At 50.1% G+C, this 56,212-nt stretch overlaps 1 protein-coding gene across 1 annotated transcript; it reads left to right on the top strand.

The window, feature by feature from the left end:
* The first annotated feature begins 20,949 nt into the window (after window positions 1-20,949).
* INAVA (innate immunity activator) lies at window positions 20,950-43,186 on the top strand. Its single transcript, XM_003410207.4, has 10 exons — window positions 20,950-21,515; window positions 27,817-27,965; window positions 28,932-29,056; window positions 30,103-30,219; window positions 30,951-31,173; window positions 36,611-36,664; window positions 37,479-37,689; window positions 37,955-38,128; window positions 39,347-40,019; window positions 41,623-43,186. Exons 1-10 carry the CDS (start codon window positions 21,313-21,315, stop codon window positions 41,713-41,715), a joined length of 2,022 nt encoding a protein of 673 aa, XP_003410255.1. The 5' UTR covers window positions 20,950-21,312; the 3' UTR covers window positions 41,716-43,186.
* The last annotated feature ends 13,026 nt before the right edge of the window (window positions 43,187-56,212 follow it).

Raw genomic sequence — 56,212 nt, 5'->3', positions numbered from 1 at the left:
CTTATGACCCAAGTGGCAGAGTGGTCTGCACAGCTGCCTGAACCTGTTGTAGAGCCTTCTCTTGTTCTGGAGCCTACTCTAAACTAATAGCTTTTTGAGTCACTTGATGAATAGGCTGGAATAGCACACCCAAATGAGGAATACGTTCCCTCCAAAACCCAAAGAGGCCCACTAGGAGCTGTGCTTCCTTTTAGTTGTGGGAGCAGCCAGGTCAATAACTTATCCTTCACTTTAGAAGGAATATCTCAACATACCCCATACCACTGGATCCCTAGACATTTCACTGAGGTGGAAGGCACCTGAATTTTTGTGGGATTAATTTCCCACCCTCTTTTTAGCATACAAATGTTTTACCAATAAGTCTGGAGTCATTGACACTTCTTCCTTACTAGGTCCAATCAGCATAATGTCATCAATGTAATGGACCAGTGTGACATCTTGTGGAAGGGAAAGGCAGACTAAATTATGACATAGGGCTGGAGAGTTGATGTAGCTCTGAGGTAGGCAACTGAAGGTGTATTGCTGGCCTTGCCAGCTGAAGGCAAACCGCTTCTCGTGGTCCTTTGAAATAGGTATGGAGAAAAAGGCATTCGCCAGATCAATAGCTGCATACCAGGCACCAGGAGATGTATTAACTTGCTCAAACAATGCAACTATATCTGGAACAGCAGCTGCAATCAGAGTCACCACCTGGTTAAGTTTTTGATAATCTGCTGTCGTTCTCCAAGATCCATCTGTTTTTTGCACAGGCCAAATAGGAGAGTTGAATGGAGGTGTGCTGGGAATCACCACCCCTGCATCTTTCAAGTCCTTAATGGTGGCAGTAATCTCTGCAATCCCTTCAGGAATGCAGTATTGCTTTTAGTTTATTATTTTCCTAGGTAGGAGCAGTTCTAATGGCTTCCATTTGGCTTTTCCTACCATAATAGCCCTTACTCCATTTGTCAGGGATCCAATAGAGGGGTTCTGCCAGTTGCTGAGTGTATCTATTCCAATTATGCATTCTGTAACTAGGGCAATCACTACAGGATGGGTTCAGGGACCCAGTGGACATACTGTGAGAGGGACATGAGCCAAGACTCCATAATAACTTGACCTCCAGTGCCCCTACTCTGACTGGTGGGCTACAGTGACATTTTGGGTCTCCTGGAATTAATGTCAGTACAGAGCCAATATCCAGTAATTCCCAAAAAGTCTGATTATGTCACTTTCCCCAGTGAACAGTTACTCTCGTAAAAGACCATAGATCCCTTTGGGGAAGGCTGGGAGAGATTAACAGTAAAAATTTTTGGCAGTGTATTGGAGTCCTTCCTAAAGGGGACCCGGCCTCCCCTTCATTCAAGGGGTCGTGGGTCTTTAAACTCGCTCAAGTCTGGGAATTGATTGAAGGAATGAGACTCTCTATTCTGGCAGTTCGAGTTAGACTGCTGTTCACCTGACCTAGAATTCATCTGTTTGTACAGATCAAGTAAATATTTAGTAGGTTTCCCATCTATTTCACTCCTAGGGACACCATGACTAAGTAGCCAAAGCCTTAAGTCCATACGAGTCAGACTATTCTGATTACTGCTTTGACTCCACTGTCCTTTACTGTAGCCACACCCACCTTGTCTTTGTTGATCCAGTGCAGCCACTTGGCCCTTACTACCTTGGGGTCCAATCAGCCCTACTGTAGTTAGGTGTCTTAATTCAGCTAGGGCAGTTCCCGCTGTCAAATCTGATTTACATAAAATAGCAATCACAGCAGATTTCAAGGATGCTGGAGCTCCCTTCAGAAACCCTGCTGGTGTAGTGGTTAAGTACTACAGCTGCTAACCAAGAGGTCAGCAGTTTGAATCCGCCAGGCGCTCCTTGGAAACTCTGTGGAGCAGTTCTACTCTGTCCTATAGGGTTGCTATGCGTCGGCATCTACTCCATGGCAGCGGGTTTGGTTTGGTTTGGTGGAGCTCCCTTCACAAATTTTTTCCTCACAGTCGTGGGAAAAGGTGTGTCCTCGGGGCATGCCATGTGTGGGTCTGTGGGTCTAACCTGATAAATCCACTCTAGCAGGCCATTTTCCCTAAGCCTTTGGATACCTTCTTCTACAGTACACCAAGGCAGGTCTCGTACTTCAACTTGGTTTAGTATAGGCCACCGTGTAATCCATGCTTCAGCAACCCAGCCAAACAAACTATTAGATCCTTTCCTAACTTCTCGAGCTGAAATATTGAATGAAGAATCTGTGCTTAGTGGACCCATATCAATAAATTCAGACTGATCCGTCTTTCTGTTCCTTGAACCAGTATCCCACACCCTTAATAGCCATTCCCACACATATTCCCCAGGTTTCTCTTTGTACCTTTTAGAAAATTCAAGCAGTTCTTTTGGAGTGTAGCATACCTCCTCCTGGGTCACACTTTGTGCCTCACCTTTTGGGGCTGCTGGGACTTAAGTCTAGTTATAGGTATAGAAGCCAGAATCTGTAGTGTGGAATTGTTTTGAAGACATTCAGCATTGTGTTGTAAAGCATCTGCCTCAGGCTTTGCCCCAGGTAAAGACTTCGGCAAGGGCTCTTTAGAGGCAGCTGGGCTAGGGCTAATCTCATTAGATGGGAGTGGAGGGGCTAATGGTTTTTCTGGGCAGGGTGGTGTAGCCAACAAACATGAAGTAATCTCTTCAAATGAGAGTGGTTCTGTTGGCAGGAGTGATTCAATGGAATTTAGGGGCTCAGTGTTTGCAGCTTCCTGATTATCTGCCCATATGCCCCCATTCCAAGTTTCAGGATCCCATTTCTTCCCAATCAATGCCCTCACTTTAACAACAGACACCTCTCTAGGTTGGCAATTGAGCTGGCATTGTAATTCAGCCACTCTTACAAGAGTCTGGGTTGGGCTTTCTATCAAAGCACAAGTGGAAGCTTTGAGGTCTTTTATGCGGCACTTGAGTTTTGACTCTGAAGCCCTGAGCACATCACTTTCTTTCATCACTTTGTCTAGTGAACCAACCAGCTTCCTTATACTTCTCATTCTGACAAAACTCTAGAAAGATATAACATATGTGTTCACCCAGAGCCTCACCTTTCACCAGTGCTTGATCTACTGGTGGAGATATTTTACATATTTTTATCACCACCTCGCGCCTTGGATTAGCAATGCCCTCTTTACTGTTGGAAGCAGATTCATCAATATCTTTAAGACAAACCAGATTTAAGAACCAATTTAGAAAATTTGTCCTTACAATGTTGTTTCTCTAGAACTACTCTTGGTACTAAATATCTTAGGGTGGGTTCTCTAGAGAAGCAAAACCAATAAAGTGTATAAATACAGAGAGAGATTTATATCAAGGAAACAGCTCATGTGATTGTATGGGTTGGAATGTCCCAAGTCCTTAGATCAGGGCTGAAGCCTTTCCCAGTTCACAGAGCCACAAAAGATGGTGAACCCAAGATGAGCAGGTTGGAGAGCAGGGCTTCTGCTCACAGGCTGGGAAGTCCAAGGAATTCCCAAGGTCTGCAGGCAAGACTGCAAGGTTTCTCCTGACTAACATAGCTTCAGGGGCTAGCGAACCCAAGATAGGCAGGTCAGGGAGCAGAACTCTTGCTTGCAGGCCATGAAGATGGATGAATCTCGAGATGGACAGGTAAGCTGCTAGCTCAAGTCTCAAGAACCAAAGGTCAGACAAGAGACAGCTGCTGGATCCAGAACAAACCAACAACCTTTGCAAGGTGAGCAGGAAGGAAGTAGATGGTGGAAGGCTGAGAAATGAAAGCTGAGGGGGCAGTGAGCCACCACAGGCCCCACCGCCACTGGTACCACTCAGCAGATTCCATCATGGGGGTGGTCACATATCAGATTTCAACAGGGAAGTGATCACAACATTATACAACCGCCACAACACTGAGAATCATGGCCCAGCCAAGTTGGCACACAATCTTCACCACAGGAAGTTCTACTCTGTCCTACAGGGTCACTATGGGTTGGAATCAACTCAATGGCAACAGGTTTGGATTTTTTTTTTTTTTTTTTTTAAGGCATCAGCCTCAAAAACAGTTCTGCTGAGCTGCTGTGTCCAAAGCTGGACAGTTGAAGCCGCTGCAGATAAGGTCTGAGCACTGGATGGGGGTTGGATGAGGACACCCCCCGGTCCCTGCCACCCCAAAGATCCCACCATCCCATAATGCTGGGTGCAGCCTGTCCTCCAGCACCTTAGCCAGCTTATTGCTTTTTACCGGTAAAAATTATTTAAGATCTGTTACCATCCTGTTGATTTCGACTGGTGGTGCCTGTAATACTTAGTGTTATGTGTTAACTTGGCTAGGCCATAATTCCGGGTACTATGTAATTACCCCCCTTTTTGTGTGTTGTAAATCTTAACCTGTATATGTTAACGAGGCAGGATTAGTGTGGGGTGTATCTTGACTTACACACTTACAAGAGGATGTGACACGAGTCACACCCTTAGTCAAGTATCTGATATAAGGGGCGTTTCCTGGAGGGTGTGGTCTGCATCCAGTGTATACGCATGCTCCGGCAAAGCTCTCTCTCATTCTGGATCCTGCGTCCAGTTCATCGTTGTCTGACCTCTGGGCCTTGGGACTTGAGCCAGCAGCCAGCCTGCCATCTGATCTGCCAGCTTTGGGATTCGCCAGCTTCTTCACCCCTGTGAGCCAAAAGCCTGCTGTCTGACCCAGTGGCATCACTAGGGTTGGTGTCACCCAGTGCAGTAACTCATGGTGTCACCCCCACACCCACCTCCACCCCACCCACCCCCAGGCCTGGGCTGGGCCGGGCCGGCTGTGAATCCCCCCCTCCAGTGAATGGACTGCCCTGGTCCCACCCTGCCCCCAAGGCAGGGCTTGTTCTGCAGCCCTGCACCTTCTACCCCCTCCCCATGGCTCCCCACAGCTTTTACCCTCTCCCATTTGTCAAGGTGGAGGCCCTCCTCTTCGCCCAATAGTGGGCTCAGTGGCCCGAATGCCTGTAGCCTGACTAGTGAGTGACGGTGGGAGGGAGTGATGGTGGTTGTTACAAGTTACTGCACTGGGTGACACCAACCCTAGTGACTGGTGAGTGAAGGGAGGTGACAAGTTACCACACTTGGTGATGGGTGACACCAACCCTAGTCATGCCACTGCCTTGTGGCCCCTCCCCGGCAGCACCAGCTCACCTGTCACTGCCCTGGGGTCATTTTGGTGTCACCCCCTCTGACAGCATAAGGGGGTGCAGTCTGCAGCACCCCCCCACCTCCTTATTAATGCCACTGGTTTGACCTGCTGACTTTGGAATTCACCAGCTTCCATAGCCCTGTGGGCCAGCAGCCTGCCATCTGACCTGCCTGTGTTGGGTTCATCAGCCCCTGCAGTCACATGAGTCATATGAAGCCTCCAGCCTCACGCCTGACCCATGGATTTGGGACTTTCCAGCCTCCACAACCACATGAGCCATCTTCTTGAGCTAAATCTCTCTCTCTATCTATATATACGCATACAAACAGAGAGAGAGAGAGACTGAGAGATATGCTTCACTCATTTTGCTTTTCTAGAGAACCCAGCCTAAGATGTGGTTCCAGGAGTGGCTCTACTCTACAGAAACAAAATTGTAAGGATGAGCTTTCTAAACTGATTCTCAACTTTGGCTAGTCTTAAAGGTGCCAATGACTCTACCTCCAGTAGTAAAGAGGACACTGCTAATCCATGGTGTGAGGTGGCAATAGAAATACACAAAATATCACCACCAATAGATCAAATATTTGTGAGAAACAAGGCTCTGGGTGATTGCATATTGGATACTTTTCTACAAATTTTCTCAGAAATAAGAAGTATAAGGAAGCTGATTGGTTGGTCCTACTTTCTCTAGACAAAATGGTGAAAGAAAGCAATGAGCTCAGGGCTTCAGAGTCACAGTTCAAGGTCCTCATAAAAGACCTGAAAGCAGCCACTTGTGCCTTGAAAGAAAGCCTTATTTCTGCAGGAACAGAGCCGATATTGCTGAAAACCGAACCCAGAGTCTTACTGTAAGAGAGGCTGAATTACGACACCAATGGATTCCCACCCTAGAATGGTGTCTGAAGTTAAAGTGAGGGCATTGATTGGGAAGAAGCAGAATCCCGAAGCTTGGGATCCAAGTTTCCAAAATGTAAAGTATGAAGTACGACCCAGGAGGAGGTATGCACACTCCAAAAGAACTGCTTGACTTTTCCAATATATACAAAGAGAAACCTGGGGAATATGTGTGGGAATGGCTATTATGGGTATTGAATAATGGTGCAAGGAACATAAAGATGAATTAGTCTGAGTTTATTGATATGGGCCCACAAAGCACAGATCCTTCATTCAATGTTTCAGCTTGAGAGGTTAAAAAAGAATCTAATAGTTTATTTGGTTGGTTCACTGAAGCATGGATTAAGCAGTGGCCTACACTAAATGACGTTGAAGTGCCAGACCTGCCCTGATACACTGTAGAAGAAGGTATCCAAACGCTTAGGGAAATAATTGGCATGTTACAGTGGATTTAGCAGGTTGGTTGGAGCCACAGACACACCCATGGAGTCCCCAGAGGACAAACTTTTACCGTAATGGTGAGGTACAAATTTGTAAAGGGAGTGCCAGCATCCTTGAAGACTGCTGTGATTGCTATTTTATGTAAATCAGATTTGACAGTGGGAACTGCCGTAACTGAATTAAGACACCTAACTACAATGGGGCTGACTGAACCCCATGATGGTAGGGGCCAAGTGGCAGTGCTTAATCAGCAAAGACAAGTTGGGCATGTTTACTGACAGCAGAGTCAAAGCAGTAATCAGAATAGCCTGACTTGTACAGACTTACAGCATTGCTTACTTAGGAAGAGCAAAGAAAAATCGATGCCTTTGAATTATGGTGTTGGTGAAGACTATTGAACATACCATGAACTGCCAGAAGAATGAAAAATCTTGGAAGAAGTACAGGCGAAGTTCTCCTTGGCAAGACTTTTTCTTATGTACTTTGGATGTGTTATCAAGAGGGACCAGTCCCTGGAGAAGGACATCATTCTTGGTAGAGTAGAGGGCCAGCGAAAAAGAGGAAAGCTGTCAGTGAGATAGATTGACACAGTGGCTGCGACAATGGGTTGTGAGGATGGTGCGGGATCAGGCAGTGTTTCATTCTGTTGTACATAGGGTCACTATGAGTCAGATGGCACTTAACAACAACAACAACAACTACTACTTAGTCATGGTGTTCCTAGGAGGGAAATCTACTAAATATCTACATGATCTGGACAAGCAGAAGAATTCTAGGTCAAGTGAATGTCAGTCTAACTTGAATAGCTAGAATAGAGAGCCACAGCTCATCAATCAATTCCCAGACTTGAGCCAGTTGACAGATCCACGACCCTTTGAATGAAAGGGAGGCCAGGTCCCCTTGAGGAAGTCCCCAGCCTTCCCCAAAGGGATCTATGGCCTTTTATGAGAGTGGGTGTTCATTGAGGAAAAGGAAATAATCAGACTCTTTAGGGATTACTTGAATGTGGATCTGAAATGACACTAATTCCAGAAGACCAAAAACATCACTGTGGCCCACCAGAGTGGTGGCATAGGGAGGTCAGCTTATGGATGGAGTCTTAGCTCAGGTCCATTTTACAGTGGGTCCAGTGGGTCACCAAACGCATTCTGTAGTGATTTCCCAGTTCCAGAATGTATAATTGTAATAGAAGTACTCGGCAACAGGCAGGATCCCCACATTGGTTCCTGAAATGTGGAATAAGGGGTATTATGGTAGGAAAAGCCAAGTAGAAGCCATTAGAATTGCCTCTACCTAGGAAAATAGTAAACCAAAAGCAATACTGTATTCCTGGAGGAATTTTGAAGATTAGTGCCACCATCAAGGACGTGAAGGATGCAGGGGTGGTGATTCCCACCACATCCCCATTCAACTCACATATGTGGCCTGTGCAAAAAACAGATAGATCTTGGAGAATGACGGTGGATTGTTGTAAACTTAACCAGGCAGTGACTCCAATTGCAGCTGCTTTTCCAGATGTAGTTTCATTGCTTGAGCAAGTTAATACATCTCCTGGTACCTAGTATGCAGCTATTGAGTTGGCTAATGCGTTCTTCTCCACACTCATTTTGAAGGAACACCAGAAGTAGTTTGCCTTCAGCTGGCAAGGCCAGCAATACACATTTACTGTCCTACCTCAAGGGTATATCAACTCTACAATCACTGCAGCCAAGTTGACCTTACCGAGCTGAAGTCCATGTTGCTGAGCCATGCATAATCTCCATCCTTGCCACCATGGCAACTTTGTTCATGAGCCCATTGGGCAATGACAGGAGTGGCTGGGGAAAGAGGATGACTGATTTACAGAGAACATGTCATCCTATCCACTTGATTGCTAAAGTCCTGCTCTACTGAGGCTGCCCTTTGGTGAGCATTCACATGAGACACAAATATCTTCACTTCTTTGGCCCATTCAGAGAGGTCTATCCATATACTTCTTTCCATACCTCCTTGTCACCAACTTTCCCATCGTGGTCCTTCCAAGTCCCTGACCATCCAGCCAAACCATTGGCCACAGCCCATGAATCAGTATACAGTCACACACCTGGCCATTTCTCCTTCCAAGCAAAGTGAACAACCAGGTGCACTGCTCAAAGTTCTGCCCAGTGGGAGGATTTCCTTTCACCACTGTGCTTCAGGGAGGTCCCAGAAATGGGCACAAGTGTTGTTTTATTTTACGTATGTGTGTGTGTATAACCCAAAACCCTTGCTGTTGAGTTGATTCCAACTCATAGTGACCCTACAGGACAGAGCAGAGCTGCCCCATAGGGTTTCCAAGGAGCAGCTGGTGGATTCAAACTGCTGACCTTTTGGTGAGCAGGTGGGCTTTTAACCACTGCACCACCAGGGCTCCATGTGTGTGTGTGTGTATGAATATGCATATATAGCAAATATTTTTGTTTTCTTCCCTCCCTTATGTCATCACTTAAAAAATATAACATGTAAACAGGGCTAGTGAATTTTCAGTAGCACATGTTTAGTTGTATCACGTTAGGCACAAGTATGACTTTATAATTTTTTTTGGTTTTAGAGATTATGTCTGGTTTAAGGAGATGTGTACAGATGCCAAGTCAACAAGGGGTGGAAGGTGATGGTTAATGTTATGTGTCAACTTGGCTAGGCCATGATTCCCGGTATTATGTAATCATCCCCCATTTTGTGATCTGATGTGATTATCCTTTTTGTGACATTATGTAATTACCCTCCATTTTATGTGTTGTAAATCCTAGCTTGTATATGTTAATGGAAGGAACCCTGGTGGTACTGTGATTAAAGCTCTCGGCTGTTAACCAAAAGATTAGCCGTTCTAACCCACCAGTTGCCCCACAGGAGAAAGATGAGGCAGTCTGCCTCTGTAAAGATTACAGCCTTGGAAACATTTTGGCAGTTCTATTCTGTCCTTTGGAGTCGCTATGAGTTGGTATTGACTCCATGGCAACAAGTTTGGGGGTTTTTTTGTATATGTTAATGCCGTCACACTCTTACTAGAGGATGTGACTCATGTCACACCCTTACTCAGGTCACACCTTTAGTCAAGTCACACCATTTCTCAAGTATCTGATGTAAGGGGAGTTTCCTTGATGGTGTGGCCTGCATCCAGTATATATGGATGGTCTGGCAAAGCTCTCTCAAGGCTGAAAGCATTCCCCTTGAGAACAGGAACCAGACAAGGATGCCCTTTATCACCACTCTTATTCAACATTGTGCTGTAAGTTCTAGCTAGAGAAATAAGGCAAGAAAAAGAAATACACGGCATCCATATTGGTAAGAAAGAGGTAAAAATATCCCTATTTGCAGATAATATGATCCTATACATAGAAAATCCCAAAGAATCCACAAGAAACCTACTCAAACTAATAGAAGAATTCAACAAAGTAGCAGTATACAAAAGTAACATACAAAAATCAGTTGGAGTCCTCTATGCCAACAAAGAGAACTTAGCAAAGGAAATCAGAGAATTAGTACCATTTACAATAGCCCTCAAAAGTTAAAATACTTTGGAATAAATCTAAACAGGGACATAAAAGACCTATACAGAAAAAAAACAAACAAACTACAAAACACTACTGCAAGAAACCAAAAAAGACCTATATAAATGGAAAAACGTACCATGCTCATGGATAGGAAAACTCAACATTGTGAAAATGTCAAAGTGATCTACAGATACTATGCAATCCTGATCCAAATTCCAACAGCATTCTTTATTGAGATGGAGAAACTAATCACCAACTTTATATGGAAAGGGAAGAGGCCCTGGATAAGTTAAGCATTATTGAAGAAGAAAAACAAAACAAATCACACTACCTGATTTTAGAAGCTACTATACTGCCACAATAGTCAAAATAGCCTGGTACTGGTACAACAACATATACATAGACAAATGGAACAGAATTCAGAACCCAGATGTAAATCCACCCACATATGGGCAGTTGATATTTGATAAGGGGCCAAAGTCGATTAAATGGGGAAAAGACAGTCTCTAACAAATGGTGCTGGCATAGCAGAATGTCCATCTGTAAAAGTATGAAACTAGATCCATTGTTCACACCATACACAAAAACTAACTCAAAATGGATCTAAGACCTAAATATAAAACCTAAAGGGATAAAGATCATGGAAGAAAAAATAGGGACAATGCTAGGATCCCTAACACACGGCATAAATACAATACAAACCATAACTAACAATGCACAAACACCAGAAGATAAACTTGGTAACTGGGAGCTCCTAAATATTAGACACTTATGCTCATGAAAAGATTTCACCTAAAGAGCAAAAAGAGAACCTACAGAATGAGAAAGAATATTTGGCTACAACATATCTGACAAGGGTCTAACCTCTAAAATCTATACAACACTTCAACACCTCAACAACAAAAATACAAATAATCCAATTAAAAAATGGGCAAAGGATATGAACAGACACTTTCCCAAAGAAGACATTCAGGCAGCTAGCAGACACATGAAGAAATGCTCGTGATCATTAACCATTAGAGAAATGCAAATCAAAACAATGAGATACCATCTCACCCAGACAATACTGACACTAAAAAGAAAATAATAATGTTGGAGAAGTTGCTGGGAGATTGGAACTCTTATGCACCGCTGGTGGGAATGTAAAATGATACAACCACTATGGAAAACAATATGGTGCCTTCTCATAAAGCTAGAAATAGAAATACTATACAATCCGGCAACCCCACTCCCACGTTCATTGCAGCACTATTCTCAATAGCAAAAAGATGGAAAACAACCTAAATGCCCATCCACAGATGAATGGATAAAAAAATTCTGGTACACAAACTAATGGATTACTAGCCAACGATAAAGAACAATAATGAATCCACAAAACATCTCACAACCTAGATGAATCTGGAGGGCTTTATGCAAGCCCAAGGACAAGTATTGCATGAAGCCATGATTATAAAAACTCAAGAAAAAGTTTACATGCAGGAAAAAAACAAAACAATATTTGATGGCTCGGAGGGAGGGGTGGGGTGGGGAGAGGAAATCACTACCTAGATAGCAGACAAGTGTCAACTTTGGTGAAGGGAATTACAACACACAACATAGAGGAAGTCAGCACAGCATATCTAAGGCAAAGTCATGGAAGTTCTGGATGTGTCTAACATTCCTTGAGGAACCAAGTTGGTGGGGCTGAGGGCTGGGAACCATGTTCTAGGGGGACACCTAGGTCATTTGGCATAGCATGGCTCATAAAGAAAATGTTCTACATCCTGCTTTGGTGAGTAACGTCTGGGGCCTTAAAAGCTTTTGAGCTGCTGTCTAAAATATATCTATTGGTCCCTTCCTGTGTGGAGCAAAGGAAAGTGAAGAAAACGAAATATACAAGAAAAATATTAGCCCAAAGGACTAAAGGACCACATGAGCGAAGCCTCCACCAGCCTGAGCCCAAAAGAACTAGATGGTGCCCAGCTACCACCACTGTCTTCTCTAACAGGGATCAAAATAGACAGTCCCGAGCAGAGCAGGAGAAAAATATAAAACAAAATTCAAATTCACACACACACACACAAAAAGACCAAACTTACTGGCCTGAGAGAGACTGGAGGAACCCCCAAGACTATTGCCCCTGGGCACCCTACTAACTCAGAACTGAAGCCACTCCCAAAGCCCACTTTTCAAAGATTAGACAGGCCTAGAAAACAAACAGTAACACGTGTGAGGAATGTGCTTCTTAATTCAGTCAAAATTTTTAAACGGGCAACTCCTGCCCAAAAGCAAGACAAGAAGGCAGGAAGGGACAGGAAAATTGGACTAATGGACACAGGGAACCCAGGGTGGAAAAGGGGAGAGTGCTGACACAATACAGGGATTGCAACCAATGTCACAAAACAATTTGTGTATAAATTTTCCAATGGGAAACTAACTCGCACTATAAATTATCACCTGAAGGACAATAAAATTATTATTTTTTTAAAGTTTCCTCTTACTCTGGACTCTATCTAGCTCATCACCATCTCACCTCCAGTTCTTGGGATCTGAGCCAGCAGCATGCCTTCTGAACTGCTGACTTTGGAATTTGCCAGCTTTTGTAGTCCTGGAAGCCAGCAGCCTGCCACCCGATCTGCCAATCTTGGGTTTGTCAGCACCTGCAACCATGTAAGTTAGGAGACGCCTCCAGCCTAACACTTGACTCATGGATTTGGGACTTGCCAGCCTCCACAACCGTGTAAGACATTTCTTTGAGATAAATCTCTCTCTCTCTCTGGTGGCTCAGTGGTTAAGAGCTCAGCTGCTAACCAAAATGTCGACAGTTTGAATCCACCAGCTGCTCCTTGGAAGCCCTATAGGGGAATTCTACTCTGTCCTATTGGGTCACTATGAATCAGAATCAACTCGAAGGCAACCAGTTTTGTTTATTTATCTTTTTCTACGTATAGGCTTCGTTGGTTTTGCTTCTCTGGAGAACTCAGCCTAAGACAGCGACCCTGTAGGACAGAGCAGAACTGCCCCCACAGGGTTTCCAAGGATGTAATCTTTATGGAAGCAGACCACCACATCTTTCTTCCTTGGAGCAGCTGGAAGGTTTGAACCGCCAACGTTTTGGTTAGCAGCTTAACCATTGCATCACTAGGGCTCCTTATTTTTGATAGAAATCACCCTTTTACAACTTAAAATGAAATAATTTGGGTAAAAACTATCAATGGGTACTAATGATGGAAGCAAAAGGCTGAGTGGCAGTTTGGTTATTGCAGGATACCAAGCTATCACCCTATAGACACTTTCCCAGTGATGGGGGGGAACCCAATATGACAATGGAGGGACCAGGCTGTCACCACCTGAACCCAGTGATCAATTTTAGCATCACTCCCAGAGGAATGGCTGGAAATGATGTGCTTCCGGATGAGGAGTGGGATGGAGCAACCAGCACCACCTGTGAGCTCTTCTTGCCCAAAGTGATAAACCTGAATCTATTAAAGCCTTTGGCACTAACTTCGAGGTTACAAGAAATACAAGGGCTAGGAACAAGTTAATGACAGCATGAAGACACAAGCAGATAAAACAGAACATAGGACATTTCAGAAGACAACTGACCTGATTTCTTCAACAAGCCAGTGGCATGACTTAACAAAAAAGGGGTCAGGGGGTGGGGAGACTATACAAGATTAAGAGAGACACATGCAAGGTGTAGATGTTATTTAATCTAGATACAAACAAACCAACTTTGAAAGACATTACTGGGACAATTGGGGAGCTTTGAGGTGATATCAAAGAGTTATTGTGCTAAAAGTAATGTGATCGTATAAGGAAAATATGCCCAATGTTTTTCAGAGATACATTCTGAAATATTTATTACATCACCATGTCTGGGGTTTTCTTTAAAATAGTTCACTAAAGAAGAAATAAACGAAGGCAGATGTTGTTGTTAAGTGCCGTCAAGTCAATTCTTACTCATAGCGACTCCACATGACAGAGTAGAACTGCCCCGTGGGGTTTTCTTGGCTGTATTCTTTAAAGAAGCAATCACCAGGTCCTTTTCCCACAGAACCACTGGGTGGGTTCAAACCGCCAACCTTTTAGTTAGCAGTCGAGGGGTAACCTTTTGTGCCATGTAAAGAATTGCTAAGTCAAGGTAATAGGTAAGTGGGAGTTCATTATCCTATTATCTGTACTTATATTTATGCTCTAGGAGACCTGATGGCGCAGTGGTTAAAGTGCTGGACTGCTAACCAAAATGTCAACAGTTCAAAACCACCAGCAGCTCCGTGGGAGTAAGATGTGGCGGTCTGCTTCCGTAGAGATTTACAGCCTCGAAAATCCTAGGGGATCTCTATGAGTCGGAATTGACTTGACGGCCCAGTCCCAGTGCCATTGGACGGCAGTGGGTTTTATATTTATGCTTGGAAATTTTTGTAATTAAAAGGTTTAAGATACTTACTTTAATTACAGAAATTGTACATACAGAAGGAATACATTTTCACAGCACTAGGTTCACAGCAAAATGATTAAAGTCAAGCTCTCTTTGTCCACCAGCCCCAATTCCAGCCCCCTCCCCAGAAGTAACCTCTGTCCCCATTTTGGTGTATATTAATTGCTTTTGAACTTCCTAATCATTTCTACTGGAATCCCAGGTCCAAACAGTGGGTGAGTATATAAAAATCACCTACTTCTCAGTATCCAAGGCAATAGTGAATTATTTGAAGTTTCTTAAACAAACCCAGGAGCTTCTTCCCTCTCTGATTTCAGCCTAGCGGGCCTTTGGCCCTTGTTGCCACCCAGCCAACTTGTGCTTCAACGTCCTAATCAGCCATCAGATCTTTTAAGGCATCTTGCAGCCATTTCATAGAACTGGCCCCTCCCACTGGACCCTCTGTCACCACCCCACCCTACCCTACACATCAATCAGAGCCCCTACAATGCTTTAGTGCTCATGTTTATGAATGAAAATGCATTGATCTAAATGTACCAAAGGCAGAGAGGTAGGGGTAGGGGTGGGGGTGAGGGTGGGGGTGGGCGTGGGTGGGGCTTAGAGAAGGTCCTGTACAGCTGGCTTTATGGATGGTCCCAATGGGTTTAAACAGCACCTGACCTCAGTGAAAACCATGCTCCCTGTAAAACACACCTCTTTTTCTTCCTTTCTCATCATTCTGAGCATTTTAAGAAAAGTCAAAGATGTGAGGTACTAATTTGTTTCTATTTAACCCATGCGAAGGCTATAGGCCCCGGCCCGATCATGAAAGGGGGTTCGCCTTTTGAAGCCTCACCTAGCTATACCACAGGAAATAGAATCTAGTCAATGGCAAAAAAAAATTGGACCCGTAAAGATGTAAACATCATACAAAAGTTTCATTATTTTTTTCCTGGGGGTTGAGTATGAGGAAGAAGAAACACTTTTAAGACTAGGAATCTGGAAAAAAAATCTTAAAAAAAAAAAATTGTTGTTGTTAGTTGGATATTTACTCTGTGCTAAAGCACAATGCCGAACAGTATTTCAGCTGCATGAATTCCTTATCCTCACTACCACCATGAGTGGGTCCTATTCCCATTTTATAGATGATGAAACTGAGGCTATCTGTCTGACTCCACAATACATATACTTAACTTTTCCCTGAATTATGAAACTGAGCTGCTTAACATTCAGGGGTGTTGTGAGGAAAGGTCCCAAGGAGGTTAGGTGCTATTTTAGAGGGTACCTCAGCCTGGAGGAGCTCTGGTAGTATAGTGGTTAAAGAGTTCAGCGGCTAACCAAAAGGTTGGCAGTTTGAATCCATCAGCCCTTCCTTGGAAACCCTATGGGGCAGTCCTACTCTGTCCTGTAGGTTCGCTATGAGTCGGAATTGACTTGATGGCAATGAATTTGCCTTGGGCTCAGCCTGGAGGCCTTTGAGAAGTACAGGTGTTATTCCAGCTGATCCTGGTCTGAGCAGCTAAGGCACACCCCCAGCCCTCTCCTGCCAGCTGCTTCTGTCCAGCTTCCTAAGGTGGAGCCTCCACAGGTGCCTGAGGACCAGGGTTTATGTGGAGGGGCCTGGAATTCTCAGCCACATATTCCATCACCAGAGAGGAAACAAGGTGGGGACCAGGCTGACAAAATGTCTTTACTGAGTCCCATTTGACTTCTAGTGGGTGCTGAGAACTATCCTGCTTTGCTGGTGGAATGAGGGCTGGAGGAGTGGAGAGCCTGGAGCAGAGCTGTCCTCAGGACCTGGATGTCCCATCTGCCTGGACACAGGTCTCTGCCTTATTTGATGCCCCACAGAAATGTCTGTCTCCCCTGTCTGGTGGGGGGGGGGGGGTTAGCTTTTGTCTTCGTAGCTGAATTGTTTTTAACATAAATCACTATTCATCTTTAAAATTCCAGTTTCAAATTCTATTTGGGTCTCCAGAGAAAAAAGACATCATGGCCAGAGAGACAGGGCCTAAAAAAAAAAAAAAAAAAGGACACCCAAAGCTGGCAATCCCAGAGGGGATGGAAGGTGGGTAAGGGGCTTGGGGCTTGCAGTGAGGGAGAGGCCAGATTTTGACATCAGGAGGGGAAGCGTTCAAGTCCTTCATCAACAGGGCCACAGGAAGCAAGGGAAGAGACCTGCGCTAGATTCCAGGCCAACCTACTCCGCACCTCCATCATTTTCCCTCTCAGGGGTTTTTCCTCCTGGGCACTCAGAAGATCGTTGGCCCACAAGGAAAAGCAGTCTGCTAGCAACTGACGCCCCCTGCTGGTCCCTCCGGCGAGAACAAGCTACAATTGGTGCAAGTAGTCCGAGGGGAGGAAAGCATCTCCATGTGTGACAGGCAGCGCTCAAGGCACAGCCCTGTGGCCCCTGAAATCTTATAATTTCATGCGACCAAGATAGATGTCCTGAGGAGGAAGGGGGAGAAGGGAAGGCAGAAGGCCAAGGAAAAATGAAAGAGAAGCATGAGAGGAAGATCTAACACTCTGGAAGAGGACCTCATAGAATTTAGAAACAAGAATTGCTTGCCAAAAGGATGCTGGGTGTGTCTTGGGGAGTGGGTTCCTTTCTCATCTTATCTTACCCAGGGGACTGAGCCACAGTGTGGGGGTCTTCCGTTGCCCTCCATGTGCTCCAAGCAGCAATTCAGACCCAGTGTCCATGATCCCAGTTTCTTGGGCTCCCTCCCATGGAGGCTGCTTAGTGTCTTCCCACCCACCCCTCCCACCTTTCCACCCTCCCACCCCACCTCATCCCCACCCTTGGCCCCTTAAGTCGAGTGTATGCATCTCGCATCACTACTCACCTGCTGGAAGCCCATCCTGCGCCCAGCCAAGAGGGTTCTGGTTGACAGAGACAGAGACATAGGCCGACCAGGCAGTGGCCCCTCCAGCACCTGCCCCCAGCTGTGAGCTGCAGGATGCGGTCAGGGGAGGAAGTAGGGTCGCAGGCCGAGTCATTTCTCGCCTAGCCGAGGGCACCGACAGGGCACTGTCTGCGCCACAGAGCATCACCCCCCTCTGCTCATCCGGTCCAGGGAGTGAGGGGGAAGGGAAGGGAGAGTGGGGAGAGTGAGTTCTGCCTTCAGCTGGACCTGAGGGCCTGCGGATATGGCACTCGGCAGGGCCAGGACAGAGCCTAACAGGCAGGAGAGGTCTGGGGTGAGCCCCCTTCTACAGCCATGTGGGAGGTGCCGGTGCAGACACACAGCTGCCCAGCTACCACAAAGCTCCAGGAGCTCCAGAGGGCTGGTCCCCTTCTTCTCCATGATGCAGAACTCATAAAATTCTTCCCATACCCCTCTGCCACTTCCAGGAAAAGGAGAAACCCTGCTTCTCAGCCAAAGTGAGAGGAGGAGAGAACCAACCCTGCGGGGTGGGAAGGGGTGCAGTGGCCTCTCCCAGCAACTTGCACCTTCTTCTTCCCAACCATGAGCTGAGCCAGGAAGTTCCCAGGGAGGGCTCTGGCTTCTATTCCAAGACCCCTGCTTCTCAAGTCCCAGCTTCCTAGAGGCCCCGGGTTCCCTGCCCGAAGTTCCAGGCTCTGAGCTCCTTCAAGAGGCTGTGAGATGTGGAGCAAGACATAAACTGCAGCTGGAGGGATGTAGACACATGTTGTTTGACTCCTTTGAATTAAAAAAAAAAAATCAAATATACAACTCAGGTGATTTCCACATAAAAATTTGGATTTCCAGCTTTTGTTTTTAAAACAGAAACTTTTTCTTGTGACAGCATTTGTAGTGACTGACCCCCTTAAGACAGAGCCTGAGTTTTCTAATTTGCCTGAGGTCCCCATCCTGCCCCTTTGTGCTCACCCTCTGCCCTTGTCTGTATACACCAATGCCAAGTATGAGTTGAAATGTTGCAAACTAAATAGCACACTGCTGGAATACCAATTTACCTGACATACTTACTTCTTTACCTTACCTCTCTGGTCTTCTTAAATACTTGAAGTTTTTCACAGGCTGCAGAATCAGAAAGAATTGTCTTCAAATCCCAGATCAGTCACTTACTAGCTGTGTGGCTCTAAACTGGTTATTTAGCTTCTCTGTGTCTCAGTTTTCTCATCTGTAAATGAAGGTAACAGTATTGCTACAAATCTCAGCCCACAAAGTCAGATTTACAAGACATAGGAATCACTTTACGTCCTTTATATCAACTTGATTTTGTCATGGGTCCTCAGGCTGCTGGGCGGAGCCAGAAACTCTGTTTCCTCCTGCAGGATCCTGATGGCTTAGGGATAGCCCAGGAAGCAGGGTGTGTGTCAACAACCTCCTTGCCCAGGGACCTCTTATAGTCTGGGGCTCCTGCCTCCTGGACACATTTCAGATGCAGGAATCTGTCAAGGCTGGAAGCCTGGGGCCCAGGGACTCAACTCTCATCCCCACCTTGCCACCTTCCTGCTGTGGAGTGGTGCTTGGGGTCCCTCCTGCTCAGGGCACTGACCGTTGTCTTTCTCCTTCCCAGGTTAGCCCAGGTCATCTCCTCTCTGCCTCCTGGCCTTCATAGGCCACACCCGTGCCCTTGCCCAGCAGGATACGTGGCATCCTCTCGGTAGGCTCTGGACTGGCACCTTCAGGAAGCTTCTGCCGCCCACCCAGAGCGAGGGTATCCACGGGGGGGAGGGCTGGGAGGCATGGAGGAAGGGATGTTGTCGTTAGTTGCTGTTGAGTCGCTTCTGACTCATAGCAACCCCATGTGTGTAGAGTAGAACTGCTCCATAGATTTTCAAGGCTGTGACCTTTTAGAAGCAGATCACCAGGCCTGTCTTCTGAGGGGCCTCTGGGTAGGTTTGAACTGCCAACCTTTTGACTAGTAGTTGAGTACTTAATAATTTTTGCCACCCAGGGACTCCATGGGAGAAAAAATACAGATCAATATTTTAATCAATTACTCCATCACACGAGTCATAATAATGATACCTTTTAAGGCACTTTGTCTTCTGTTCCATCCCTTAAATGTCCCCAAAGTTCTCCTCTTGTTCCTTCTCCCATTTTACACATTCTTCCTGAGTGATCTCATCCAAGCCCAGGGCTGCAACTCTCTGATGACTCCCAAGCCCTTTCTCCAACCATCTAGGTGCGTTAAAGCCCCCACCAGACTGCTCGCTGGATATTCCCATTAATGCCCTAAAGTGAACACATCTTAAGCTGAACTCCCAAACCAGAAGCCTGGAAGTTGTCTGAAATCTCCCCTCTTCCTCATCACCCTTCTCTTAAGCAATCACTTACAGAGTCAGGCCAGGTCTACCTCCTGAACAGCGTTTGACTCATCTCCCCCCAAACCCCCACTACCCCACTGCCACAACATCAGTTCAGGCCCTGACACTCCTGACCTGGATTACTGCCAGCTCCCTGGTTTCCCTGTCTCCAAACCCTCCCCACCCAGTCACTCATACATACAACACCAGAGTGACCGTCTAAAGGTGAATCTGCCCAGGTTATCTCTCCGATCAGCATTCTTGAGTAGCTATGCTTCCATTGCAAAATAAAATCTTAAGCCCTTAGCTAGCCAACAAGGCTCAGGTAGCGCCTTAGCACCAATTAGAAAAAGGCACTCACTCTAGGTAGACAAAGGTCCCTGGGTGGCACAAATGGCTTGTGCTGTCTACTAACCTAAAGGCTGGTGGTTCAAACCCACCCAGGGGGCCCAGGAAGAAAGGCCTGGTGATCTGCTTGGGTGAACCAAGAAAGCCCTATGGAGCAGTTCTACTCTATAACACATGAGGTCGCCATGAGCTAGAATTCACTTGCTGGCAGCCGTTATTTTTTTGCCCCCTTGGTGGACACAGCTCAGGCCAAAGAACACAGCTTGGTGGGTGGAGCATGGGGGAGCTTTCGGTTCTGTCGCCCCTCTCCCTTGGTCTGATGCACAACCTGGACAACCACACAGAGCCTCCCTGCTTTCTGATGAGCCCCTGTCCGCCTGTTGAGCCTCATTTGTCTCAGCTCCTCCACCCGCTTCCCTCCTCATCCTCACCCTAAGTTCCCCACCGCTCCTAGAACCTGCCTGTTCTTTTGCCACCGTGTTGTTGTACATCGGTCACCGCGGCCTTAAGTTCCTTCTCATACCTCCCAGATAGCTCTGGCACTGCCTCCTCCTGGCCTTGGCAGTCCCTCAGCCTGGGTCAGCTTTGCCTCTTCCTGTTCTGGCTGCTAGCCTTCGTGTCACCGATACTGTTGCTACTTGATTACTTGCCTAGATTGGGGCATCCTCCAGGGACGGGGCTTGGCCCTAGTAAGTGCTCGGTGTTTATTGAACAAATGAAAATAGGGACGTGTGAGTGACTGAATGAATGACTGAATGAATGAATGGACGGACGGAGATACGCTGGCTCGCAGGAAGCAGTAGGAGGCGCTCACCAGGAGTGGGCTGTCTCTCCTTCCGACAGCCCGCCGGCCCCCAGGAAGAGGAACAGGCTGCGGCCAGACGAGGGGGCGGCGATCCCTGCGCCACCAGCCCGCCCGGCTCGGCAGCCCACTGCGGCGCACGGCCAGGGAAGGGTCGTGGAAGGGAGGGGCGCTGCGGGGGAGGGGCGCGGCGCCCTCAGGCCCGGCTCCTTTCGTTCTTTCACCCTGGGGGTCTCCCGGAATGAAAACTGCCCCCGGCCAGGCCGGAGCGCGCGGATGAAAGGGGCACTCGGACCGCGAGAGGAGCCTCCTCCCGCCCGGGCTGCGGAAACTGGCAGCGCAGGGGGTGTCTGGCCACCCCGGCGCTCGAAAGCGGGAGAAGGGGGACAACCGCTCCCTCAAGTGGGTCTCCCCACGGCGTACTCACCCTGCTAACACCTTACTAACTCAATATCCAGTCCCGTCGGGACTCTTGGGTCGGAATCTCGAATCCTTTCTTCTATCTTTCCCCTCTTTCCTCTGGTTCTTGGTATGCCCCAGGGGACAGATGTCTTGGGATCTTTAACATTTGGGATGCTGCAAATGCCGAAGTTAAATGAAATACCTCCGGGGAGGGAAGATCGGGGGGATACTCGGGGAGAGGGAAGATGGCCTGGACGAACAGGTCTTGAAGCTGCGAAGCAGGAGCGGGGGCCGCTGGGTCTCTTGGGCGGCGCCAGAGCTCCATGGGACAGGTAAGGGGAAAACTTAGGGGGACCCAGCGCCGGTGAACTAGGGTGATCAAGCCCCTGAACCCACGGTCTTCACCCGTAGTGGAGAGGACCCTACAGGAAATGGGGTGATCTTACCCAAGTGGTAGGAATTTTGAGTGCCTATGAAAAACGCAGACTTCCAACGCTTTACCCTTTCTCCTTCAACTTTTCCCATGCCTGTGGATCCCCTGGCCAGGTTCCGGGAAGCCAGAGCGCAGCCAAACAAAAGGAGCAAAGTCTCAGGCCGGCCTGGACGTGGAGGGCGCGTGGGGGAGGGGAGCAGGGTGGACAGGACAAAGGGGCTTTTTAAAGAAAGCCTGGTGGTCTGATTTCAGGGCGCATTCCAGGCTAGCGTGGAGTTTTTCTGACCCAGCCAACTCCACCATCGCTTGGAGGCAAACACCTTTCCCTGTGGCCAGGGAGGAGAGCCCAGAAAGAGAACAGTTAGAAACTGACCTACCACCTCCCGGACCACCTTCACCACCCGCGCCTGGAGGGTCCCCGGACATTTCCCATAACGCCCTCCCTCCCTCCCTCTCTCCCCCCGCCCGCTGTTGGGTCCAGCAGTGTGACCCCCCCCCCGCCCCCCGCCGTCGGGTCCAGCAGTGTGACCGTTGATTCGCTAATCCATTGAGTAAAATGTTGGCAGTGCCAGAGACAGTTCTTTGCTGGATGCTATTGGGATGTCGCTGTGAGTCGGAATGGACTCAAAGGCAAAGGGTTTGCATTTTTTGTTTGTTTGTTTTTTATTGGGGATATGGCACATTGGTTAAGAGTTCATCTGCTGACCCAAAATCCGGCAGTTCAAATCCACCAGCCGCTCCTTGAAAAACCATATGGAGCTATTCTACTCAGTCCTATAGGGTCGCTGAATTGGAATCAACTGGACGGCAACGGGTTTGGATTTTTGGTATTCCAGTCTAGTGTGTCAGAAGACTTAAAGAAAGAACTTGAAAAAAAAAAAATTAGACTACAGAACTGTGGAAGAGTTTCCTTATCCAGGACTTTTCCTAGAAAATGAAAACCCTAAAGAGATGCAGCTTTTCCTCTTCCTGGGGGAGGCTCTGGATCAGATTCCAAATACTGTAAGGTTTGCAAGGAAACACCACTTCTTCACCAACTGGTGGTCTTGGTGATGATGCTGTGATGTTTGGGGCTGGGGCATTAGTCCCCTGATCCTTAGACCGGCTGGGGGTATGGCTTTGAGCCCCAAGTCCCCAGATGAGCTTTGGAGTGCCCACCTCCCTGGTACTGTGAGTTGGATGACTTGGCCAGATCCAATGGAGCCTCTCTGGGGTCCTTGGTGGGAGGTTTGGTTTGCCAGTCCCGTTCCAAATCTCAGATTCAGATTCTGCTGTGTTGAGAGATGCTGGGTGTGAATTTGGAGGGGCAAAGGGTCGTTGAGAATCCCAGAGGATCAATGCAAACAGTAAGGTTGACCATCTGTAGTTCTCTCCTCTGCACGGAGCCAGGGATTACCTGTGGGCAGGGGTTCTTAACTCAGCCCACGGGCACCAAGGCACCTGTGGATAGAAATCAGAGAGTTTGCAAATACATATGGAAAAAACTACATCTTTGTTTTTCTTTTTAACAGAAATTTAGCGTTGCACAACGAACCACAGAAGCACTGGCAGTATGTGACTTTACCACTAATAGAATTCACAGATATTTTCATATCACATTGCAGTCTTTGCAGATACTCCAAATTTCGTTTGAACTTATTGCTTCTATAACATTACAGTTGTTAGTAGACCCACTGTTAGATCCTGTTTAATGTCAATAAAGAGACATACATCACTCTTTTCTATTTTTAGAACTGTATTTCAACATAATTGCCTCTTTCAGTGGTTCCCTGAATTTTATTTTATATATTTAAAAATAGGTTATGCACTAATTCCAGAAACTTCCACGCACCTCCCCCTCCTCCCCCCAGGAGCTGGGGAGTGGACAAGGTGGAGGAAGGGCCATTTATGCCCAGAAAGACCCCCCCACCCCGCGTGACACTGAAAGAATGTGCCGCACCTCTGGGGGGTGGGGAGGGACTGTCGTGTTGTGGAGGGCTGGGGGAAGGGAAGGGCTGCTGGCTGAGACCCTGAGCACTGCTCTCTGCCACAGGAGGGGCCCTAACAGTGGCCAGCCTGGAGAACTCCAGCTAGCATTGTTTGGAAAGAGGGTGTGTGCAGGAATGCGAAGGTGTGCTGTGGGAAGGGGGAGCTGCCAAAGGGAAGGGGACAGACTGGGGCTCTTCCATGATGCTTGAAGGGGGCAGACTTCATTATCTTTGCACTGGGGGGGTGTGGGGACGGAAATATGCCAGAGCTATGTTGAGATTCCGGCATCCCAGGGAGGCTCAGCCTCTTAGGTTGAGACCTTGGCAGGTGGGGTTCATGGTGGGGAGAATCAGGAGGTGGCAGGAACAGAGGTTGTGGGATGAAACCTTGAGGGACAGGGTGCCTCCAATTCCAGCCTGCTGGATTTGGGCAGTCTCAGACTTGCTTTCCCCACTGTGAAGTAGGCTGGATTCCAGTTTTCAGTTTGTTTAAGAGTCAAAGGGGTGGGAGACCTGAGGGCTTTTTTTTTTCTGGAGAAACATGTTCCATTTTGGGCTGTGGTCCCACATGTTTGGGGACTTAGAACCTGGGGTCACAGTGGCCCTCCTGTGGAGAAGGGGACAGGCCTGGGCTTATGGTTAGTGCCCCACAGACCTTGTCAACAATAAAATGGGGAAGCGATGGTTTTGATGTTCCTGGGAGAAAATGTCTGGGATAAAAAGAGAAAAGAACAGCCTGGCCCTCTGGTCCTCAGGGCCTCCCCATGTAGAGTCCCATGGTTGCTGCCTTGCCTGAGGTTTTCTAATCCTGATTTGGGAGCTGCAAACTCAGCTCTCAGTTTCCATTTCAGTGTATGGGGGAGAGCAATGACCCATTCCTGCCAGTTTATCAGTTCCCTGGTGGTATTCCCCATAGGCGATAAACCTTTTGCCCTGCTTTGGGGGAGGACTGGCATACCTCAATTTCTGGAAAGGGAAGCTGAGGTACAAGGAGGGCAGTGACTGAAGCAGAGCAAAGGGCCCTTGGGCACCTCACAGATAAGCACATTGCAACTGTGGGGGCACGACCCCTGCTGCCTTCTGGGGTTCCTCCATGGGAATCCCTCTTCTCCCTTCTCTGCCCCCGGAAGTACGGAGGCCCTGAGCCGCCTGCCACAGCCACTGAGGGATTAGTTCAAGGAAGGAGTTGCTCACCTGCTCCTCCCCTCTGACTCAAGTTATAACAAGTAACCTGGTTCCCCTGGCCCGGCAGCCTGGGAGGGGCGGGTGGGCGGCGCAGGGACGAGAGGAACAGCCATCGGGCGGGCTTGTGGAGAGCACCAGAGAGCACAAGGTGGCCAGCGTGTGGCCTGGGAGACCCTGAGGCGACATGCGAGCCCCTTTGGGCCCCTGACTCGAGAGCAGGGGTGTTTCCAGACTCCTGAACAAAAGCCCAGAAGCAGGTGAGGGCGGGGCAGAGTAGAGCCGTCTTTGGGGCTGAGGGGTGGGCTGGCCTGGGAGTGGGGGGAGCCTGTTCATGTCCCGGGCACAGGGGTGATGGGGGTTGGCTGGTGGCCCAGACTGCGGGCCCTGTCCCTGTGGTCCCTCAGGAGACGGGGCAAGCAGGGATGAGTTAGAACAGAGGGTCCAGAACCTGGCTTTGGGGGCACATCTTTGATAGGGGAGGATCTCCTGAGAGAAGGTATCCTGGTTTATCCCTTCCTTCCTCTATGCCCTTTTCTGAGGGGCACTGTTCATGCAGGTGGGCTGCTTCATAGGGCCCAGTTCTGGGGCCATGAACAGGAGCTCTGGGGACGCCCGAGGGCAGGGAGACCCAGCAGGGATTCCTGTGCTGAGGAGGTGGTGGGGTGTTACTGAACTGCCTTTATCTAAAGGCAATGCCTTAAACACTTGAGACTCTGGGGACTCACCCCCTCATGGTTCTGGCCCTCGGACTCTGAGGCAGGTCTCCAATAACTCTGGAGGGCAACTTTGGCAGAGGCAAATGAGTGGCCCTTTGAGTTTCTTGCCCAGCCTGACATTGTCTAAGAGGTTGAGATTCAGGCCGGGGACTGGAAAGGGCCTCAGTGTTCATATGAGGAAAGGAGGCCCAGAGAAGCAAGGTGACTTCCTCAAGGTAGCATAGGTAGGAGCAGAACTCAAGTCTCAGTTTCCAGATTTTGGGGCCTGTGCTCTTTCCCCTGCTTGGAGCAGCATGGATCCAGCATCACACTGGGACCACTGCAAATGCTGGTGCCTCCCCCTCAATCCTGGAATTTGAGGGCCTGGCCCACCAGGGGAGGGGGGCGGTGGAGGAGGAAAGAAGAGGGGGCTAAAGGGGCTATTTGCTCAGCCCCACCCCCTCTATCCCTATAAGGTCCCACTGTTCTCTCTAACAGTCAAGGAGCCCCTGAGAAGCAGGGCTTAAATTGTCACAACTTCCCAAGCCACCCTTTGGAGGTTAATAATTAATTAGTGAGCATGACTAATTAATGGTCGTCCTCTTCCTCATCAACTCCACCCCTTGCCCATCTTGCTAGCTGAGACTGCCTTGCTTCCTAGCCCCAGCTGCTTGGCCCTGGCTTCTAGGGAGGATCAGAAGATGTCCACTCTTTAGACTGGGGCTCAGCAGGTGGGAGGAGGGTGAGCTGGCTTCCCCTCTGTCAGGTTCTTATCTGGGGGGCGGAGCGGGGGAGATGAGGGCTTGGGAGGGGTGACTGGTGCAGAGGTAACTCTCGCCCCAGGTACTTTGGGTTTCCCAGAGCATATGGCCAATCTCTCTCTTTGGTGTGTTTGCAAAGACTCCACATAAACCTTTTTTTTTTTTTTTTTTTAAATCCTACCATTCATTCTCTAGACCTCCTTGCAGACCTGAATCCCCAAAGTGCAAGGTACATATTGCTTTCTGGGTTATGTTTGAAATGTTGTTGCCCATGGTACTTTGATAGGCTGTGCAATTTACATAGGTCCTCGATTGTTCCTGCCCTTTCCATCTCCACAGACAGGTACTACTGGGGACTTGGCTGACTGCAGCCCCTCTCCCTGTTTGCCTTGCTTTGGGATCAGCTTTTCTAAGGTCTACTTTTCTTCCCTGTTGGCTGAAGGCGGGGTGGGGGGGGAAGCCCCTTCCCCTCCCCCCCACTTCGGCCTGTGCCCTGAGGAAGCAGGATAAGCTCCAGACAGAAACTCGGAAGGACTTTTGGACTCTTGCTCAATGGGGCTGACTCAGTGAGGAGGTGGCTGGGCTCTCCTTCCAGGCTGCCTGCCTGGGCTCCGCCTACCCCTCCCATCCCTGCTGTAGCCAGCAGCTGCCAGGCCCTGGCCAACTGGGACCCTGACCAGGGTTGTAGGTTCGGTGAGGAGAGAGGGGACAGGTAGCAGGCATTGTTTTGGTGTCTGGTCAGGTCGACACACAACTAGGATTGTTGCACCCACACCACACAAGTGCTTTTGAGCCCCATCCTTGGCTGCTTCTGTTCTGGTGATACCCTGCCTCCACTCCCGACAGCACTGACAGACACACCCCCAGGTTCCACCTGGCCGTGTGGTGTAGGGGATTCAGGCCGACTCGCCCTAGAGTGGTCTGTTAGATGTAGCTGGTGGGACGGGAGCTGTGTCAGGGCCTTCAGGACAGCTCTCTGGGATTGCACGGACAGTATCTGGCTTTGAGTGAATCACCTGGTCCAGAGAGCAAGGCATTCAGGCTGTGGGGGCCCCAGACCAGGGCCTTGGCTGACTTCCCCACACCCAGCCACTTCTTGAAGGGCCCTCACTTACGGGGACACAGGATGTGCCTCATGCTGGGGTGGGGGGGGCTCTTCGGCTGGGGACACTCAGTCCCACTTGCCCTGCCTCATGCAGGTACCTTCCTCCTCCTTTCCTGTCCTCCTTGCTTCATCCTCCCATCCATTTTTCCAGCCCTCTTCCTTCCCATCCTCTCGCTTTGCTCTTCCTTGGTCTTCTCATCAGACTTGGGGCTCTTGTGGCTACCTCTGTCAACCCTTTGGGCGTCAGAGCCTCTCTCCTGGAAGCAGGGCCAGTGGGGAACTGGGGTAGGCTGGGCCCCACCAAGAGCAAGGTTTGGTGGTGAGGAGCCCTCTCCTGTCAGCTGCCTGCAGTGCCGATAACCCACACCCTAGATATTCCCAGAAGTGCCGCCGCTCCCCCTGCCCTCAAGCATCTAACTTCTAATCTCTGTTTGGAATCAGAGGGTTAATGCAGAGCTTTTTTTTTGTTTTTATTGTTCTCTAAAAGCTGGGGAAACTCCAGACTGCCTACAAGACCTGGTCCCAGCTGGGAGCGGCATCACCCTTCCCCACTCTGTACCTCCTCCTCCCAGAAGCCCACCATGGAGAGTAAGGATGAGGTCAGCGACACCGACAGCGGCATCATCCTGCAGTCTGGTGAGTGGCTGGGGAATCCCGCCGGCCGCCCCCGCCCTGGCGCCGTGAGTCCCAGGCTGGCCGGGCTGAGACTCACTAGGATGGGGTGAGGAGGGGCGTGTGGCAGGGGGAGGGAAGCTTTTGCTGGGGTAGGGGGCAGGGGAGGCTGGGAGGGCCAGAACCTACAGGAAGTGTGGAGTTTTCTTGTCTGAGGGCTCTGGCCTGGAGCTGGTATCTGGAACACGAATCTGCAGTGTTCTACCTAAGGCCAGATGATTAGCAAACCTGTCGCCTTCCAGTGGAATCTGGCTCACAGCACTGAAAAATCTTATCTGGCCAGTGTAAAGGTCCTGTCTCTCTGGTTGGCCTAAGCTAGTGGTCCTGTTCTGACCTACTATTGACTGGACAAGAGAGAAGAGGAGTGTGTGTGTGTGTGTGTGTGTGTGTTGAGAGAGAAAATGAGAGAGATGGAGACAGACAGAGAATGAAAAAGACACAGAAAGAAAGAGAGAGAGAGCGAGTGACAGAGAGAATGAGAGACAGAATAAGAGAGAGAATGACAGAGAGACAGAGAGAGTATGAGTGACAGAGAGAGAGCGAGAGACAGAGAGAGAATGAGAGACAGAATGAGATAGACACAGAGAGAATGAGAGAGAGAGAGAGAGAAGCAGGTGGAGTTGGTAGCAGTGGATGAGAGCTAGAGGTAGAAGGGCAGAGAGGAGCCCTGACCATGCACCCTCTCCCCCGACTGCAGGTTGCCTGGTAGGGCAGCCCATCCTCTGAATTGTAACGTCGCCACCTTTGGGCAGCCAGGAGACTTGGTGTTTTATGGTTATGACACAGGCCATGGCTACTAACCCCTTACCTGTGGGTAGACATGAGGGTGGGTGTGTGTGTGCTCCTCTAGGGGGTGATCAAGATGTACCTCAGAGAGGATTCCCTGCCTCAGCTCTCCTGAGGGTATGGTGCCCGCTGTGCTCTTCCCAGGCCCCGACAGCCCAGTCTCCCCAATGAAGGAGCTGACCCAGGCAGTGCGCAAGCAGCAGCGGGCCCTGGAGGAGCGGCTGGAGGCCTGCCTGGAGGAGCTGAGGAGACTCTGCCTGAGGGAGGCGGTGAGAACCTCGGCTGCCCCCATCCGGCACACACAAAGTTGGGGCCACTCCTTGGTGTTAATCTGGAGCCACGTTTTGGGATGTTAGGACTGAGGCCTTCCTTGTTCCCGAGGGAATTCTGGAAATGAGACTGGGGTAGGGTGCACAGAGGCCCTCTGCTTGCAGCACCTTGACCTGGGCCCTGGACAGGATTCAGGAGAGGAAAAGAGTTAGCCCGGTCGGAGGCCTGGGCACAGGGAGGGAAGGACAGAGGGGCCACAGATTGTAATCAGGGCCAGTATAGCTCTCTGTTGAAGGAGCCCTGGTGGTGCAATGTCAGCCGCTAACTGAAAAGTTCTCATTTTGAGCCCACCCAGTGGCTTTGCGGGAGAAAGATTGGCAATCTGCTCCCGTAAAGATTATAGCCAATTAGACAGGCCCATAAAGCAAACAATAATACACATAGCTCAACCATGTATATGAGACTAAATGGGCACACCAGCTCAGGGGCAAGGACAAGAAGGCAAGAGGGGACAGGAAAGCTGGACGAATGGAAACGGGGAACCCAAGGTCGAGAAGGGGAGAGTGTTGACATGTCATGGGGTTGGCAACCAATGTCACAAAACAATATATATATTAACTGTTGAATGAGAAACTAATTTGCTATGTAAACCTTCATCTAAAGCACACACACAAAAAAAATTATAACTAGTGAAAAAAAAAAAGATTACAACCAAGAAAACCCTATGGGGCAGTTCTGTTCTGTCACGTGGGGTTGGCATGAGTCGGAATTGACCTGCCGCCACCCGACAACAATAGCTCACTTCCGGAGGTGAATGGGAAGAGCCCTGAAGGGAAGGGGAGGCCCTGAGAACGAGAGTGAGGCAGCCATGAGTGATGGAAGCAGGGCGGGGGTGGGCAGGGGTGCAAGTGGCTCGGTTGTATACCAGGGGCTCTCGGAAGACAAGGCTCTTTATAATGCTGGGGTCAGTGAGCCAGGCTACTCTTGGTTGGCTGAGGGCAGGGCCAGTGGAGAGGGGCCTGGCTTGACCTTGCTTTCACCCCAGGAGTTGACGGGCACATTACCAACAGAGTATCCGCTCAAACCAGGGGAAAAGGCCCCCAAGGTCCGCCGCAGGATTGGAGCCGCTTACAAACTGGACGAACGGGCCTTGCACAGGGAGGTGAGAACTTCCAGAAGCCGTTGATGTTCCTCGCTTCCCAAAGGTTTATCATTGGGCCAGTGGCTCCCGGTTTGTGCCTTAAGGCACAGTACCTTAGCCCAGAACCCTGGCAGTCGCCACCCTGCCCCGTCACACCTAATAGGGGTGCTTGGCCCATGTCCCATGAAGAGGGACAGGCACGGGGCACCCACTAATGGCCATGAGGAAGGTGGGCCACTCCAGGAATGGAGAGAGTTGGACTCTGGAGGGAGGACACTGGGTTTGGTCCCCAGTAGGCAGGAGATCAGTTAAGATCTCCAGTCACCAGCCCTGAAAGGCCTTTAGCCTGTTCTGACAGGTTACTCAGGCCCCTAAGGCTGTCCTCTCCTCTTTCTCAGCATAGAAGCAAGGCAGTAGGGGTGGCTCAGGCCGTGTGAACGGTGCAGTTTCCCATGGGCTGCCACTTGGCTCACCTGGCCAGCCCTATGGGATCAGGAGGGAAAGTGGCACACTTTGGTTCCTGCCCTGCCTGGCTCCTGGGGCAGGCTGGTGCGTGGTCCCCGGGCCAGCTTTTCACAAGTTTGCCCTGGAGCACTTCCTACCACTCTACCCTTTGCCTTTTGTCCGTAGACACTGCTGTGTCCTTCCCCTCTGTCCTTGAGCAATGGGTCAGGGCTGTTCTCCGTGTCCCCTGGTTCCCCTCTCCCTGAGCTCCCTGCCTCTCCCAGGCCTCACTCCTGCCCCTCCCTCAGGACCCCCTGAGCAGCCTGGAGCGGGAGCTGGCCTTGCAGCTGCAGATCGCGGAGGCGGCCCGGCGGCTGTGCCAGGAGGAGAACATCAGCAGGCAGGCCCGGCGGCAGAGGAAGCACGCCATGCTGCAGGAGGAGAGGAAGCTTAGGGAGCTGGAGCGCTGCGTTGGGGAGCAGCGGCGAAACAGCGGGCCCCCTCCCCCCGCTGTCCTCCCCCTGGGCCGAGGTGAGCCAGCCTCCTTCCAGATTCTCCATCCTGGGCCATGCCAGCCTTATGTGAGCTTCTATGGGGTGGTGGACAGTTGCTTAGTACTGCTTGCCATGCCCAACACTGTGTTAATATTCTCAATCGACTCCAGCTGGGTTAACCTGCTTCCTGGGCCTACCTCTAACCACCTGCCGTTGAGTTGACCCTGACTCCTGGTGACCCTATGTGGGTCAGAGTAGAAGCGTGCTCCGTAGGGTTTTCAATGGCCAATTTTTCAAAAGCAGATCACCAGGCCTTTCTTCCGAGGTGCCTCTTGGTTGACTTGAACCTTCAACCTTTTGGTTAGCAGCTAAGTGCTTAACGGTTTACACCACCCAGGGATTCCTGGGTCTACCTGTATCCCATCCTTATCCTCCGCAACCCCAACGAGCCTTAGCATAGGCTGCCTCCATCCTGGGAGACCCTCTCCCCCAAATCCTTAGAAAAGATCTTCCTTCCACATCCTCCTCAAATACACTGCCTTCAAGAGGACTCGTAGGCAAAAGCCACTCCCCAGCTTGCCCTGAGCTTAACCCACAGAGTTCATTCCCTTGCCCTGCAGGCCCACAGGGAGGTAGATGGTGTGTCTGGGCCTGGGAAGTGTGAGGTCTATGTGAGTCTGGGGCTCTGAGTTGATGGACTTTCCCCGTCTGAGAGAGGCAGCACAGGGGCTGACCACTGCTCTACACAATTACGCTGCATTGTTTCAGGGGGGCCACAGCCATTCATTGGGGTGTTCAGCTTGAAATCCAGCACCACCAGTACCACACCCCACAATCCCTAAATACCTAGCACCATCCTGGTCATGAGTGGGATCCTTCATTCTGTTCTCTCTGCCCTCGTTGTGCCTGTAGTCTGGTCCCTAAGCCTGTTGGTCTGGAGACCGATGGCTGTGGGGGACCCAGTGAGCTGTCAGTTCCCAGGGCCAGCTGGGTTGTATCAGTGCATCCAGCCCAGATTACCTCCCAACAGGTAGTTCTTGCCCTTAGGTTTGACTGTTTTCCTTTCTATAGACCTAAACACAGCTTGCGTGCTCAGGATTGGCAGCCCCACTGCATCACGCCCATGGCTCAGCCCCTCCCCCAGGCTCTCACACTGGGTCCCAGGCCTCCCCAGCTGGATCTGCTGGCCTGGGATGCCGGCTGGACCTGCTGGCCTTGGATGCCGTTACAGATAAGGGAACTGGAGTTGAGAACAGGCCAGTGAGCCTGGGGCAGCACTGTGTTCAGAAGCCTGGCCCTCGGCTTGGAGAACTGTCCTGTTTCTCCCACACTCTCACGCTCCCATCCCTGCATGTCTGGCTGGCTTTTTGCCAGGGCTGCTGTCCTCTCTGGTTGAGAACTTAGTGTAGGATGCCTGAAGGCCCTTTCTGGTTGTCCTGCCCCACGGCCTACTCTCGGGCAGGTGGCTGTCTCAGTACAGGTCTCCTACTCCCACCCATCACCTCTAATTTAGGGTAAGGAGGGTGTGGTAGACACTTCGCAGGTCACCTTCAGCAGCCAGGAGTAGAGGACGAGGGCAGAAGGGCTGGGAGGAGGTACCTCCATGTGACAGCTCACTCCCTGAACATAGAACATAGTGGAGCTGACTCCGGCTCAGGTGGCCAGCCTTCTTCCTGGTTCCAAAGGCTCTAGCCTGGACTGGCTGCAGGACCACACTCCCTGGATTCCCCATCATTACTGCACCCCAGCAGGGCCCCTGGGACTTGACCTTCCCTTGCAAAGCAGCTGTTGTCTTGGGCATGGCAGTCCCTAAGAGCTAACTTGCTCTGTGCTTCAGGGAGCAGTCAGGGTAGTGACTGTCACCAGATATGCCCCTGTCCCAGTTGTCTCGGCCCCTTCTATTGTCCCCTCTAGCCTCATACTGTCCAGTAACCTTCTCTGCCCATGGGTGCCGGTAGTTCCTGGGAGCATCTGCCCATGACTGGGGGGAGCAGAGGTGGGGGGGTCACTCTGTTGCCGCCACTGCAACTGATGACGCCTCTTGATGAGAATGGGGAGCAGGCCGGGACACGCCTGGGGCTGAGATGTGCTTGGCTTTGGCTTTGGCTTAACCCTGTGTGGCAGGCTGGAGGCTGAGGTTTGGAAACCTGTCCTGGGGGAACTCAGCCCAGGTGAGGGTGGGGTGTGGAGAAAGCCCTGGCGTAGCTGGCTGACTTTTGCCTTCCAGATCAGGAGTGAAGACCCTGCCCTCTCTAAGTTCAAGCCCTGTTCTTGGCATGGGCCTGAAGTGCTGGGTTCTAGCTTCCTGCTGTGGGAGCTCAGGAGGAGGCTGTTCAGGGCAAGTAATTCCTGTTGGGTGGCTCCTCTGCCCAGCTGTGCTCTCCAGAAAGGATGAAGTGAGGTAAAAAGTGATGAAGTGAGGAGAAGTAATAATTAGTTAGTAGCCAAAAGGTATTTTGAATTCAAAAGAAACACACACACACACACACTCTCTCTCTGTCTCTCTCTCTCTCTGTCTGTCTCTCTCTGTCTCTGTCTCTGTCTCTCTCTCTGTCTCTCTCTCTCTGTCTCTCTGTCTGTCTCTGTCTCTCTCTCTGTCTCTGTCTCTGTCTCTCTCTCTGTCTCTCTGTCTGTCTCTGTCTCTCTGTCTCTGTCTCTCTCTCTCTCTCTGTCTGTCTCTCTCTCTGTCTGTCTCTCTCTCTGTCTGTCTCTCTCTGTCTCTGTCTCTCTCTGTCTCTCTGTCTCTGTCTCTGTCTGTCTGTCTCTGTCTCTCTCTCTGTCTGTCTGTCTCTCTCTGTCTCTCTGTCTCTGTCTGTCTCTCTCTCTCTCTCTCTCTGTCTCTCTCTCTCTCTCTGTCTCTCTCTCTCTCTCTGTCTCTCTCTCTGTCTCTCTGTCTCTCTGTCTCTCTCAATTTGGGAACGTAATTGCGGCAGTTAAGAGTAATTAGCCCGTCTGCAGGAACAGAGCACACACAGCGCACACAGGTGCTGTGCTGCTTTTCATTCACTGCCGTAAGGCTGATGAGCGAGCCCCCAGCACACCCTCTGGCATGTAATAGGTGCTCAGTAAGCATCTGTTGATTGACAGGGCCAGCCTTTAGCGATGCTAATAGAATTTCTGTGACGATCACAGTGTTCTGTATCCATGCTGTCCAATATGGCAGCCACTAGCCCCATGTGGCTATTGAGCACTTGAAATGTGCCTCGTGTAACTGACAGACTGAATTTAAAATTTTTAATTAACCACATGCAGCTAGTGGCTCTTAAGCTGGATAGCACAGCTTAGAGAATGATGTCTGTAGTTACCCCTCAGCCTCAGGCGCCCTGGTACTGCTGTGTGGGAGAGCCGTCTGGGCCAAAGGCCATAGGAGGTTGAGCTAGTGCTGGGTGTGGCCTTGTGACCAGCTCCTGAGTCCTCTTGGCCACCCCTGGAAGACAGACAGCAAGCAGCCCTCAGGAACCACTTGTGTTTGGCTGGCTGACAGGCGTGCCCCACCCACCCCCAACCTCTGCAAAGGAGGGTTTCTCCAGACTCCTTTCTTTGCATTATTCCCTTTTTGGCCTATAAAACTCTAATCTGTTTGTTTTTAGAAAGATTAGAGATGATGGCAATGATGCCTTCCTTCCCAGATAATATATTCAACACACATGCTCTAAGTCTGGTCCTATCACTGGGCCATGATAGGAATAGTTGCACAATTTCTACAGCTTGACATCCAAAAAGAATAAAAATCTCTGTTCTCTGGGTTTTATAAGAGAAAAGAAGCAGGGAACCAGGATCCAATAAGATGGTGTCTCCTCAAATGAACTCCAAAGTAAAGGGTAGTTGTGACCCAAGCAAGCAAAGCATGGGCTGGCTGGTCCCTTGGAGTCAGGCCCAGCTCCATGCACAGTGAGTATGTCTCAGAAGCTTGAGAACAGCTCCGGGTAAAATCTTTATTTCATTTAAGCTGTGGAGCAGAGGTTGGCAAACTTTTCTGTAAAGGGGCAGATAGTAAATAATTTAGGCTTCTTGTTGCAATTACTCAGCTCTGTCATCATAGTGTGAAAGCAGCTAGACATTATGTAAACAAATACGCACAGCTGCGTTCCAACAAAACTTTATTTATTAAAAACAGCTGGTAAACTGAATTGGGCCCATAGGCTATCGTTTGCCAACCCCTGTGGTAGAGGATTCCGAGATAGCTGGAATTGCTTACTTTCAGAATTTCCTGGGTAATGACCTATGCATTAATTAGATGCCAGCCAACAAGTGAACCTGTGAAAGGTAGTGATCAAGAGTACAGGCTCTGTAGTCACACTGTCTGGACGTGAATTCTGACTCAACCACTTTTTGACTGATTGGCCCAGGCCAAGTTACTCAACTCCTCTGAGCCTCGATTTCCTGAACTGTTACATGGAGATGATAATACCAAACAAAACCAAAGCACTTCCGTCCATTTGATTCCGACTCATGGCGACCCCATCTGTGTCAGAATAGAACTGTGCTCTACGGGTTTTCAATGGTTGTGATTGTTCAGAAGCAGATGGCCAGGACTTTCTTCCGAGTTGCCTCTGGGTGGATTTGAACAGCCAAAGTTTCAGTTATTAGCTGCGTGTTTAACCATTTACACCACCCGGGGGCCTCCAATCTGTATGAAGTACTTACAAAAGTAACCGACGCACTAGACATAAAAAAACATAGGAGATATTAATTTCCCTCATCTTTGTTCTCAAACACAGTTGAAAATGCTTTGCGAATTCTATCAGATCACCTCAGGCTCATTCTCAAAACCTGAAAGCCATGGCAAAAATACGTTCCCTCTGATTTCCTGGGTAATAGCTGCTGCTGTTGTGCCACGCAGAAAGGCCACTCGGTTTCCTTCAAGTGATTTGCAGTACCAGTTGAAAAGCTCCCTTAGGATCGGCCCTCCAGATCCTAACTTAAATCATCCCAAAAACCTCAAAAACTGGACTTTTGCCTTTCCCTTCCACTGCCAGGAAGCCCTGCCAGAGGAAGCCCTGGCTTCTTTTGACAAATGGGGAAACTGAGGCCCAGGGCAGAGAAATGGCTTTTTCAAGGTTGTATAACTAGGGTTGTAGCCAGAATTAAAATCCAGGTTTCTTATCTCCTAGCCCCCGATTTTTAATTTTTTTTCTACTTCCAACTAATATATTCATACGCAATATAGTATTATTTAGCACACAGTGGGCATTTCCTCTGAGCCCTGGTGGTGCAGTTAAGAACTTGGCTGCTAACCAAAAGGTCGGCAGTTAGAATCCACCAGCTGTTCCTTGGAAACCATACGGGGCAGGTCTCCTCTATCCTATAGGGTCGCTATGAGTCGGAATTGACTTGATGGCAACTGGGGCACTTCCTTATTAGGGGATGCTGTCCTGGGGGAGGAGAGATCAGGCCAGGGGTACTGCTGGTTACCCAAGTCTATGCGGTGGGTTTCCTCACCTACTTCTCTTCTCTCCCCTTTGGCTTCCCAGAGTTCAGTGCCTCCGATGACAGTTCCCTGTCAGATGGGCTGCTACTGGAGGAGGGTGAGTGGAGCTGTTTGGGGATGATGGTCATGGCTGGGCACCTCCTGCAAGGTCTTGAGAATTCACATGGGGAGTGAAGGTTTAGCAGAGAGCTGGAGAAGGCGGTTTGGGTCAGGGTTGGTGTCTCAGCTTGGACCTGATTTCTGTGTGCACATTCTCAGTTGGGAGTGGGGATATGCTGACCCCTTTCCCATTCTAGAGGCTAAATAATTTTGATGGCAGGGAAAGGTGGACTCTGGCAGCGCCTATTGGCCCCACGCGTCCTGCCTGCCCCCTGGAGCCTCCTCTCTGGGGCTTTATTCCACTATGTACCTGTGATCTGGCCACACTGACTGCCCTCCAGAGTCTGGCTTTTTGAAGAGAGGGTAGCACTGGGGAGGAAACCCAAGTCCAGAGATTAAGAACAGGTTTGCAAACCCTGAAATGGACCAAGAGGGTGGCAGAGTTTGCCTGTGGGAGTGCCCAGGCCAATAAGGAAATAGGACAGATGGGCACGGCAAGAACAAGAAAAATGCATAAGCAGAAGGCTAGCTGCAGACATGGGCACCAGGGGCAGAGGTTAGGGTGGAGTCAGGCAGGCCAAGAAGCGTCAGTCACGGAAGGCTTCTTGAAGGAGGCAGGTGTAAATAGCACCATGAGGGAGGAAGCCCTTTTGAAGGAGATAACATTTTTGAGCATCAGGGGCCTGAAGCCCTGGCCTGTAGCAGTGGGATAAGTCAGCCAGGGGAGAGAGGGCAAGGCCCGAGCTGCAGAGGTTCTTGCTGGCCCGGTTCCCTCAGCTGCTGTCCTCACCAGGTTTCTCTTACCTCTGCAGAGGAAGCCCAAGTGCCAAAACCTCCCACAGAGTCTCCAGCCCCGCCTTCCCGGCCTCTCCCACCCCACAGCCTCGAGGGGCTGCAGCTGGCAGGACCTGAGATGGGGGGCCTGGAGCGAGCCCCCATCCAGAACAGCCCCTGGAAGGAAACCAGCCTGGACCACCCGTATGAGAAGCCCAGGAAGTCTTCTGAGCCCAGTAGCGAGTCTAGGTCAGGGCAGGGAAGAAGGGAGGGCTGGGAGCAGGTGGGAGCTGTGCTGGGGTGGCCTCGGGCTGAGCAGATGGAAGAGGGGAAGGCGTGGGAGACCACCCCTCTCCTTTGCTGTATGATGGTGGGTGTGTGAAGTTAGCAGCTCCCAAAAGTGCTGACAATTTGCACCACTAACTTTGGGACCCCCTTTCACCGTGTCCCAGTTCCTCCCAATACCCTGAAGGGAGGCATTCCTGCCACTGACCCAGCCCCAATCTCTCTGCAGCAGCCCGGCCACCACCCCGCAGGATGGGCCCAGCATGTCCAGCCTGTGGCTGCCGGAGCCGGCCTCCTTCTGTGTGGTTCCCATCCGCAGTGTTCCCGGCCAGAGGCAGGGCCGCACAAGTGCCCCAGCCACCCCCGAGATGCAGGGGAGGAGGGGCCAATCGCAGTCTCTAAGGTAAGAGACAGCCCCCTCCCAGAGATGTGGAGGCAGGGGGAGGACCCACTATCCAGAGCTTACAGTGGAGGTTGGTGGCTTCTAGGAGTAGGAAGGACTCCCCATGGGTGACACGTGGCTACTGCCCTGGTTTTCCCTTAGAGCCTCTTCTTGGAGCACCTCTCCATAGGTGTAAGGCCAAAGGCAAGTTATTTGTGGAGCAAGTCATTTTCTTCCAAAGACTCCAGTTTGGGGTTTGGGGTTTTGTTTTGCATAACTTGATTCAAGTTTTCCACCCTTGCACGCTCTCTTGTGGTGGCAGACATTTTTGTGATTGTTTTATTGGTCACGGAGAATGGCTGATTCACTTTTTCAACTGATGTATTGATTTAAGTACCATGTCACCTTCAACTTGGTAATAATTGACTGAGTCATGCTGGGCAGTGTTAACTGCACCACACAGAGGCCCTGGGCACTAGTGAGGCATTGCCAGGGTCTTCTGTCGGCTTAAATTCACTTGTCAGGCAGCACTGGACTGAGCAAGGGCTTTTCTATCTTACATACTAGGCCCACCTTGATAGCACAAACAGTGCCTTTGTGCAGATTAGAAAAGGGCGCCCCCTTTGGGCAAACACAACCCGTGGCAGGAGAATTAGCAGAGTGAGGCTAGATTTCAGCCCTTGTGGATGGTCAATCTGCATGCAGCTGCCCTGGGTACCACATACAGCTTTTATGCACTCAAGTTAAATACCTGATCATATCTACCTGAACAGTATGCCTCAAATGGCTAGAAAGGCAGGACGTGTATTTAGCCTACTTTATACAGACAACAGTTGTGTGGTGAAACAGTGATACCATTTTCACGCCGTGATACCAGTACCAGTTGAGCTGACCCTGACTCATAGCAACGCCATGCGTGTCAAAGGAGAACTGTGCTCCCTAGAGTTTCCAATGGCTGATTTTTTGGAAGTAGATCACCAGGCCTTTCTTCCAAGGTGCCTCAGGGTAAACTTGAACCTCCGATCTTTCAGTTAGCACCACCCAGAGGCTCCATGCTGTGCTGGAACGTGCTGAAGCCTCACATTAGACCAAAAAAATGTTTGCTTTGGGGAGGTTTGCCTGAAGGCCCTCGCATGTGTGAGATACCCTGGTCTCCTCTTGCCTCACCTGTTTAACGCCATTCCTTCCAAGCGTTGAGCGTTGGCTCCCAGACTCAGTGTGTCTCCCTTTCTCCCTCAGGGTGGACTCCTTCCGGCTGGGGCTTGAGGGCCGAGGCCGCAGCGCCTTTCCCCGCCGCCGCCCCACTCACTACACAGTGACCGTGCCAGATTCCTGCTTCCCCTCCAGCAAGCCCCCGCTGCCACCCCCTGCCTACCACTCCTGCTCAGAAGACAGCGGCTCCGACGTCTCCAGCATCTCCCACCCCACCTCGCCGGGCAGCAGCAGCCCCGACATTTCCTTTCTGCGGCCCCTCTCCCCACCCGAGCCCCATTGCCACCGTGGGGCTTGGGGCCCGGCTGGTGGGAGAGAGCTGGCCACTCACTACCCCCAGCTGTTGTTGCCCCCGGGGTACTTCCCGGCGGGGCGGTATGTGATGGTGGCCGAGAGCCACCAGCCACCGGGCAAGTGGGAGCTGTGCCCCGTGGGCTATGAGGCGGAGGGGGCGCCCCTGCGCTATCACCGGCTGCTGGCTGCCCACAGCCGCCTCGTGCGCACGCCCTCCCTGAAGGACAGCCCCGCGGGCCGGGGCCTCAGCAAGATGGCCGTCTCCGAGGAGCTCAGGTGCTGGCACGAGCGCGCACGCCTGCGGAGCGCTCGCCCCCACTCGCTGGACAGGCAAGGGGCGTTCCGCGTCAGGAGCCTGCCCCCAGGGAGAGAGGGCTTCCCTCGGGCCCCGGGACCGCGGCCCCAGGTACCGCTGCCCCGGGGGGATGCCTGGGTCGGGGAGGACTCCCTCTCCGGGCCAGCTGGGGAGGGCTGTGACTCTAGCAGGCCCAGGAGTGGAGAGGCATTCATGCCTGCAGCCTGGTAGCCGGGTAATCCCTAGCTAGGAAGCGCAGGTGAAAAATCATTTCCTCTTGCCTTTGGAAGGCTCCCTTGACTCCCCGGGGCGCCCCCTAATTTTGCCTGCCGCCCTAGCCTGGAGCACGTCCTAGTGTACACTGGTGAGGATGATCCTTGCAGATAGCTGAGATTTTTTTTTCCCCCTAATGGTTCCACAGGTAATCTACAAAGCTGAAAAGCCTCTGTTCATAATCGAAAACCCAGTCCAAATTTGGTGTCTGAAATTACCCCCAGGTTTCCTGATTTTGGAGGGCTCAGGGTAAATAAAGGAAGAGTGTGGAAAGGAGTTCGCAGAAGACAGAAGCTGGGAATGCCTGGTGGCCAGTTTCCTCCATGATTCTCCACCCCCGCCCTGAGAAGCAGGGTGACATAATGGTTGAGAGCACAGACCCTCAAACCCCGGTTCTAATGCGTACATACTACATGACTGGTCAAGTTACTTAACCCCTCTGAGCCTGTTTACCCTTCTGTAAAATGGGCTTAGTGAAATAGCTACCTCATAGGGCTGTGGAGAGTTTTCAGTGAGTAAACATATGTAAAGTGCTTAGAGCAGTACCAGTACTACTAACCTAACCCAACCCGTTGCCATGGAGTCAGTTCCGACTCATAGCAACCCTATAGGACAGAGTAGAACTGCCCCATAGGGTTTCCAAGGAGCACCTGGTAGATTCAAATTGCTGACCTTTTGGTTAGCAGGTGAACTCTTAACCAGTATGCCACCAGGGTTTCCATAGTAGGTACTAGATAAGTGATATCCTCATCATCCAGGGCCCCAGAAACCAGGCGCCAGGCTGGTGGGTTGGAGACAGGATAGAGCACCCTGACATGAAGCAGGGTAACCACACTGGTTTCTATGTGCCCATTTCTTCATTCAGGAAGTGGGGTTAACACACATGAATCCTTTCTTTATTCTTTCTCCCTGGTACGGAGGGCTCTGCAGGGGACATGCTCCAGAAGTTACCAACAGCCTGCTTCTCTGAGACCCAATATTCCCAGCAGGCCTAGCCAGCTGCACGTCCCTCCCCCACCCACCGGGTCCTGGAGCTGCAGCTGGCATCCTGGGCCTGGCAGCAGCCCTGGCCCCAGTCCCAGGCCACACCCTCCAGCTGACATGCTTTTCCTTCATTCGAGCTTGGACTTGCCCTTGCCCTTGGCCCAGGCCCAGCCCTTACCAACCTGCCAGACAGGGAGGGTGACGAGGTGAGCCCAGAAAAGCGGGAGAAGGAGGTCAGGGTGCCTATCACCCCAAAGGAACCTAGAGTGAAAAATGGATAAAGGGTGATCCACAGGGGACAGTGAACCTTGGGGTTGGGGGGTTTGGTCTGAGCACCAGAACTGGTGCCAGTACTGATCAGCATCCTGAAGGGACAGGATCCTGTAGTTGCGCTTGTTGTCTGGACCTCTCTACCTGACTCGTTCACCCACCTCTCCCCTCTTCCTGGCCCTGGCAGGTGCCCACAGTGTGTGTGCTGCGGAGGTCGCCCGAGGGAGCCCCTGTGCAAGTCTTTGTACCTGAAAATGGAGAGATCATCAGCCAGGTGTGACAAGGCCACGTGTCACCCAGTGCTCTGAGTGCCTGGACCCCACTGCTGGAAAACACCGTTTGAGAGCAGGGTTGTGCTGAGACCCACTCTATGCTGGAGCTTCTCCCTTGAGCTCCCCACCCCCATCGCAGGCCGATGACCAGGAGCTGAAGCTTTTTTTTTTTCAAAAACAGTTTTGGTTCAAAACCCTGGCCTGAGGATTTATATGTGTTTTGTCCTAAGATCACTGTAAAATGATTGTGCTTTATCTTCCCAGAGACTGGTAGGCCTGCTAGACTTGAGGCCTTGCCTGTCTGACTAGCGGCATTTGTCTCCTTATGCAAGACAAGCGGCAGGGGTTGCGTGAAGTGCCCAGGACCACATCAGAGTCCCTCAAACCCTCTATGCAATGGTTCGAAGATCTTCCTTGGAGAACAGCCCCTGGCCCTCCTGTCCCACCGTGGCTGGAGGCTGGATGTGGCACACACTCATGCACAGGACTGCGCATTCCTAGGGCCTGGGTACCATAGCCTTTTACGGTACCTCCCCCTTTATGACGTGCTCTGTGATGCACACACCAGGTGGTAGGTTATAAAGGTCAGTACATCCTGGTGGAACATTGTCTTCCTGGACTCTGATATTTTCTCGACCCCACAAACCTTCTTTAGGGGCCTCAATCACTGTGGCCTCTCTCTGCCCTGTTAGCTCCCAGCATCTACGCAGACCCTGAGTCCTGAGTTTGAGGCTTCACCGGATTGTAGCACCCAACGGCTGGCCTGGGGACTGGCCTGTGGTGTAAGTTGGTGGAGAGCAACCCCCACTCTGACCACTGTCTCAGGGCATCACGTGGACTTGCAATCTCACTACACCCCAGCATCTTTTCATCATAGTCCTAGAAACTGACAAACCAAAAACCTCACCAATACTTTGAAAAGACATCACTTGTGGCACTGTCTCCGAGGGAGGGGCCGGTTTTCTACTCCCCACCCAGTTATGATTCTGCTCTGAGTTTGTGGATTTCTCCTGAAAGAGGGAATAGCCTTACTTATGCAAACAGAAATACTCCTGATAAGGAGCCCTGGTGGTGCAGTGGTTAAAGTGCTTGACTGCTAATGGAAAGATCCATGATTTGAAACCAGCAGCGGCTCAGCGGGAGAGAGATGTGGTAGCCCATAGAGATTTACAGCCATGGAAACCCTATGAGTCGGAATCAACTCCATGGCACTGGGTCGGGTATTTTTTGTTTAGGAGTGCTGGTGAGACTCTGGTTTTTCTTAGAGAGCATTAATTAATTGTCCCAGCTGTCCAGGGGCAAGCCTGGAAACTGCCTGTGCTGAGACCATCCGATTAAAAAAAAAAAAACCAAACCCGTTGCCATGGAGTCGATTCTGATTCATAGAGTCCCTGGGTTCTCTTGAACTAGGTCCTTCTTTGCTGCCAGGTCAGATTCCCAAGTAGGGACCCTGCTTCAATAAGAAAGCAACTGCTCTGAGGCTAGGAGAGGGTAGGGATTGCTGAGTGCTGACTACCTGTGCAGAACCCTCCCCTGGGCTTCCTGGGCAGAGACCATGACTTAAGGCATTAAGGAGTTTGATGCCTGACTCAAACAAGGCATAGTTCTCCCAACCGGAGGGAAGGTGGGATTGCCCAAGGGCGCAGAGGGTGGCTGGGCAGAAGAAGGGAGAGAGGAGTCCCAGGGGAACAGCACCTGGCATTTCTCACCATGTCCCTACCACATCCCGCACCTCCTCCATCCTTTTTGGGTCGACTCTGCTACCCATTACGTTCTCCTGCCCTACTCCGGGTGCTGTTCTCTTCCAGTTAGTCTCTAGGCCTCTTTCCCCAGTGTATAGCCCTTCTCTCTCCTGGTGCCCAGAGCTCCTTGCCTGAGCCACTAGATGTCTGAGGACCAGCCTCCCCAGCTGAGGGTCCTTTATGTTAACTTACTGGTCCTATCTGACACCCAGTGCCGTTGCACAGTGGCTGTGTACTCAGCTGCAGGGCCGACCTGCGTGGGTTTAGTGCCAGATTCTTCAGTGAAGTCTGTTCTTCGTGGCTGGCTGAGCTGATGATGGTGGGGTTTATGTGCCAAGTTTCCTGAGCGGAGGCTCTGCCCAGCCCCTTAGGTGCACGCCCAAGGTGGGAAAGTTACCTGGCCTCTTCAGCTGGTCTGGCCAGCTCCCTGTGGAGTGAAGGGACGGGTGGGGTGGTGGACGGAGGACCTCAGGTTCTCTGCTTCCCTGGCAGGATGGAAGCAAGCTCCGTCCCTGTCAAAAGCTCCTATGGTCTCCTCCAGGCTTGAGGAGCTGGGCCCAGGGGTCACTTCCTCAACAGGGACTTTTTTTTTTTTCCAATTTAAAAGTGCAAGTGGGGTTTTTGTGTGTGTGTGTGTGTGTGTGTGAAAATATACAGAGCAAAAGCATACACCAATTCTACAATTTCTACGTGTACAATTCAGTTACACTGATAACATTCTTCAAGTTGTGCAACCATTCTCACTATCCTTTTCCAGATTATTCTACCACCATTAAGATAGACTCACTGGCAGCCTCGGAGGTCTGGCTTCTGCAGGGCCAGGCTCGGCAGTGGTTAGAGATGGGGTGTGGCTCAGAGTCTCCAGCCCCATGAGGCTGTGTCTGGAGGTCTTGAGTGCCCAGTGAGAATGGAGGCTCCCCTTAGAAACAGCCCCTCCCCCAAAGCTGGAACACTGGGAACTTTCTTCCAGCGGGAGGAGGAGAGGCTCTCTGCAAGGCCCCTCCCCCTTTCTCTGGGGAAGATTGTCTTTAGCCTGTCCCACCACCAGGGGTCCTCAGGCTGTGGGAGCTCCAACTCAGATCACTACTGAGCCTGATCTACAGGGGCCGCTCCAGGGCCAGGGTGGGGCACAGCGCCCCCTTGGGCCACAGTGCCCAGGAGAAGCGTGTGCCCTGGATCTGTGAGGTGACAAGCGTGTCAGGTAGAGGGGCCCTGCCCGCCTATCCCTCTCTACAGCAAAGGAAGGGGCAGGGTGTGGAGGGCTTGGGCAGACGGCCATGGGTAGGGATGACTCCAGCCCTACCCTGGGAGCTGGGACCTGGGAACTGTGGAAATCTGTGGGCGTCAGGGGGCCTGGCTCACTTAAGCCTGGAGGTGCTCCTTTTTGGGGGGAAGTGGGCTGCAAGGGGAGGTGGCTCCAGGGGTCTCTGGAGAGGTTGTGAACACCCTGATCTCAGATTCTGAACATCTTTGACTTACCTATGAATTGTGGGGAATGAGATGCTTGGTTTTGTATTTTAGACCTTTGGGATGAGTTAGGCCCAGGCAAGCCTTGACCAAGGGTCCACATGTCCCCGGGGAATGATCCGTCTGAGGAGGCAACTCCCCAGCAACAGGACAGACCAAGACCAACTAAAAGGGACCTTCTTCATGGAGATGGGGCTGGGTGCAGGTGCACAGCGTGGCTCTTCTAAGAGGGGTGTGCAGTGGGGTGTGCCCATTTGGGGAGGTGGAGCTCATGGCAAAGAGAGAGCCAGGTTAGGCAGTCGTTTCTCCCTGGTCCACAGACAGGTTTCCCTGGGCCGTGTCTGGGACGGGCAGGCATTTGGGGGCTCTTAGCCCCGTACTGTACAGGGTGGAAGTGGGACTATGAATCGGGAAACGAGGGCAGAAGCCTCTGGAAGGAGGGGGCTTTAGGATTTTAGTGGCAAGATCCCCAGAGGCGGAGGGATGGATACGGACCTGGAAAAGTCATCTTTGAGTCTGAGATCCACCCTCACAGGGACAGTCCTGAACGGAAGACTCTCAGGCCAGCAAGGTGAACAGGGCCCTTCAGAGGGTCCAGTGTACAAAACGGGAAATTGGAAGGAAATGGAAGCTGACAGTGGGACCCTGCACACCCGGTCCTGCTCAGCCATTTTCTTGCAAATGGCTAGGGTCTGCCTCCAGCAGCTTCACCCCTTGGGCAAGCGGAGACACTGCCTTCCCAGGAAGGAGCCTCACTCGCAGGCCTGGCTCTTTTCTTCTAGAAAGCTGCCGGTTGCTGCCCCAAGCGCGCAGATGAATCTGTATCCCAATCAGCAAAAACGGAGTGGAGAAGCCTTCAGGCAATCCATTTCCCATGTCTCTTGGAAGCCAAACTTAATGGGTGAGCAGTTGGCCCCGGATCACGCTGTCACTCAACTTAGTGCCATGGCTCGGAGATGGTGGTAATGGACCGGCCCTTGCTGAGATGACACTTGATGGACAGCCTGTCCACTTCTGGCTGTCCTTTTCATAGCTTTAGCCTCTGCATCTATGCCTTTCAGACCTGTCTCCATGAGAACCCTGAAGCTGGGCCAGATACGGGATATTGCCTGGGGCTTTGAGTTAAACCTCTCCCAGCTGACAGATCTTCAGGGGAGCCAGTGTAGACCTTTAGATAACACCTAGAGGGTTGCTATGAGTCAGAATTGAGTTGATGACCACGGGTTTGGTTTTTTGTTTTTTTTATACAGCAAAACAGAAACAAAACCCAATACTGTCAATTCAATTCTGACTCACAGCGACCCTAGAGGGCAGAGTAGAACTGCCCCATAGGGTTTCTGAGGAGCGCCTGGTAGATTCGAACTGCCGACCTCTTGGTTAACAGCCAAACTTTTAACCACTAAGCCACCAGGGAGTTATTGCATCACCTCCCAAATTGATATCTTTCAGACACTGATTTCACTCCCTATTGATATCTCTACTTTGATACCTGGTGGGTGTCTCAGATTTAACATATTCAAAATCGAACTCCTGTTTTATCCCCAGTCCCAAACCTGCTCCTGCCAATAGTCTTCTCCATGTCAGTTAACGGTAACTCAATCCTTCCAGTTTCTCAGACCAAAAATCATGATTCATGTCTTTCTTTCATGCCCCACATCCAATTCATCAGCTATTTCTATTGGTCCTACCTTCGTTATAGTCTGACCACTCACTCCTCACCTGCTGCTCTGTGCGCCGCCCCCCCCCCCCCGCCCCTGTCTCTCACCTGGATTACTGTCACAGCTGCCCGGACAGCCTCCCTGCTTCTGCCTGCACCATGCCATGCTCCGCTCAGCCTCCACCTGCACCTTGGTTTATTCTCAGCTAAGTAGCCAGTGTGATCTTGCTAAACAAAAGTTAGATCACATCACTTCTTCACTCAAAACCTTCTCAGGGCTCCCATTTCATTCTGAGCAAAAGCCAGAGTCCTTGCGATAGCCACACAGCCCTCATGACCTTACCTCTGTGCTTCAACTCCATTCTCCCACCTCCCTTTCCCTCACTCTCCCCACTCTGGCGCGCTGGCCTCCAGCCATCCTGGAGCAATCCCAGGCAAGATCCTGCCCCAGAGCCTTTGCATCTGCTGTTCCTTCGGCCTAGAACACTCTTCTTCCAGATATTTGTCGGGCTTACTCCTCACTGCCTTTAAGCCTACCTGAATTCAGTCAGTAAGAGTTTCTCTCACCTCTGTGTATTTATACATACAAATTTACCCAGGCAAATGCAAAGCAAAAAAAAAAAAAGTTTTTAGAAGGATATATAGCAGCGAATCCTGTGATGTGACCCCCCTGGTATGTAAGCTCCATGACAGCAAGGATTTCTGTCTCATTTGTTTACTGCTGTGCCTAGAAGAGGGCTTTTTGCCAAGTAGGTGCTCAGTAAATGTATACTGAAGAATGAATTTATTGAATACCTACTATGTGCCAGTGATTATTCCAAGTTTTTTGCATGTATTGATTCATTTAATCCTCACAACAATAATAGATACAGTGATTACCATCGCCATTTTACAGATGATAAAACTGAAGCTTGGGAAGTTTAATGTGCTCCAGATCTCTCCATACATGTATTAGTAATCCTCACAGCAATAACAGATATTATCATCTTTCCTGTTTTGGGGTTCCTGGGTGGTGCAAACAGTTAATGTACTTGGCTGCTAACTGAAAGGTTGGTGACTCAAGCCCACCCAGAGGCACCTCAGAAGAAAGGCCTGGCAATCTATGTCTGAAAAATCAGTCCTTGAAACAATATGGAGCACAGTTCTACTCTGACACACATGAGGTCGCTATGAGTCAGAATCAATTCCATAGTAACAGTTTTTATTCGCATTGTACAGACGGGAAAAATAAAATTAAGAGTGTAATTTGCTGAAGGTCACTGTCTCATAGAGTAGAAGAACTGAGCTTTGAATTCAGGCAGACTGATGCCAGCACCTCTGCGTTTAAGTCTGGTGCCTTGGCTTCTGGGTGTTCGTTTTGCAGGGCAATGTGGCGTATGTTGCTCTGGGCCCCCAGCCTACCACCATCTCCATTGTCTTCCCTTATCGCCTTCTGATTCCCATCAACCAAAAAAGCCAAACCTGTCGCTGTCGAGTTGTTTGCAATTCTCCCATCAGGACAGGCTTCTGTGTCTACATCTAGGTCCTGGCCCAGGTTGGTCTGTCCCAGTTGACAAGGGACGTTCCAAGGTTGATTTGGGGTTTCAAGTCCATTCACAACCGGGAATTTCGAGGCCCACCGAGGACAGCTCCAGGCTACTGGGGGCCACTCACATGTTTCTCGTCCCAGTTGCTCTCCCAGCCCTGGGCTGGCCTGAAGCTAAAGTCTCTCAACTATCTCCCTATCTGGTTGCCTTTCCGCGTTGGCTTCTGAGGCCCACATTCAGCTGCAGCCTGGAGAGGCTGGTTCTTGGAGCCGGGATACCTACATCGAACCCTGATGGTTTCTGTGCCTTCCGATGGGGGCGGGGGCTCTGCTTTTCCAGTCCATCTGGTAGAATGAGCCAAACTCCCCCCACCTGCCTCCCTTTTCAGGATTGCGCCAATCAGAACGAGAAGCCTATCGGCTCATTCTGGACTTTACAAAGCAAGAGGAAATGGTAAGAAATTTCTCTGGAACTTCTTGAGGTCTGAGAATGAAAGTAGAAAACACGAGGGGTCAGGCTTCCTTGAGTGTTGAGTGCTAGCCCTGACTTGGAAGCCACCTGAAATTCAGCCTGTCATGGCCTCCAACCTGGGCAAGTCTCAGGTGGCAGGTCACTGGGCAGTGTGTCTGGGACTCAAGTCCTGCAGCTCCCTTTCTGTATGAAGCTCCTCCTGGTAGACCCCTAGCCTTACCGCCCATGGTGTCCTGCAGAGGGCTGGAGACACTGTGCTGAGGAGACCAAGTGAGCAACCCATCCTTAGGCCTGGTTGGCTGAGCTCCGGCTGGGTGTGAGGGGCAGGGTGTGGGTGCCAGGATAGGACAAAGGCTGTGTGTTGTCCTAGTCTGAGATCGACAAGCTGAAGTTCCTGAGGGCGGTGGAGACCTTGAGCAGCGCTGTTCGAGCCCAGGGAAATGGCAATATGAATGACTACTTTCCCAAAACCCTGCTGGCCGACAGAATGGAGGTGAGAGAGGCCCCAGCTCTTTGGGAGATGGTCATGGACGGCTCTGGGGGAAGGATGACAAGTCCAGGCCTGAGGTCCAGTGTCTCTCTCTCAGAGGAATTCTTGTTTCTTCCTGGCTCTTCTAGACATTAATTCTCCAAGAATCCACTGAGAATTTGATCAGCAGTGTGCGTCAGCAAGCCATGCTCTGCATCGTGGCCCTGAGGTTCCCTTCCTGCTCTTGTCCTCCCTGAAACCTGGGGGGTCTGATCTTGAGGACATTTGGGTTGGGAGGAAGGGCAAAGCTCGGGACTTGGTTCTTGGGCTGTGGGCGGCACAGCCCCATGGTTGCCACCTCATTTGCTTGCATCCTGGGGTGGTGAGGTGTCCCCCAGTTTCATCACTGGGGGTCTGTAGGACCCCCACTGTGGAGAAGCCCCCCCCCCCCCCACCGCCCAAGCTCCAGGGCCCTCATCCTCTATCAAGGAGGCCATTGGAAAGCATTTGGGGGCTCAGATTCCTGCTGTTACCTGTGCCTCAGGGAGAGCGGCTTCCCTCAGAGGGCCCTGAAAACATGCCCACCTCTCACAAGGACTCCAGAGGCTCCGTCTCATTCCCTACCTCTCCCCGCAGCCAGGTGAATCCTCCATTCGACTTACCCCAGAAGCTGCACCTGGTAAGCGCTGGCATCTACAGCGTGTTCTCTCTGCCCCTCATCATGCCCAGTCTCGACCGGAAAGACAACGCTAGTCTGTATCTTCAGGTATCCCCACGGGTGCCTCCTGCCTCTCAGCGGTCGAGGACCTCCACAGGCAGGATTTGTCTTAGAGACTACTCCTGTCATCTTAGCTCCGGGCCCGCCTCTTCTGCCCCTCTTCAGGGGCCCACAGCACATAGCCTCCCACTGCTCAGGTTCAGGCTGCTTCATCCTCACTCTCTCTGAGACTCACGTGTCTCCAGTTCTGCGACATCCTCAGTCTTGGAAGACGACAATCCGATAATAAAAAAAAAACCCATTGCCGTCCAGTCGATTCTGACTCACAGAGACCCTATAGGACGAGTAGAACTGCCCCATAGAGTTGCGAAGGAGCACCTGATAGATTTGAACTGCAGACCTTTTGGTTAGCAAACGTAGCACTTAACCACTACACCACCAGGGTTTCCTGAGTCTGATAATGGAGCCCCTTTATTCTTTGGAATGGAGTCTCTGGGTGGTGCAAACAGCTTTAATGTGCTTGACTGCTAACCTAAAGGCTGGAGGTTCAAGTCTAGCCAGAGATACCACAGAAGAAAGGCCTGGTGATCTACTTCTAAAAAGTCAGCCATTGAAAACCCTGTGGAGCACAGTTCTACTCTGACACACATGAGGTTGCCTAGAGTCGGAGTCAACTCAATAGCAAATGGTGGTTATTCTATGGAATAACTAGCTGAGAGACTGCTGAATCTTCCCAGGGATTTTTGGTTTAAAAAATAGACGTTTTCTTAATCTGTTAGAATGAATTGCTAATGGTGAGAGTCCCACAGGGACTGTATTTATTGAAGAGAACTGCCCAGTGCCTACAGTTTACTATTTGACCTTCAGCTTGGCCCAGCCCAGGCCCAGCCTTCAGTGAAGGTAGAGAAATCAGTGCTAGGGAGGGCCAGGGTATGGCTGCCGCATGGAGAGGATGTCTGGCCTCCCCTTCCTTCTTAATGAGGAGTGTAAGGGAGATGAGGGGCATGTCCCCAGGGAGCCAAGTTGGCACTGCGGCCGTCTGTCCTCCTGTGTACTCCACGCTTCCTTCCTTCTCAGACGATCCAGGCCTTAGATGAGATGTTGCAAGCTCTTGTGATGGACGACATGAACCCTGACATGCTCATGCTGCAAAATTTCCTGGAGGTAAGTGGCTGCAAATAACCACAGACACCAAAAACCTAAAGTAATTCTGGTACGTTTGGGAGGAAAATGAAAGGAATATTAGAACAGTCTGGGTGTCATTCTAGTCCAAGTCATGGGTTCTCAACCCAAGCATGCGTAAGAATGGCCTAGGGACAAATTCCTGTAGCTCCCTGGACATGTTCTGTGGATTATGCACTTTGAGAACCAGGGTCATAAGGTTCAGGGCCCATTTCTCTCCAGAACTCAGGCATGTTGGGGCTTCAACAGTAAATAACATTTATGTCCTCGTCGGACTTTACTCTTCTTCAAAGTATTTACCCCTGTTGTGAAGTCTGTTACTGCTCCATGATGAGGATGACCCAGTGCTCACCCACCAGGCTACTTCCGTCTTCCTTAAAGTAGTCCTCAAGAAATTCAAAGCACTACAAAGTACTTCCTTAACCGTCTTTAGAGCCTTTCAAATACTCATAGTCATGACAAATTGTCATCTCCTGAGGGTGAGTTTGAATTGGGGAAATAGCTAAGAGTCATTTGAAAGCAAATCTTGTGTACAGGTTGGTAATCAATTAGGGTGGCACGATTTTGAGGACAGTGGTGGTTTGGTGGTAGAATTCTCATCTTCCAGGTGGGAGACCTGGTTCAATTCCCAGCCAGTACACCTCACGCACAGCCCCCGTCTGCCTGTCATTGGAGGCTTTTGTGTTGCAATGACGCTGAACAGGTTTCAGCAGAGCTTCCAGACTAATACAGACTAGGAAGAAAGGCCTGGCAACGTACATCTGAAAATCAGCCAATGAAAACCCTATGGATTGCAACCGTCTGATCCCATTGTGCACGGGGCCACCATTAATCCAGGGCCAACTCAACAGCAGCTAACGACAATTTTGGCAAAGACATTAGATATGACTACAAGCAGGGAGACATCTATATTCAGATCATGGTTCTTTTCGAATGTCTTTTTAAAATTCTTTTGAGTAAGCTTGTTGGGAAGTGTTTTTGGGCTTTTTAGGCAACCTCACAGTAAGGGTTGTAAGACATGCACTGTTATAATTGGAGTTTGTGAAGCCAAAGAAGCAGAGCCCCGTCCTCCCTCAGGGGACCCATTATAGGTGCCTCATTATCCAAAGATAAATGGGCCCCCCAAAAGCCTCTTACTGAGTCCACTTGAAACAGATTCCAAAATTTCATAGAAAATAGTGGGGGAAATCCATTTATCTTGATAAATGAAATTAAAATAATAAAAAAGCTAGTCTTACATGCAACAAAATGTAGATTATATTTGCTACTTTGAGGTAATTCTCAAAACCAAAAAATTAAGTGTGGCTATTTTAGACATAATTTTTCCTACCAACTACATGACAGCATAACACAATATCATTTATTTCACATTTGACTTTCTACAGCAGGATCAGAAAGAGGGTCATTTTTGCAAAATTACCTGAGGGCTGTGGAGTTTGCCAAACCTCCCCTACCCCATCCCCAGCCACCTGTCTCTTTTTAAGATGTGCTTTACATACAGCATAATCTAGCCCTTTTAGTGTATGGTTCTGTACATCTAGTCCTGTAACCACAAGCAAGTTATTCAACAGTTCTATTTTCCCCCGAATTCCCCCGGACTCATTGTTGTCAACCTCTCCTCCCCACCGCCGCCCCTGGCAACAACTGATTTAATTTCTGACCCAATTGTTTTGCCTTTTCTGGAATGCCATGTAAATGGAACTATCTAATATATAGCCTCTTGAGCCTTGCTTCTTTCGTTTAGCAGACTGCATTTGAGATTCATCCATATCGTATGTGTAGCGTAGCTTGTTCAGTTTTATTATCGAGTAGCATTTCATTGTATGGGTAGGTCACAGTTTGTTCATCCATTCTCCAGCCGAGGAGATTTGGGTTGTTTCCCAAACCGCTGTAAATATTGGCAGATAGGCTTTTGGATGAATGTAAGTTTTCATTTCACTTGGGTAAATACCAAGGAGTCTGATTGCTGCGTTGTAGGAAACATCCAAGCTGTTTTCCAAAGTGGCTACACCATTTTGCATTCCTACCAGCCATGTAAGGAGCCCTGGTGATGCAGTGGTTAAGCTCTCAGCTGCTAACTGAAAGGCTGATGGTTTGAACCCATCCTCCAACTCCTTGGGGAGAAAGTAGGCTTACATAAAGATTTTAGCCTTGGGTTAGAGCTGTAATAAAAAGCCCATTGCCGTCGAGTCAATTCTGATTTATAATGAACGACCCTACAGGACAGAATAGAACTGCCTCAAAGGGTTTCCAAGGAATTCAAACTGGTGAATTCAAACTACCGACCTTTCGGTTAGCAGTGGAGCTCTTAACAACTGCGCCACCAGGGCTCCGAACAGTAACAGCTATAATCTAAACACAGATTATAGCCTTGGAAAACCTACTCTGCCCTATAGGGTCACTACGAGTAGGAATTGCCTCAGTGACAATGGGTTTGGTCCTTGGTCACCAGTCATGTGTGGCGCAAATGGTTGAGCGTGGCGTTATTAACCAAAAGTTCAGCAGTTCAAAACTGCCCACAGGTGCTTCAGGAGTAACTCCTGATGATCTGCTCCTGAAAGGTCCCAGCCCCGAAAACCCTGGGGAGCAGCTCTACTCTGCTCACATGGGGTCGCCATGAGTTTGGAGTCAAGCCTGAAAGGTCCCAGCCCCGAAAACCCTGGGGAGCAGCTCTACTCTGCTCACGTGGGGTCGCCATGAGTTTGGAGACCAGCCTGAAAGGTCCCAGCCCCGAAAACCCTGGGGAGCAGCTCTACTCTGCTCACGTGGGGTGGCCATGAGTTTGGAGTCAAGCCTGAAAGGTCGCAGCCTCGAAAACCCTGGGGAGCAGCTCTACTCTGCTCACGTGGGGTCGCCATGAGTTTGGAGTCAAGCCTGAAAGGTCCCAGCCTCGAAAACCCTGTGGAGCAGCTCTACTCTGCTCACATGGGGTCTCCATGAGTTTGGAGTCAAGCCTGAAAGGTCTCAGCCTCGAAAACCCTGGGGAGCAGCTTTACTCTGCTCACGTGGGGTCTCCATGAGTTTGGAGTCAAGCCTGAAAGGTCCCAGCCTTGAAAACCCTGGGGAGCAGCTCTACTCTGCTCACATGGGGTCGCCATGAGTTTGGAGTCAAGCCTGAAAGGTCCCAGCCTTGAAAACCCTGTGGAGCAGCTCTACTCTGCTCACATGGGGTCTCCATGAGTTTGGAGTCAAGCCTGAAAGGTCCCAGCCTTGAAAACCCTGTGGAGCAGCTCTACTCTGCTCACATGGGGTCTCCAAGAGTTTGGAGTCAAGCCTACAGCAACTAACAGCACCAGCCGTGGATGAAGTTATAACTGCTTTGCATCCCTGCCAGCCTGTGGTGTTGTTCATGTGTTTTATTTTAGTCAGTCTTTTTTTTTTTTTTTAACAGCTGCACAGGTCCTTGGGTGGTGCAGATGTTTTGCCTTGGCTACTAGATGAAAGGTTGATGGTTCAAACCTACCCAATGGCACCTTGAAAGAAAGCCCTGGTGATCCACCTCCATAAAGATGACAGGCAGGAAAACCCAATAGAACTCAGCTCTACTCTGCAACACCATGAGGTCACCACGAGTCAGAATTGATGGCAATGGGTTTAGTTTTGATTTAATAGGTGCATAGTGATATATCTTTGGGTTTTAACTTGGATTTCTTAGTAACTAAAGATGTTGGGCTTCTTTTTTTTTTTTTTTAATAATTTTTATTGAGCTTTAAGTGAAAGTTTACAAATCAAGTCAGTCTGTTACATATAAGCTTATATACACCTTACTCCATACTGCCACTTACTCTCCCCCTAATGAGTCAGCCCGCTCCCTCCTTCCAGTCTCTCCTTTCGTGACCATTTTGCCAGTTTCTAACCCTCTCTACCCTCCCATCTCCCCTCCAGACAGGAGATGCCAAGACAGTCTCAAGTGTCCACCTAAGTAGCTCACTCTTCATCAGCTTCTCTCTCCAACCCATTGTCCAGTCCCTTTCATGTCTGATGAGTTGTCTTCGGGGATGGTTCCTGTCCTGTGCCAACAGAAGTTTTGGGGACCATGACCGCCGGAATTCCTCTAGTCTCAGTCAGACCACTAAGTATGGTCTTTTTATGAGAATTTGGGGTCTGCATCCCACTGATCTCCTGCTCCCTCAGGGGTTCTCTGTTGTGCTCCCTGTCAGGGCAGTCATCAGTTGTGGCCGGGCACCATCTAGTTCTTCTGGTCTCAGGATGATGTAGTTCTCTGGTTCATGTGGCCCTTTCTGTCTCTTGGACTCATAGTTATCGTGTGACCTTAGTGTTCTTCATTCTCCTTTGCTCCAGGTGGGCTGAGACCAATTGATGCATCTTAGATGGCCGCTTGTTAGCATTTAAGACCCCAGACGCCACACTTCAAAGTGGGATGCAGAATGTTTTCATAGTAGAATTTATTTTGCTAATTGACTTAGAAGTCCCCTTAAGCCATAGTCCCCAAACCCCTGCCCTTGCTCCGCTGACCTTTGAAGCATTCAGTTTATCCTGGAAACTTCTTTGGTTTTGGTCCAGTCCAGGTGAGCTGACCTTCCCTGTATTGAGTATTGTCCTTCATTGGGCTTCTTTTTATGGGCTTATTTGCCATCTGCATATCTTCTTTGGTGAAGTTTCTGTTCAAATCTTTTGCCCATTTTTTATTGGGTTGTCTTTTTTTTTTTTTTTTGAGTTTTCAGAGTTCTTTATATATCCTGGATACAAGTCTTCTGTGAGATACGTGATTTGCAAATGTTTTCTCCCATTTTGCAACTAGGCTTTCTAGTCACTTAATAGTTCTTTTGACAAGCAGAAGTTATTCATTTTGATGAAGTCCACGTTATCAATTTTTTCTTTTATGGATTATACTTTCGATGTCTTATCTAAGAAAAGTTTGCCGAAACTGAAGTCTCAAATATTTTCTCCTGGAAGCTGATAGTTCCAGGTTTAAATATAAGTCTATAATCAAAGAACTAATTTTTGTATTGGGTGCCAGCTATGGATAGCGGTTAACTTTTTTTTTTTTGCGCTCGAATGTCCATGATAGGGTGTAGTGCTCTGGGTAAAGGCTACCTTGAAGTGCATCTGTCTAGCAGCAATGAAGTAGAACACACTTTTACACCAAGCAAGATGCAGGCCTTTCCCACCTGGTGGGATCTAAGGGTCCCTAACTTACTGCAGTTATCATATTGCCTACCTCATGAGGCTCTTGGGAGGATGAAGTGAGCTATTATATACAGAAAACCATATGATCACTATGAATATTTATCATTAATCTCCAGAAATTG

Source organism: Loxodonta africana, chromosome 20 (assembly GCF_030014295.1).
Source record: "Loxodonta africana isolate mLoxAfr1 chromosome 20, mLoxAfr1.hap2, whole genome shotgun sequence".
Classification (NCBI taxonomy): Eukaryota; Metazoa; Chordata; class Mammalia; order Proboscidea; family Elephantidae; genus Loxodonta; species Loxodonta africana.
This window is presented reverse-complemented; position numbering and strand designations above follow the sequence as displayed.

Coding starts and splice junctions, on each gene's coding strand:
- INAVA (XM_003410207.4), top strand. CDS start 21,313: ATGCCCCAGGGGACAGATGTCTTGGGATCTTTAACATTTGGGATGCTG. Junction 27,966..28,931: donor CGGCATCATCCTGCAGTCTG/GTGAGTGGCTGG, acceptor TGCTCTTCCCAG/GCCCCGACAGCCCAGTCTCC. Junction 37,690..37,954: donor GAGCCCAGTAGCGAGTCTAG/GTCAGGGCAGGG, acceptor ATCTCTCTGCAG/CAGCCCGGCCACCACCCCGC.